At 43.1% G+C, this 71739-nt stretch overlaps 1 protein-coding gene across 15 annotated transcripts; it reads right to left on the minus strand.

Annotated features, from left to right (window-relative positions):
• Positions 1–44069: 44069 nt before the first annotated feature.
• Positions 44070–59808, minus strand: pax6a (paired box 6a). 15 transcript variants are annotated; one of them, XM_066648647.1, is made up of 12 exons: positions 59763–59787; positions 55298–55428; positions 54673–54714; positions 54340–54555; positions 53572–53737; positions 49722–49724; positions 47774–47932; positions 47585–47667; positions 47335–47485; positions 46013–46125; positions 45630–45771; positions 44070–44755 (listed from the first exon to the last, which is right to left on the minus strand). In XM_066648647.1, exons 1-12 carry the CDS (start codon positions 59773–59775, stop codon positions 44670–44672), a joined length of 1305 nt encoding a protein of 434 aa, XP_066504744.1. In that variant the 5' UTR covers positions 59776–59787; the 3' UTR covers positions 44070–44669. The 15 variants fall into 15 exon arrangements, with proteins under 15 accessions (XP_066504744.1, XP_066504739.1, XP_066504740.1 ...); XM_066648642.1 differs by lacking the exon at positions 49722–49724 and adding an exon at positions 58961–58984; XM_066648643.1 differs by lacking the exon at positions 49722–49724 and adding an exon at positions 58961–58984 and having other exon boundaries at positions 54673–54707; positions 55294–55428.
• Between the last annotated feature and the right edge of the window lie 11931 nt (positions 59809–71739).

Below are 71739 nucleotides of genomic sequence, written 5' to 3' on the forward strand. Positions count from 1 at the left end.
ACGTGTGGATCAGACACAGCCGGAGTTTAAAATTGTGATTTTGTTGTAAAAATCATAGAAATAAGTGAACAAAGGTATTTAAAATATAATAAAGCTTTGAGAATTATACACTGCAATATTTTTTGCTCTATCTACAGAGACATTTACTAATGACTAATGACTAACCTTACGTATTTCTACATTCTTTTCTCTCTTTTATCCGTGTCCATTTTGCACTTGGCCTCATGGCTCTTGGCCTAATGCTCCCCACTGCCACTTTTGGCTAGTTTACCGCAGTGGAACCGAAACAGATGCTAATGCAAAAGCCACCCAGAGCCTTCCAGTGTCCCTCTGTCACAGTGCAGCAGCTCTGCAGTGTCTTTACTCCATGTCTGCGCACTCTGTACATGCCAACTCCTTCATGTGACTTGTGTCTCAAGGCGCAAGGACAGTGAGAGATCTGCTGCAAGGCAGAACGTTTCATATTCCGTTAATCATTCCCTCCTGCTTGGCTGGATAAACAAACAATATGGGCGATTAGAATAAAATCAGAATGTACTGAGGCTACTTACAAACCTGGTGCTTTCAGCAAGAATCTGGTGTATTGGCATTTTTAATGAAAAAATTCATATTGCAATTTATAAGAGAATATATGTTTATATTGAAAAAGTCAAGTTACAGCTGTTATATTTAGTCCATTTTGTCTTTTCTTCTCAGTTTGCTCATATTTCTCTCATTTCTGTTGATTTTTCCCTACTTGTTTTTGGTTTTATTGATTTTATGACCTCCACTGACCTTGTAAGAGCTCTTTGTATTTCTACAATTACAGACTGTAGTCCCTCTGTTACTCTGCAAACTCCAATATCACTGCTATGTCTAATCCACTCATACCAACTCACAAATTAACACATCACCAGTGACGGTAGCACTGAGACTGATCCATCCCCCAAATCATACACTGTAAAAAAAAAAAATGTAAAATTTACGGTAAAAACTGGAAACTGTGGTTGCCAGAATTTCACCATAAAATATACGGTCACGTTTTTGGCAGTCATAAAAAAACAGATAGACACCATATAAAAGGCATAGTATTTACATAAAAATACAAAGAAACATTGTTTTGCCATAAAATTAACATGTAAATTGTGTGACAAATGAGAGAATGGAGACTGAGGTATAGTCATATTTAAATATAGCCAAACTGCATCCTATATTCAGTCCTTAAAAGGAAGTAGGTGCCACACGCGAGCACTCGGAACACAGGCTGATGGTGAACTTTCCTGACCAACACACATCTCGTCACAATATGCACAGAAACACAAACACACACACACAATTACACAAAATAATCACCACAATGCATCCAAAAATCAAAAAGTCTCAAAGACAGAAAAACACAAAGAAACTGAAAATCACAGAAAATATGGCGAAGCAAGGCATGCTGGGAGCTCCCCCATGAATCTCTGCTTTTCTCAGTACTTGGACACTTGTACCGCCCCTAATGGTTTGTGCATTTAACAGTGAAATAATGTATTTATTACAGTAAAGAGATGTAAAAATTTGTATTTTGGCTGATAAAAGTATTTACGGTATTTCACTGTTACAGAAACTGTTTTCATCCTTTTAGAGTTTACAGCCATTTACTGTCATGGTTTTACAGTTTTCCACCATAACATTCACAGATATTTTTAACAGTGTACCTGTGGTCTTTTGGGTTAGTAAAGCTAATTAAAACGAACAAAATGTTGAAGCTAATCTCATTTCACTGTAATTTAATCCGGAGACTAGGCTTAATCTGTGTCTGAGGGACTGACCTGTCATGTCCCATCCTCCCTGCGCTTCCTACCTTCCCCTCGCCCAGCAGCAGAGATTGATGTTAGTTTTATGGCAGATGCCAAAGCTCTTAGCCGACACACATTGTGCAGGGAAATATGACAGGTCTTAATTAACAGTAATGAAGCAAGAATAAGCTGCTCACTTAGATAGAATATGCTAAACGACCTTTTGGGGGCTAGGAGCGATGATTAAAGGTATCCGTTTCATGAATCATGCCTCATTTAGCCGCTAGTCTTTTGTGTGAGCTAATGTTTGGAGGATGACTTTTAAATTTAGACGCATAAATGGTCGGCGAGTGTATTAAACTGATTTACTATCTCGGGCGCCGATGGAATATTGCTTTGGAGTTAGCGAAGGCTGCTGGCTGCCTCTTATCTAAGAGCTCTCATTAGGTGAGATAAGAGTGGAATGGGAGTGCAAGTTGCTGTCTCAGTGTTGGTCCGTCATGCTAGCTTGCTAGTTCGCTAGTGCTTTAGCCTCCTGTGGTGGGTTGCTTCTAGGGCTGCAACTAATGATTATTTTGATAGTCGATTAATCTGTCGATTATTTTTTCGATTAATCGATTATTAATCGGATAAAAAGGAAGACAAGCCAAATGTGGTTTCCTGTCTGTTACTAACATATTCAGGACACCATCAGTGAGAACAGCTGCTTGCTGTGGTGTGCAGATCTTCTTCAAAACATAGTCAGCAATGCTGGGCTGTTTTTATCTGAGTTGAGAGAGAAAGTGTAGATATGAACATACATCTTTTTTAAGTTAACTACTGATCTAAAATGCAGACAACAATGCAGGCAAATTGAAATTACATAAATATTGGATATTGGATGATGCTGCCATGTGCTGAGAATAAAAGGGAAATTCATCTAACACATGATCAGATTTGGTTAAGATATTTAAGATTTTAGAGAACTAATGTTGTAATTGTATAAGGAACACACACCCTACCATTATTAATAATTAGCATTTACATGAAGAATTAACCCGACAGTTACATTAATTTTATATTTATCAATATTTAACACAGTGTTTATAATGTAATATACACTTGGCTGTGATACTCAAACACTAACACGCAATGCCAGTCAGAAAAGACCTTGAAAAAGGCTTTAAATATATTATTTTAAAAAATGTTTGGATTGATTTTTTTTTAACTCTGAATGTAACTGCCGCCACATTTGAGGTGGAACGGAAAACTCGCTAAATACAAGAGTGATAAAAATTTACTAAAAATGAGACATCTTGTTTAACTACTCTAGCAGGCTCTAGTGACATTGAGTGAGAGAAAAAATAGAACTTGTCGCTAACGTTAGCTCGACTAAAAGTACTGCTTGTTTTGGAACTGCTGGTCGAGCTGACACATTTAAGGTGGAACAGAAAACTGTACTAAGAAAACAAATGTTGTTTAACTACTCTAGCAGGTTCTAGTAACATTGAGTGAGAGAAAAGATAGAATTAACTTACTATACTTTATCTATTTCACACATAGCTCCAACAGTTGTTGTGCCATGCGAGATCAGCTGTGCACATGTTGCACCTAACGCTGTTCCTTGAAGGCGTTAATGTAAAGTGTTCCCATACTTTTGATGACTTGGGTCGTACATTTTTCTCTCTGCTTGTGCTAACATTATCCTCTGCTGTGACCGCCTCCACCATTTTTCAAACTCTTCTTCCAGATTTCGTCACGTGTATTAACTGTACCTATGTGTATAATAACTTACACCCAACTAATCGATTATTAAATTGATTTTAATCGATTTAATTGATTAGTTGTTGCAGCCCTAGTTGCTTCGCTAAACTGCCTTATCATTGTGATTCTCATTTAATGTCATTCTTTAAAGCAACACTAGGTAGTATTTTTACCTCAGAGTTAGACTCCAAATCATTGTGATGTATCACTGACCTGTAATAGAGAGAACAGAATCTGGGATCAGCACTGCAGAGACTGCACTATGTAACCTCTCTAGCCAGAACAAGTCATTCAGCCAGAACAAGTCCAGGTTTTGAGTGAGTAGTTATGGGTAACTAACACCACTCTAACTCACCCCTAAAGTATGTATTAGTAGTAGCAGTAGCAGTGCTTCAGTGGTCTGCAGTGATAACAGAGAAGTGCTGCTGGACCTAGATAAATTAAAGGCGTCTTTTTTCCCTAAACTTCCAATTCCATCTTAAATGAATTGCAGTAGACACAGATGTAGTTGCTTCACCATTTAAAGTGGTACTGGAAATTTACAGGGAACAACTGAGACGTCAGCATACTGCTAGTGATGTTTCAGCTTGTTGTGAAGTAAAAGGACATAGTCCTACCCTTCCTTTCCAACAGGAATTGAGACAGCCCTAACCCTAGGCAAAACTAAGGGGTGAAATGGGATTCACCCTAAATCTCCACAGTGCTTAGACTCTAAATACCCCTCTGCCCCATGTTTGGCACTGGGCCTAGGCTTATGTGCAGCTGCTTCAGAGTGTTCCACTCTAATGGCAGTGTTTTACAGGTTGTAAAACTTGGAAACATTTATTTACCTTTTATGTTGTTTACCATAAACCCAGCCATCTTACATAAACACAGTGCACTTATTAGCTTTAGCATTGATAGCCAAGTTGTATTTTGATATAGGACTGATTGATTTTCTACAGGATACGACAGAATATTTATGGACATGGCAGTTCCCATAGGATTATTATTACCTATTGTTATTTCTGCGGTGCTGTTTTATAGCGCACAGGTTTAACAACAACAATAACAGTGTTTTTATGCAAGGAGATTGTTGATATGTTAAGTATTGGAATAAAAAAAAATTCAAAATCTGCACCAAAACAACAATAGTATCGTTTAGAAGTGTTGACACCCCCCTCCACCCCCCCAAAGCCCCCTCCTCTATCTCCCTCACAACTCAAACTTTTAAATATTGCATTGATGCCTGCTCATAATAGGACGGCTTGATTAGATCCCAGAGTTCCTGGCTCTGTGGTTTCAAAAACACACACACAAGCACAAACAAAGAGCGCCGCTTTGATTAAGATGTAAATTCTCCTTAATTAGAATGTAAATTCTTACATTTATATGAAGACATCAACTGTCAGCTTGGCATGTGATATCTGTTTTTTTCAGCCTGCCGCATGAATGAAGCCTTCATCATTCATTTGCGGCGTTAAGACAATTTTGCTCCGGCCTTTGTTGTGTGATTCCGGTAATATTCCCTCCCCATGTTCCCCTTTCATATTCACTTTTGTTTGTGTTGCGGCGTGCGTCCCACTCCGCCGTGCCTAGGGACTCGGGAGAAAACTCGGAATGAAAATTGAGTTCATTCAGTGCGCGCCAATTACTTCTGCTGAATTTTCCTCAATGCAAATCAAGCCGGCGCTCATAAAGGTCCACATGTATTTGAAATAATTAATTTTGTCCTCTGTGAAAAGCTAGTGACTGTGAGCGCTTGACGCTGTTTTATCGTTTCCTTTCTTCTCTTTTTTTTCCTCCCCTGCCCAACCTCTCTCCACCCTCACACACATTCGCAGCAATTTGAATATTGCCGCTGTCTGTCTTCTTCATTTCCATTTTTAATTGAGGCTTCATCTCATACACTAAACATTAAACACCGTGGTTAAATTGGCCCAGGCGAGGCCTACTTCAGCTCACACTGCTGCTGCTGTGTGTGTGTGTGTGTAGTGCATTAGGGTGAGTTTGTAGAGTATGTGTGTGTGTGTGTTTTTAGGCTCTCTGGCTGAACTCTGGGTGCTGGAGCTGGACGCACAGGGCCTTAAGGGCTCGCTGCCCCATCAGGGTTAATTTGGTCTGGGGCGATGCCTCTGAGGCTGCTGGAGCTGACAGAGTGAGGGCGAGAGAGTATTTCTACACATTTCTCTCTCTCTCTCTCTCACTCCATCCTCCCTCTCCCTCTCTCATGAAAGAGAGTGAGACACTGAGGGTTAAATAGAGAGTCACATATATTTACTGGAGATGTGGGAGAGGGTGCTGCTTTGCCTTTTCCCATTTTACTTGTTATGACATCCTGCAACCCTGATTGTGCCTGTGAGTGTGTTCAAAGGGTATTTACATTTACTTTAAAAATGGTAATATTTACATCTATTCTCCTCATAAAATGGCGTCTATTGTGTTCATAAATATCTGTTTTGAAAGTATTCATTAATATCATGGAGCCATATAGTTATTTTGGCAGTCCCAGGTCTGTTCTTGTTTTATGGACAGACTTGTTTGCCTTGGTGGTTATGTTATGTACCCTGTAAAATAATAAGTTTAATTATCATATCTGAATCAAATTAAAATCACACCTAAACTTTGATTAAAGAGAGTGGTTCTCTTTAGAGCCATGAGTCCTGTTTACATTGGTATGCATTACATTGGCTTTTATATCGGATGAATGGAAATTATTCTGCTATTAGTTGGACATTGTAACAATAGCTTTTTGGTACTGTATAGAAACATATAAAACACATGTATCATTAGTCTAAAGAACCACTTAAACATGTAAATGGTTCTAGAACCCTTAAAGAACCATATTTTCACAAGTGTTCATAGCAGTCATTTTTATAGCTGTGTTTATATGCAGTCAGACATTACCACAGTAAACTCACTCCCTCATACTTAGTTAAACCATGTGCGAGATTCCTGCTGTTGGAAACATCTGCATTCTATTAATCCCACCCAGTTTAATAATGTAAAGATGTATAGTTCTCAGTAATTTGTTTTTCATTCATTCATTCATTCATTATCTGTAAATGCTTATCCAATTCGGGGTCGCGGTGGGTCCAGAGCCTACCTACAAGGCGGGAATACACCCTGGGGTGTGCCAGTCCTTCACAGGGCAGCACACACTCACACATTCACTCACACACTCACACCTACAGACACTTTTGAGTCGCCAATCCACCTACCAACGTGTGCTTTTGGACTGTGGGAGGAAACCGGAGCACCCAGAGGAAACCCATGCAGAAACAGGGAGAACACACCACACTCCTCACAGACAGTCACCCGGAGGAAACCCACGCAGACACAGGGAGAACACACCACACTCCTCACAGACAATCACCTGGAGCGGGAATCGAACCCACTATTTATTTATTTATTTATTTTCACTCCCAAAAGCATCATGGATAAGTCATTAAGGTGATTAGTATTATCCTGAACCAAGTAGTTAAACTAGTAGTATGCTATTTCAGGTTTGATTTTTTACGTGATTTTTTTTAATAATACACTCTTTTCCCCGCTGATACCAGTCTATTTTCAGAATTTCCATTTTGCCTGGGATCAGATTAGTACCTTTTTGACCTCAAAGCATTTCTCCACCTATTAGAATTATTTGTTTTCATCAAAATTCATCTTGTTTCATTCATTCATTTTTGGCCATGTATCACAGCAGATTTGTCCTGACCATTATGTGCTCTTCCGGATTGGTTGTTGTGTGCATGTTTGTGTGAGTGTGTGAGGGAGAGTCTGTCCCCTTCACCCCTCTCTGAAATCCCTCTCCAGTCCTTAGAGCTAACTTGTTGACTAACAAGTTGTGGCTCTTTTCTCCTCTCGGCACTTTGGTGCAATACAACTACTCGAGACGAGAGCGGGAACATTTATCCTGGAGGCCACTCGAAGCTACTCGAGCAGAAAGGCGCAACCTCTCTCCCCCTCTCTTTCTCTCTCTCTCTCTCTCTCTCTCTCTCTCTCTTTCTGTACTAGTCCACATTTTTAATGAGCTTCCTCACAATCACTCTAGGCTGGCCTGTTCTCTTCTGGCCTCTCACTGAAAGGGGATTTGTCCTCATTAAATGGGCTGCAGAGCTGTATGATAGCCCACTTGGAGCATGTATTACCTTTTAATCACTTTTTGGAGGAGTCACTTTGGGGAACTTTTGCAGCTTTGATGATCATTTTTTGAAACGGGAAAGAAGTGAATCAGTCTCTCATTTGTCCTGCTGTCGGTTTAACCCTTTGTTTACTGTTCAAGCCAAAGCTGAAAAACAATATCCCACAATTTCTCACTTCGACCGGGTGAGTGTGTGAGTGAGTTTGTGAGTGATTGGGTGAGTGTGTGAGTGACTGAGTGAGTATGTGAGTGACTGGGTAAGTGTGTGAGTGGCTGAGTGAGTATGTGAGTGACTGGGTAAGTGTGTGAGTGGCTGAGTGAGTATGTGAGTGACTGGGTGAGTGTGTGAGTGGCTGAGTGACTGGGTGAGTGACTGAGTGAGTGGTTGAGTGAGTATGTGAGTGACTGGGTGAGTGTGTGAGTGGCTGAGTGAGTATGTGAGTGACTGGGTGAGTGTGTGAGTGGCTGAGTGAGTGACTGGGTGAGTGTGTGAGTGGCTGAGTGAGTATATGAGTGATTGGGTGAGTGTGTGACTGGGTGAGTGAGTATGTGAGTGACTGGGTGAGTGGCTGAGTGAGTGTGTGAGTGATTGGGTGAGTGTGTGAGTGGCTGAGTGAGTATGTGAGTGACTAAATGAGTATGTGAGTGACTGGGTGAGTGTGTAAGTGGCTGATTCAGTATGTGAGTGACTGGGTGAGTGTGGGAGTGACTGGGTGAGTGTGGGAGTGGCTGGGTGAGTATGTGAGTGACTGGGTGAGTGTGTGAGTGACTGAGTGAGTGTGTGAGAGGCTGAGTGAGTATGTGGGTGACTGGGTGAGTGGCTGAGTGAGTATGTGAGTGACTGGGTGAGTATGTGAGTGACTGGGTGAGTGTGTGAGTGGCTGAGTGAGTGTGTGAGTGACTGGGTGAGTGTGTGACTGGGTGAGTGAGTATGTGAGTGACTGGGTGAGTGTGTGAGTGACTGGGTGAGTGTGTGAGTGGCTGAGTGAGTATATGAGTGATTGGGTGAGTGTGTGACTGGGTGAGTGAGTATGTGAGTGACTGGGTGAGTATGTGAGTGACTGGGTGAGTGTGTGAGTGGCTGAGTGAGTATATGAGTGATTGGGTGAGTGTGTGACTGGGTGAGTGAGTATGTGAGTGACTGGGTGAGTGTGTGAGTGGCTGAGTGAGTATATGAGTGATTGGGTGAGTGTGTGACTGGGTGAGTGAGTATGTGAGTGGCTGAGGGAGTGTGTGAGTGATTGGGTGAGTGTGTGAGTGGCTGAGTGAGTATGTGAGTGGCTGAGTGAGTATGTGAGTGACTGAATGAGTATGTGAGTGACTGGGTGAGTGTGTAAGTGGCTGATTCAGTATGTGAGAGACTGGGTGAGTGTCTGAGAGGCTGAGTGAGTATGTGAGTGACTGGGTGAGTGGCTGAGTGAGTGTGTGAGTGGCTGATTGAGTATGTGAGTGACTGGGTGAGTATGTGAGTGACTGGGTGAGTGTGTGAGTGGCTGAGTGAGTGTGTGAGAGGCTGAGTGAGTATGTGAGTGACTGGGTGAGTGGCTGAGTGAGTATGTGAGTGACTGGGTGAGTGTGTGAGTGGCTGATTGAGTATGTGAGTGACTGGGTGAGTGTCTGAGAGGCTGAGTGAGTATGTGAGTGACTGGGTGAGTGTGTGAGTGGCTGATTGAGTATGTGAGTGACTGGGTGAGTGTCTGAGAGGCTGAGTGAGTATGTGGGTGACTGGGTGAGTGTCTCAGAGGCTGAGTGAGTATGTGGGTGACTGGGTGAGTGGCTGAGTGAGTATGTGAGTGACTGGGTGAGTGTGTGAGTATGTGAGTGACTGGGTGAGTGTGTGTGAGAAATGTAGCAGCATATGGATGCACTTACCCTCTAATATTACAGCTGAGTGTTACATGGCTGATGAGGAATCACCGTCTGATTTGTTTCCTTTCCTGTGGATTGTGACCTAAAGCTTGCTGAGATGTTTATACAGTAGCTATCTTAGCAATAAGTCCAGTAAAAGAGTGCTAATGTTCCAGTACTGGTTATTAAATGGATTATTGGGGTACTTGAGTACCCACGGACATCTGTACTTCAGACACCATCCAAACATATCCACTCTGCTTTATTATTTTTAAACAAAGTCCTTTCTCTCTCTCTCTCTCTCTCTCTCTCTCTCTCTCTCTCTCTCTCTCTCTCTCTCTCCCTCTCTGTCCCTATGTATCTCACCCTCATCTCCCCATTCATCATCTCTCACTAAAACATTGTAATCCTCACATATAAAGAGTGCTCTCACGCATACAGTGTACAGCGAGCGGCCAGTCCTTCCTCTTCTCTTCGGCTCAGCTTTCAAAGTGTCACGTTTCTTTTTCTCTTGTTGTTGTTTGTTTTTTTTGGAGGCTTGCTGAAGTGACTGTGAGTGTGTGACTGGGTGAGTGAGTATGTGAGTGACTGGGTGAGTGGCTGAGTGAGTGTGTGAGTGATTGGGTGAGTGTGTGAGTGGCTGAGTGAGTATGTGAGTGACTAAATGAGTATGTGAGTGACTGGGTGAGTGTGTAAGTGGCTGATTCAGTATGTGAGTGACTGGGTGAGTGTGGGAGTGGCTGGGTGAGTATGTGAGAGACTGGGTGAGTATGTGAGTGACTGGGTGAGTGTGTGAGTGACTGAGTGAGTGACTGAGTGAGTGTGTGAGAGGCTGAGTGAGTATGTGGGTGACTGGGTGAGTGGCTGAGTGAGTATGTGAGTGACTGGGTGAGTATGTGAGTGACTGGGTGAGTGTGTGAGTGGCTGAGTGAGTGTGTGAGTGACTGGGTGAGTGTGTGACTGGGTGAGTGAGTATGTGAGTGACTGGGTGAGTGTGTGAGTGACTGGGTGAGTGTGTGAGTGGCTGAGTGAGTATATGAGTGATTGGGTGAGTGTGTGACTGGGTGAGTGAGTATGTGAGTGACTGGGTGAGTATGTGAGTGACTGGGTGAGTGTGTGAGTGGCTGAGTGAGTATATGAGTGATTGGGTGAGTGTGTGACTGGGTGAGTGAGTATGTGAGTGACTGGGTGAGTGTGTGAGTGGCTGAGTGAGTATATGAGTGATTGGGTGAGTGTGTGACTGGGTGAGTGAGTATGTGAGTGGCTGAGGGAGTGTGTGAGTGATTGGGTGAGTGTGTGAGTGGCTGAGTGAGTATGTGAGTGGCTGAGTGAGTATGTGAGTGACTGAATGAGTATGTGAGTGACTGGGTGAGTGTGTAAGTGGCTGATTCAGTATGTGAGAGACTGGGTGAGTGTCTGAGAGGCTGAGTGAGTATGTGAGTGACTGGGTGAGTGGCTGAGTGAGTGTGTGAGTGGCTGATTGAGTATGTGAGTGACTGGGTGAGTATGTGAGTGACTGGGTGAGTGTGTGAGTGGCTGATTGAGTGTGTGAGAGGCTGAGTGAGTATGTGAGTGACTGGGTGAGTGGCTGAGTGAGTATGTGAGTGACTGGGTGAGTGTGTGAGTGGCTGATTGAGTATGTGAGTGACTGGGTGAGTGTCTGAGAGGCTGAGTGAGTATGTGAGTGACTGGGTGAGTGTGTGAGTGGCTGATTGAGTATGTGAGTGACTGGGTGAGTGTCTGAGAGGCTGAGTGAGTATGTGAGTGACTGGGTGAGTGTGTGAGTGGCTGATTGAGTATGTGAGTGACTGGGTGAGTGTCTGAGAGGCTGAGTGAGTATGTGGGTGACTGGGTGAGTGTCTCAGAGGCTGAGTGAGTATGTGGGTGACTGGGTGAGTGGCTGAGTGAGTATGTGAGTGACTGGGTGAGTGTGTGAGTATGTGAGTGACTGGGTGAGTGTGTGTGAGAAATGTAGCAGCATATGGATGCACTTACCCTCTAATATTACAGCTGAGTGTTACATGGCTGATGAGGAATCACCGTCTGATTTGTTTCCTTTCCTGTGGATTGTGACCTAAAGCTTGCTGAGATGTTTATACAGTAGCTATCTTAGCAATAAGTCCAGTAAAAGAGTGCTAATGTTCCAGTACTGGTTATTAAATGGATTATTGGGGTACTTGAGTACCCACGGACATCTGTACTTCAGACACCATCCAAACATATCCACTCTGCTTTATTATTTTTAAACAAAGTCCTTTCTCTCTCTCTCTCTCTCTCTCTCTCTCTCTCTCTCTCTCTCTCTCTCTCTCTCCCTCTCTGTCCCTATGTATCTCACCCTCATCTCCCCATTCATCATCTCTCACTAAAACATTGTAATCCTCACATATAAAGAGTGCTCTCACGCATACAGTGTACAGCGAGCGGCCAGTCCTTCCTCTTCTCTTCGGCTCAGCTTTCAAAGTGTCACGTTTCTTTTTCTCTTGTTGTTGTTTGTTTTTTTTGGAGGCTTGCTGAAGTGAGACATGGCTCCTTGTTTGTGTTTGTCTCAGTCTCTCCCTCTCTTTCTCTCTTTCTCTCTCTCATCATGAAAAGCAGCGTCTCCTCTGTCCTCATCCCCCTTTCGCAATTACCCCTCGGTGCTTCTCTATGCCTCTGAAAAGGACCCACTTTTCTCTTCTTTTCAAGCTATATTTCATTGTTGATGCCAGTGGGCTGTGTCTATTTATTTAGAGGGTAATTGGGGAGAGAAACAAGGAGCCGCTGAAGTGCATCCACTTATCTCACTCCTTCTTTTTTGCGGGCGCCCGAGCATCTCGGTGGGCCGCACAAAATAAAGAAGGGGAAAAATACCCATAATGTGTGTTTTATACACAGGTACACAAACACAATCCCGCTCCGGTCGCCGCATTGTCCACGTCGTTTGAAATCGTCTCCCAACGCCAGGGCCCTCCTAGAACCAGAGAAGCGGCTCTTATTTTTCACTTTTTCTGAACCAAACAAAGGCCCCTCCCTCTCTTTTTTTCCACACAGTATAATCTAATGATTTCTCTTACACCTCTCTTATTTAACACTGTGGCAGAAAAGCAAGGAAATCAGCCATTTATAATTTACATGTCATTTGCTGCCTCATATTGTGTGAAATTTAATTACGGGGGCCGCTGCGATTGTGGCCCGTCTCCGGCGGGGCGCACAATGCACCATTGATGTGAGCTGAGTGGCCGCTCCTATCCCCCTATCCCCCTATCCCCCTGTCCCTCTGCCTTTCTCTTTTTCATCTCTTCACCTTCTGCTGTACCCATCAAACACCGCTCCCCCTCCTCCCTTCCATCCCGTCCCTCCTTTTCACGCCTTTGTGAGGAAAATGAGAGAAGTTGACCCCTCATTTTCATTTAAGGGTCCGAGGGGACGTCATATTAAACAGATTCCTTTTTCCTTTAGAAGCCATTTCATTCAGTGCATTTTTTTTTTCTTTTATTGTAATCGCCAAAGAACAAACTGATATTTTTTGGTGGAAAGGGGAGGGTTGGGGGGCTATATCCCACAGAAAGAGAATATTTTTGCCAAGCAGCCTGTGTTAAAACTCGAATGGAGCATTAGCATAAACACTAATAGTCACAGGTGGTTCAGGCCTGCCCCTCAACCCCCCCTCTGCGCATTGTTAGTTTTTTGTAGCCTGTGATCACCAAACATCAATTGCGTCCTCTGCAGCAAAACAACTTTGTCCTGTGTGTGTGTGTGTGTGTGTGTGTGTGTGTGTGTGTGTGTGTGTGTGTGTGTGTACAGGCGAGTGCAGCACGGAAGGGAGGGGGATGAATCTAAAAGGGGAGGGTTTCTTTTCAGTGCTGGCCTGTGGAATCTCTAATGGCGTATTATTCAACATTTTAGTCAGTTTCTGAAAGTTTCCTTTAAATCAAAGGCGCCGCCGCTCGGTAATTGCAGGCTGCTCTGCCTCCTGCGGAGCGATTCGTATGACTGTAATCCTCCTGACAACAGCAGCTCTGCTCCGAGCTGGCAGCCGGCCTGGTTCTCAGCCCTGCACCGGAGTCGGAATTAAGAGGATGAAGAGGATAATTATTAGATTCAGAAACAGTTTCACATTAAAAGAAAAAGAAAGAGGGAAAAATGTTGTTATTCACAGCTACAGGATGTGCTCATGTCTCGGCTTTATAAAAGCCTGCCTCTGATCAGTGACTTTCCTCTGCCCCTGTTTTCTTTTAATGTTTATACTTTCCATCTTACTTTCTCTGAGCAGAAGTGTAGTGCTCAGAGAACAGGGTCAGGTTGTACTTACGTTACATATCACTAACGATATCACCGATGTTAATGTGGATGCAGTGACATAAGATACTTGACGCCTGTTTGGAATATCTTCTTACTGTTTGATTTTTTCTATGACATATAATGGCAGAACTGTGAGGAGTGTGGTGTGTTCTCCCTGTGTCTGCGTGGGTTTCCTCCGGGTGACTGTCTGTGAGGAGTGTGGTGTGTTCTCCCTGTGTCTGCGTGGGTTTCCTCCGGGTGACTCTCTGTGAGGAGTGTGGTGTGTTCTCTTTGTGTCTGCGTGGGTTTCCTCCGGGTGACTGTCTGTGAGGAGTGTGGTGTGTTCTCTCTGTGTCTGCGTGGCTTTCCTCCGGGTGACTGTCTGTGAGGAGTGTGGTGTGTTCTCTCTGTGTCTGCGTTGGTTTCCTCCGGGTGGTCCGGTTTCCTCCCACAGTCCAAAAACACACGTTTGTAGGTGGATTGGAGACTCAAAAGTGTCTGTAGGTGTGAGTGTATGAGTGAATGTGTGTGTGGGTGTGTGTGTGTCTGTGTTGCCCTGTAAAGGACTGGTGCCCCCTCCAGGGTGTATTCCTGCCTAGCGCCCAATGATTCCAGGTAGGCTCTGGACACACCTGAAATGGATAAGTGGTTACAGATAATGAATGAATGAATGAATGAATAAATATAATGGCAGAAAATATCAAACTGCAGTAAAGAAATCAGACACTTCAGGGGGATTTCTACAGAAAGTATAAACAACATTATGAGGATTTTCCTTTATCAAATATACTTTATCATGAATATATAGACGTTTCAACTTCAGGCACAACTTAATAAGTGTGGTCATATTATTAAATATATTCACTGCCTAAACTAGAATATCATTAAGTGGATTTAAGGCAAACTGTTCACTAGGTTGATCTCCCTAATTGTCAGGAAAATATAGGGGCGTAGATGGTGAATGAAAGTTGCTGTTTCCTCCCTCAACATCCATGGCTGTGGTGCCCTTAAGCAAAGCTCATAACACCTAACTTCTCCCAAATATCTGTGTGTTTGTGTGTGTGTGTGTGCTCATTGCCCCTAGTGTATATATCTCACATCACCTCCATATTTGATGTTCTGCAAATGTACAAGTACAAATGTACTGCTGTTGAACATCAGCTATTAGTGACTACTGAAGTGATTAAACCCCCTGTATGTGTGCAATTCTTAAAGCACCCTAAACATATTCACTAATTATAACGTGGTTCTACACACTTTTGGATGTGACGTGCGCTTCGTCCAACTGTAGTCTCTGAGTGCTGTGTTTCCTGTCACGTCAGAAGGGTCTGAGTGAGCGATCATCCTCTCTGTACTTCTGAAGTGTGTATCCACCAGCACAAAACACACACACACACAAGCACCTCACCAGCTGCTGCAGGCCACAGTCAAGAGCTACTTAGCATAACACTTGATCCTTTTGGAGAGCATTTAAAATTAACACAGCCGACACCAGCGTACGCGGCTTCAAAGAGACAGCTGTTCAAGAGAGGAGAGAAAACCAGATGCTAAACCATATTAAACTCTACATATTACTACATCTGAAGAGTCCTGTATTTATTAGTTGAAGCCTCACAGTTAAAGATAGCTATCAGAGTTATAAAAACAATGTACAGATATATTTCAACTAAACTGAAACATTAAAAAGGGGTTAAATCAGTGCTGTTTCCATTGTTCCTTAATATCAGCTGCTCTTGATATTGAGGGACAAGCGAAATGAAAATGAATTAAATGTCAGTGAAATTAAATTTTAAAAAAATTAATGTGCAAAGTCGCACATCTCCAGGGGCTTGGAGGTTGTGGGTTCGATTCCCACTCTGGGTGACTGTCTGTGAGGAGTGTGGTATGTTCTCTCTGTGTCCGCGTGGGTTTCCTCCGGGTGACTGTCTGTGAGGAGTGTGGTGTGTTCTCTCTGTGTCTGTGTGGGTTTCCTCCGGGTGACTGTCTGTGAGGAGTGTGGTGTGTTCTCCCTGTATCTGCGTGGGTTTCCTTCGGGTGACTGTCTGTGAGGAGTGTGGTGTGTTCTCCCTGTGTCTGTGTGGGTTTCCTCCGGGTGACTGTCTGTGAGGAGTGTGGTGTGTTCTCTCTGTATCTGCATGGGTTTCCTTCGGGTGACTGTCTGTGAGGAGTGTGGTGTGTTCTCCCTGTGTCTGTGTGGGTTTCCTCCGGGTGACTGTCTGTGAGGAGTGTGGTGTGTTCTCCCTGTGTCTGTGTGGGTTTCCTCCGGGTGACTGTCTGTGAGGAGTGTGGTGTGTTCTCTCTGTGTCCGCGTGGGTTTCCTCCGGGTGACTGTGAGGAGTGTGGTGTGTTCTCCCTGTGTCTGCGTGGGTTTCCTCCGGGTGACTGTCTGTGAGGAGTGTGGTGTGTTCTCTCTGTGTCTGCGTGGGTTTCCTCCGGGTGACTGTCTGTGAGGAGTGTGGTGTGTTCTCTCTGTGTCCGCGTGGGTTTCCTCCGGGTGACTGTCTGTGAGGAGTGTGGTGTGTTCTCCCTGTGTCTGCGTGGGTTTCCTCCGGGTGACTGTCTGTGAGGAGTGTGGTGTGTTCTCTCTGTGTCCATGTGGGTTTCCTCCGGGTGACTGTCTGTGAGGAGTGTGGTGTGTTCTCCCTGTATCTGCGTGGGTTTCCTTCGGGTGACTGTCTGTGAGGAGTGTGGTGTGTTCTCCCTGTGTCTGCGTGGGTTTCCTCCGGGTGACTGTCTGTGAGGAGTGTGGTGTGTTCTCCCTGTGTCTGCGTGGGTTTCCTCCGGGTGACTGTCTGTGAGGAGTGTGGTGTGTTCTTTCGGTGTCTGCGTGGGTTTCCTCCCAGTGACTGTCTGTGAGGAGTGTGGTGTGTTCTCTCTGTGTCTGCGTGGGTTTCCTCCAGGTGACTGTCTGTGAGGAGTGTGGTGTGTTCTCCCTGTGTCCACGTGGGTTTCCTCCGGGTGCTCCAGTTTCCTCCCACAGTCCCAAAACACACGTTGGTAGGTGGATTGGCGACTCAAAAGTGTCCGTAGGTGTGTGTGTGTGTCTGTGTTGCCCTGTGAAGGACTGGCACCCCCTCCAGGGTGTATTCCCACACACACACACACACTAGTGCACTAGGGACTGTGAACACACACCCAGAACGCCTGGGGAGCAGTTGTGGGTTCGGTGCCTTGCTCAAGGGTGCCTCAGCCATGGATTGAGAGAAGAGGACAGTGCTGTTCCTTCATTCCCACCGCCCCCAGGTTTCCTGCCGGTCGTGGGAATCGAACCAATGGCCTTTCAGTCTTAAGCCCTCTTAAGATCTAAAAGGCTGGTTAGCCTTAAAATACAAGGGCAAGGCTGGTGTTATATCTGATCCAAAGCTTACAATCCACCATTGATCATACATCAAGGCCTATACTGATCAAAACATATACATATAAAACGTATTTGTGAAATGTCCCACTTCATCATTGATAACTCGACTATGGTGGGTGCTTTGTAAAACTACTTGTTCCCCCTTTTAAACTAATGCCATAAAGTTTAATTATATGCAGTAGAAATGCTGATCCGCCGTCTGAATGTAGAGCATCTTACTCATCACACCCAGACATCCCCCTCGTAGCTGTGAGCTTGTGAGTTTGAGTCATCAGAGTTAACACAACAGCTTCAAATTCCTCTCCCAGACAACTTGAAAAGGTTGAGCTGGAAGTTACTGAAAGAGCATTACCACACCGCATGAACTTTAGAAGTCACTGTTATCAACAGTGATTACACATGCATGTTGTGCTTTAATATTAATTCACACTCACTCAGAGCTGAACCAAACATGTAGAGAGATTCAGGGGGAATTACAGAATCGCAGCCTTCCATCCGTGCCATGCTTGTGTTTGCAAGTAGAAGAGGAAATGGTTTATGATTTAAATTTAATGCAGTGCTGTACTCATGCCAGCTGTGTTTTTTGGTGGAAAAAAATAAGCAGTCAAAAAAGTTTTGGCGCATTTTTATAATTTTAACATTCTGACACGAAATAAAGAGCAAATTAAAGTGCAGATTAAAAAAGGGAGATCAATTCTAGTTTCAAGTTTTTGGCAGAGATGAGTGTCTATAGATCTCTGCCTGATACTGTTCAGCTAGCATTGTTTCAGTTTTTTTACAATGAAACACAATCACATTATTCCAGTGTATTTACTGTAATTATATATAACTTTATACAAGCACCACACTCACTGAGAAGGCATTAGTTTAAATATATATCATTATCCTAGGTGCCTAAGACACAGTGCTGTACGTATGAGAGAGAGAGAGAGAGAGAGAGAACTTTCAGTACTCTCTATGTGTAATATGTGTTTATGTGCTGTGTGTGTGTGTTTTCTTCCTTATGGGGAGTTGGTCCTGCAACGTAACTAATACAGATATAAGTTGAAGACGTCTTTTATGATTAGGATTATATTTAAGCCAGTAATATTTTTGTTTAAAGTCACCATAAAATAGAAATTACTTCCAGTCACTTATGTGAGTGGGGCATGATTTTAGTCATTGTGATTTAATTGGGTGCTGAAAAGCAGGGTTTCAAAGTAGTGATATTATTGGTTGATAGAAATGCCCATGCTTGCAGGCTTTCACTGGTGTCATCCTGCATCATAAGGTATTTTACAGAAAGAGAAACTACATATCTCTTAAGTAATACAAAGCAGTACAGGTTTTGCAGTTTTCCTCCGTGTGACTGTCTGTGAGGAGTGTGGTGTGTTCTCCCTGTGTCTGCGTGGGTTTCCTCCAGGTGACTGTCTGTAAGGAGTGTGGTGTGTTCTCCCTGTGTCTGCGTGGGTTTCCTCCGGGTGACTGTCTGTGAGGAGTGTGGTGTGTTCTCCCTGTGTCTGCGTGGGTTTCCTCCAGATGACTGTCTGTGAGGAGTGTGGTGTGTTCTCCCTGTGTCTGTGTGGGTTTCCTCCAGGTGACTGTCTGTGAGGAGTGTGGTGTGTTCTCCCTGTGTCTGCGTGGGTTTCCTCCAGGTGGCTGTCTGTAAGTAGTGTGGTGTGTTCTCCCTGTGTCTGCGTGGGTTTCCTCCGGGTGACTGTCTGTGAGGAGTGTGGTGTGTTCTCCCTGTGTCTGCGTGGGTTTCCTCCAGGTGACTGTCTGTGTGGAGTGTGGTGTGTTCTCCCTGTGTCTGTGTGGGTTTCCTCCAGGTGACTGTCTGTGAGGAGTGTGGTGTGTTCTCCCTGTGTCTGCGTGGGTTTCCTCCAGGTGACTGTCTGTGAGGAGTGTGGTGTGTTCTCCCTGTGTCTGTGTGGGTTTCCTCCAGGTGACTGTCTTTGAGGAGTACGGTGTGTTCTCCCTGTGTCTGCGTGGGTTTCCTCTGGGTGACTGTCTGTGAGGAGTGTGGTGTGTTCTCCCTGTGTCTGTGTGGGTTTCCTCCAGGTGACTGTCTGTGAGGAGTGTGGTGTGTTCTCCCTGTGTCTGCGTGGGTTTCCTCCGGGTGACTGTCTGTAAGGAGTGTGGTGTGTTCTCCCTGTGTCTGTGTGGGTTTCCTCCAGGTGACTGTCTGTAAGGAGTGTGGTGTGTTCTCCCTGTGTCTGCGTGGGTTTCCTCCAGGTGACTGTCTGTGAGGAGTGTGGTGTGTTCTCCCTGTGTCTGTGTGGGTTTCCTCCGGGTGACTGTCTGTGAGGAGTGTGGTGTGTTCTTCCTGTGTCTGTGTGGGTTTCCTCCAGGTGACTGTCTTTGAGGAGTGTGGTGTGTTCTCCCTGTGTCTGCGTGGGTTTCCTCCAGGTGACAGTCTGTAAGGAGTTTGGTGTGTTCTCCCTGTGTCTGTGTGGGTTTCCTCCGGGTGACTGTCTGTGAGGAGTGTGGTGTGTTCTCTCTGTGTCTGCGTGGGTTTCCTCCGGGTGACTGTCTGTGAGGAGTGTGGTGTGTTCTCCCTGTGTCTGCGTGGGTTTCCTTCAGGTGACTGTCTGTAAGGAGTTTGGTGTGTTCTCCCTGTGTCTGCGTGGGTTTCCTCCAGGTGACTGTCTTTGAGGAGTGTGGTGTGTTCTCCCTGTGTCTGCGTGGGTTTCCTCCAGGTGACTGTCTGTAAGGAGTTTGGTGTGTTCTCCCTGTGTCTGAGTGGGTTTCCTCCGGGTGACTGTCTGTGAGGAGTGTGGTGTGTTCTCCCTGTGTCTGCGTGGGTTTCCTCCAGGTGACTGTCTGTAAGGAGTGTGGTGTGTTCTCCCTGTGTCTGTGTAGGTTTCCTCCAGGTGACTGTCTTTGAGGAGTGTGGTGTGTTCTCCCTGTGTCTGCGTGGGTTTCCTCCAGGTGCTCCGGTGTCCTCCCAGGGTCCAAAAACACACTTTGGTAGGTGGATTGACGACTCAAAAGTGTCCGTAGGTGTGACTGTGAGAGTGTGTGTCACCCTTTGAAGGACTGGCGCCCCCTCCAGGGTGTATTCCCGCCTTACGCCCAATGATTCCAGGTAGGCTTTGGACCCACCGCGACACTGAACTGGATAAGCGCTTACAGATAATGAATGAATGGATGAGTACAGGTTTTGTATTTTAAATGATAACGTGAATGTAATTTCCCTTTTCATTGTCAGCTTGATTGTAAGGTAAAGGTAAGTATTCACAAAATCAATGGAAAGTTTTGTAACATCTCTGCAATTCATGACAACTAATGTGTGTGTGTGTATGTGTGTGCATGCATATGCCATGTTTGATAATGTAAAAGGGAGTACTGCGAGGCAGGTCCTTGTTGGAGGATTATGACCCGTTCACCATCTTAACAAAAACTTAACTTGTTTCTTTACCTTGCTGTTTACTCCTAACCTGTAGTGAGTTATGGTGGAGAGTATTGCTGGTCAGGACGTGCTGATAGTGGGAATCTGTCAGAGTTGGACAGTTGTGAATGTCCTGTAGTTCTTATCGACATAGCCCCTTATAAAGAGAAGTGGCACAGTGACCCCAGCATGACCCCTGCTGCTGATAAACAGTGTCACTCGAGCTGGAGAAGTGTGTGTGTGTGTGCGCACTTGGGCTTTGTTGGGATATCGGCAGTGACGAGGAGCTGCAGTCACTTCCGTGCATCGAGCTGTTTGTAAAAAGTGTCACTGTGGCACTCGGGTCTGTTCTGAGCCCAGGATAAATATAATATCAGTCTGTGTCTTCTCCATATTGTCCCAGACACAGATAATAGCAGTGAAAAAAAGGGGCCACACGGACAAGGCCAGGGTTGCAATACTTTGATTATTTCCCATAATGCATGCAGCAAAAAATAGGAACTAAATACAACTCTATGAGGAGTGTTATGGCTATTATAAGAAAATCTCTGTCCACTGAGATCTCTCTTCAGGTTAAAATCACTCTGGGCTGAGTCCAAGCTGTAGATGGAGGTCGAATGTCCTGGAATCCACAGTCACACACAGCACCGTGCTCAATTTTCCTCAACAGGCTTGTGTTACTCCAAATGGTTTAGTATTTGAAGCAGTTGGAACAAAAGTAATAATTATCATAATAAGGTGAGAGGCGGCAGTCTACTCTGAATAATTGCAAGCAAGGGAGGAATACACCTTCGACAGTGTGTCCATCACAGCATCACTCACACACACACTAGCCAACCTGGGTAAGGAAAGCAGAGGGAAGAAACCAACACAGACACAGTGAGAACACACTATGTTACTCACAGTCAGTCACTCGTTGTGTGGCTTTAACTCACAACTGTAACACTACCTGCTGCACCACCTTGCCTCCCAGCTTGTTCTCCTCCTGGTGTGTACTCTTTGGCTTTGCTGTGTGCGTTGTTGGTTGTAATCTTGCCGTGTCCTGTGTTCCTTCTCTTTTCCTGTGTTTATGATCAGTGTCCAAAGAGACTTTCTAGTTTTTCTTTCTTTGTTCAGGTTTATATTTGTTTGTTTGTTTGTTATTGTACTACTGTTTGTTTAAATAAAACTAACTTGCACTTGTATCCTGCCTCCACACCTGCTTTATCACACATTCTGCTTTCTCAGTCCATTGTTCTGAGAACATCAGCAGGTTCACTGACTTATTTGCATATTATTTTTGTTATTGGGTGTTTTTTTTAAAAGCCCCACATCCTTTCAGACACACAGTGTTGATTTGCTTTATCGGGGGGGGGGGGGGGGTGGGGGGGGGTGATGAGGTCACGCCCCTCTCTGCCGTTGTATGCTTAGCTGAACCTATGTGTGCCTTTAGGTCCTTTACACCTTTATTTGCTACACAAAACATGGGAATTTCTTTTTTAATTCATCCGAGAACTTACATTTACGTTTCGGCATAGCTGCTTGAGATGACTTAAACAAGGACTACCGATGTGCAGACTGACCAATTAAATGATTACAGAGAAGGTTATCCACCAATAACCGTAGCTCTACAGTCAGACCGTCCAATCAGAAGATTTTAGGCTACTTCACCACGCCCCCTTCTCACTCAAGTGAACCAATCGGAGTAGGGGATGGTGGGACTAGTTTGTGAACGAAACGCTTCTCGAAGTTCTATGTAAGCTCTAGAAAAACAAAATCCCGGATGTTTGTGAAATTCTGCCCGGACATTTTTCTAAGTCTAAAAAAGAGGACATGTCCGGGTAAAAGAGGTTGTCTGGTCACCCTAGATTATCACATTGAAAGGATAGTCAAACAACTTTGTCAGATCTGAAGCAAGAGAGCGGCTTCACGTTCTCTTATCTGTCAAAGAGCAAAGCTCTACATTCCATCAGTGCTTCATTATTGTTTCTGTTTACATTTTTGTTTAGGTTTGTACCTGTAAAGGACCTGTACCTCTACGCTAATCTATCAGAGCTATCAGCTTAACTTGAAGAGCAGGCATTGTTTGAAGCAAGTGTTGTCTTTCCTCATTAGCTTATATACATGACTCCTGGCACAGCTTAAGGCTCTTTTGTCCCACATTCTTGATGCTCATTGTTGTTTGCGCTGAGAGAGGCTCAGCGATAGTATGGATAATACGTGCATAGTATGGATTTTCTGTAAACAATTTTCCATCTGCCAGCATGTGGTAGGTGTCGCACATATACCTGCTACATGTAAATATTTACGCCCATGTGGAAGGTTCCATGTGGAACCATTTCTGCATAAATCAATGGTTGAGTTTTGTGATGTGTAATGCTCTTGCCTCCAGTGATAGGAAGCACATGTCTTAAGAGTTTAATGCATGCAAAAGCTACGTCATATAAATGGGGATCAAAGAAACATTGTTTCATTTGATGCTTGAGACTTATATATCAGTACTGAAATAAGATCTTAGATTAAGCAGAGGGCGGTACGGTGGTGCAGCAGGAAGTGTCGCAGTCGCACAGCTCCAGGGACCTGGAGGTTGTGGGTTCAATTCCTGCTCCGGGTGACTATCTGTGAGGAGTGTGGTGTGTTCTCCCTGTCTCTGTGTGGGTTTCCTCCGGGTGACTGTCTGTGAGGAGTGTGGTGTGTTCTCTCCGTGTCCGCGTAGATTTCCTCCGGGTGACTGTCTGTGAGGAGTGTGGTGTGTTCTCCCTGTGTCTGCATGGGTTTCCTCCGGGTGACTCTCTGTGAGGAGTGTGGTGTGTTCTCCCTGTCTGCGTGGGTTTCCTCCGGGTGACTGTCTGTGAGGAGTGTGGTGTGTTCTCCCTGTGTCTGCATGGGTTTCCTCCGGGTGACTCTCTGTGAGGAGTGTGGTGTGTTCTCTCTGCGTGGGTTTCCTCCGGGGGCTCTGGTTTCCTCCCACAGTCCAAAAACACACGTTGGTAGGTTGATTGGCAACTCAAAAAGTGTGTGTGAGTGAATGTGTGTGTGTGTGTTGCCCTGTGAAGGACTGGCGCCCCCTCCAGGGTGTATTCCCACCTTGCGCCCAATGATTCCAGGTAGGCTCTGGACCCACCGTGACCCTGAATTGGATAAGCGCTTCCAGATAATGGATGGATGGATTAAACAGAACATATTCTGCTTTTTTTCCACAATTAAATTAAATTCTGGGGTCTGTGACCTGGTTTAGTTGAAATAACACAATGATCAAACCCCACAGCAGCATTCTCTCCTTGTCTTAACAGCCTTTAAATGATAATGAGCCACTCGCTGTTCACCCTGAACCTGAGCGCACAGCAGTGAGGAGCGAGGAGCAGAAGCTCTGGCTTTTTGGCTGTTTTCTCTCTGTTCTCTTTCTTCTCCGTTTTTACTCAGTGCTCATATTTCTCCACACTAATGTCTGGTTTGCTGTGTTTTACCTCGTCTCTGAGCTCTCACATAAACTCGGGCCCAGCGCTGAGATTGAAGAGACTCAGATGAGAAGGGGAATGATTGTATAGTCTTAGCACTCCAGCCCAAACCAGAATTGCTCACCCACAGTAAACTGACTGGGTCTTAATTTACAGTTTGCCATTGTGTATCACCATGTTGCTTTTCCAATTCCATTTGAACAGACAACAGACAGTGTTATAAAAGACAGATAGATTCCAAGAGGAAAGACAAGCTACATGCCCTTAAGATGCCCCCAAGCCCTAATGCTAACCATTAGTACTACTTTTCTTACAATAATGGTCCATGTGAATTCCATCAACTGTGTTGCAAATGAAGAGGGAGGGACAGTGGTCGCACATTTAAGGCGGCTCAGCTCCCCATGTATCCACACAGCTTCTCTCGTGCACGCTGCCCTTTGAAGCCGGAGCGTTTGAGCTGGATCAAGAGCCTAGTGTAAACACGTTTCCTCGGCTTAAAAAGCAGAAGCTATTGACGGCCATCCGGCAGCACTGTGTATTACTAACCAAACAAGCTTAGAGTGCCTGATGTAACCAATCCCATCTCATCTCGCTGCTGTGTGTCACTCTTAGGTTGTCAGACCCCAGTGGTGACCTCATAAACATTAGATTAGCATTGTGTTTTACGCCCAATTAACCCCAGACCCACGTCTGCAGGGTAGATTCACACACACGGCCATCAATCAGAAGCTCTGTGGCTGCGAGTGTCTGTTACAACTTAGCAGCGCTGTCATCGAAAGCCGTGTTCCTGTTGCTTTTACAACCTGCTCCTCGCGTGTTTAACATACATTACCATTTAGCGCACTGCTATCGTAATGTTCATGGGACAGGCTGCCAGAGTGAAATGATGAATATTCATTTTTTCATCAACAAACACTTGTTAATATTCATGTATTCTGTCAAAAATCGGGCCGGTCGTTCTCCTGTTAAGACTTGCTAGGCCTTGTGGTCACCCTGCCTGACCTAAAGCAGGATTTGGATGCATTTCACTGTATTTCAAATTTACAGCATATTACTGTAATTGAATAATACAATAATTTACTGTAAATACTGATTTACAGTAAAATACTGTAGCAGACTCACTGCAAATTTAAAGCAATTTTTTACAGTGTATTCATCGAGGCAGGCAATTTAAATTATTAGTGATTTTATTAATTATTAGTGCTCACATTAAAATAAAAAAATATGTATCTTATAGATGTATGTAAACACTAATGAATACAAAACATAGTCTCTCACACAAACAGCTTTCACTCAAAGGCCAGGGTTTATGAGGTTGCTTTTATGAGTAAAAAACTCATACCTGATGTCTGTCCTGTAGGGACCTCTTTTCTTATTGGACACAGTGGACTTGAGACGTGAGCCCCGTTCTCACACGGATGGTAACCTTGAACTGTCGGCCCATTAGAACAACGTCTGGACAACGTCAGAGTGAGCGCATGTGTGAAAAGAGTTGGTAACAGTCTGGAGAATTCATGGTGAATACACGTGGGGCCTTCTGCGTGAGCTACATAGACACGGCCCGACTCCTAAACCACACAGAAAACATCCACCAACTCTCTGGCTGTAGGCTACACGTGCGAAATGAATGTGTTCATGATAGGCTCAGAAAGGCATATTGTGGCATAATTCAATATCATTTATTATGGTAACTATATGAATTCCATTGTCCCTCACCCCTGGCAGTAATTGCTACTACATTAATAACTGTAGAAATGGTCACGGTTATTGTTTGGTGAGACAGTGCAAATGGATTTTACAGAATGCGTGTGTGCATGCATGCTCTGTGTGTGTGTGTATGTGTGTGTGTGTGTGTGTGTGTGTGAGAGAGAGACAGAGCGAGAGAGAGAGAGAGAGAGGGGTTGGGGGGGGTGTAATCACCCTTCAGATATGTTGTCATAGTGCATGCTGTTTTAGTGTTTGCAGGGCTGGGATATTTAATGTGAAGGCAGCACTTATATATGTTTCCCCATGCAGCAGTGTGTGTGTGTGTGTGTGTGTGTGGCACACCCCTGGGCCAAGCCTCACTCTCCTCAAATATTTAACACACACTGGCCTTTCAGCACCCAGACACACACCAGGACATTAGACCCCAGTCTGCATTTGGAAAACACACACACACACACACACACACACACACAGATATGCACATGTAACGTAATAAATAATAACACTATTTATTTAAAAAAGTAACATTTAATATTTGTATTAATTTTGTATGATAAGAAATGAGTCTGTGAAAATAAACCTTAAAGAATATTACTGACCCACAACCTGTTTGTTCAGATTTTGATGTGATTCTCATCGTTATCTGCTTATTTTTTCTGTAATATGAAAATTAGGGTTAGGGTTCATCATCTGCAACCACTTGATTCTGATCAGGGCTGTGTTGGGCTTGGACCATGCCCGGAACCATTGGGTACCGGACCCTGGTGCTGTGTGGCGATGACTTAACATCCTCATCATATGGCGTTAAAGACTACTGTACATCTACTGTAACTCGTTCATCATTCTTCAGGCACACTGCTCTTTGTTTATATACTGCTCTTTGTTTATATACTACTTTTGGTTTATACACTGCTCTTTGTTTATACACTGCTCTTTGTTTATATACTGCTCTTTGTTTATATACTACTTTTGGTTTATACACTGCTCTTTGTTTATATACTGCTCTTTGTTTACTACTTTTGGTTTATACACTGCTCTTTGTTTATATACTGCTCTTTGTTTATATACTACTTTTGGTTTATACACTGCTCCTTGTTTATATGCTGCTATTTGTTTATACACTACTTTTGGTTTATACACTGCTCTTTGTTTATATACTACTTTTGGTTTATACACTGCTCTTTGTTTATATACTGCTCTTTGTTTATATACTACTTTTGGTTTATACACTGCTCTTTGTTTATATACTGCTCTTTGTTTATATACTACTTTAGGTTTATACACTGCTTTTTATTTATATACTGTGTTTTGTTTATACACTGCTCTTTGTTTATATACTGCTTTTGGTTTATATACTGCTCTTTGTATATATACTGCTCTTTGTTTATATACTACTTTATGTTTATACACTGCTCTTTGTTTATATACTACTTTTGGTTTATACACTGCTCTTTGTTTATATACTGCTCTTTGTTTATATACTACTTTTGGTTTATATACTGCTTTTGGTTTATATGCTGCTCTTTGTTTATACACTACTTTTGGTTTATAAACTGCTCTTTGTTTATATACTACTTTTGGTTTATACACTGCTCTTTGTTTATATACTGCTCTTTGTTTATATACTACTTTTGGTGTATACACTGCTCTTTGTTTATATACTGCTCTTTGTTTATATACTACTTTTGGTTTATACACTGCTCCTTGTTTATATGCTGCTATTTGTTTATACACTACTTTTGGTTTATACACTGCTCTTTGTTTATATACTACTTTAGGTTTATACACTGCTTTTTATTTATATACTGTGTTTTGTTTATACACTGCTCTTTGTTTATATACTGCTTTTGGTTTATATACTGCTCTTTGTATATATACTGCTCTTTGTTTATATACTACTTTATGTTTATACACTGCTCTTTGTTTATATACTACTTTTGGTTTATACACTGCTCTTTGTTTATATACTACTTTAGGTTTATACACTGCTTTTTATTTATATACTGTGTTTTGTTTATACACTGCTCTTTGTTTATATACTGCTTTTGGTTTATATACTGCTCTTTGTATATATACTGCTCTTTGTTTATATATACTACTTTATGTTTATACACTGCTCTTTGTTTATATACTACTTTTGGTTTATACACTGCTCTTTGTTTATATACTGCTCTTTGTTTATATACTACTTTTGGTTTATATACTGCTTTTGGTTTATATGCTGCTCTTTGTTTATACACTACTTTTGGTTTATACACTGCTCTTTGTTTATATACTACTTTTGGTTTATACACTGCTCTTTGTTTATATACTGCTCTTTGTTTATATACTACTTTTGGTTTATACACTGCTCTTTGTTTATATACTGCTCTTTGTTTATATACTACTTTTGGTTTATACACTGCTCCTTGTTTATATGCTGCTATTTGTTTATACACTACTTTTGGTTTATACACTGCTCTTTGTTTATATACTACTTTTGGTTTATACACTGCTCTTTGTTTATATACTGCTCTTTGTTTATATACTACTTTTGGTTTATACACTGCTTTTGGTTTATATACTGCTCTTTGTTTATATACTACTTTTGGTTTATACACTGCTCTTTGTTTATATACTGCTCTTTGTTTATATACTACTTTAGGTTTATACACTGCTTTTTATTTATATACTGTGTTTTGTTTATACACTGCTCTTTGTTTATATACTGCTTTTGGTTTATACACTGCTCTTTGTTTATATACTACGTTTGGTTTATACACTGCTCTTTGTTTATATACTATTTTGGTTTATACACTGCTCTTTGCTTATATACTGCTCTTTGTTTATATACTAATTTTGGTTTATACACTGCTCTTTGTTTATATACTGCTCTTTGTTTATATACTACTTTAGGTTTATACACTGCTCTTTGTTTATATACTGCTCTTTGTTTATACACTGCTCTTTGTTTATATATTGCTTTTGGTTTATACACTGCTCTTTGTTTATACATTGCTCTTTGTTTATATACTACTTTAGGTTTATACACTGCTCTTTGTTTATATACTGCTTTTGGTTTATACACTGCTCTTTGTTTATATACTGCTTTTGGTTTTACACTGCTCTTTGTTTGTATACTGCTTTTGGTTTATACACTGCTCTTTGTTTATATACTGCTTTTGGTTTATACACTGCTCTTTGTTTGTATACTGCTTTTGGTTTATACACTGCTCTTTGTTTGTATACTGCTTTTGGTTTATACACTGCTCTTTGTTTATACACTGCTCTTTGTTTATATACTGCTTTTGGTTTATACACTGCTCTTTGTTTATATATTGCTCTTTGTTTATACACTGCTATTTGTTTATAGACTGCTTTTTGTTTGTATACTGCTCTTTGTTTATACACTGCTCTTTCTTATACACTACAAACAGCTCTTTTTTTATACACTGCTGTTTTTCACACACTTTTCTGTTTACACACTGATCTTTTTTTTTTTTTTTTTTAGTTTTGTTCCGGTGTCAACCAGAGGAGGATGGGTTCCCTTTCTGAGACTTGGTTCCATTCAAGGTTTCTTCCTCATGCTCTGAGGGAGTTTTATTTTTTTTCTCAGAGATGCTTTATTCTGGGCTAGGATCCAGATTTCTCTAAAGCTGCTGTGAGACAACACCAGCTGTAGAAAGTGGTCCATACTGAATTTATTTGAAAATTAAAAATTATTAGAAGCAGCCAAAACAACCCCAAGATTAACAAAAGGTTTAATTATGTTTTGGAATATTTTTTTGGTTCATTATCATAATGAACAGGGCAGCTGCTGAGTTGAAATGATATAGGAATGAAATGTTGGGAAAAGGGGTTTTAGAGAAATGACACACATTAATACTGTACCATGTTTGGTGTTAGTTAGTTGTTTTAACTTAAATCCCTTAGGTCCCTTAAGCAACCAAAATACAGTTCTTCTCTGGCAGCCCCTGATGTAGTAATCTGTACTGGTGCATATTTATATTCATGAGTGTGTGTAGGTTTTGGTGTTTTGTCGATGTGTTGAATGTAAAACTGCTGTATTCTTCTCCCAAAGCAGCTGCTGTGGCCAGGACTCGGGTGAAGGGTGCAAATCCATTGAAAAGCCACAGAACAATGCACCGTAACCTTAGATGACTTAAGACTTACAGAGAAGGAGTGATTTTGAGTTCTTTAAGAGTGGGGTTGAATTTCAGTGCGGGATAATTAACGGACAGAGGTGGCTGCTTTGGGAGCAGGGGTTGGATTGCTGAGAAACGAGTTTGCCTGTCCTTCAAAGGAAAGCTTAGGTGCTCTGCAGATGTCCTGAATTATTCAATGAAATGTAGCACAATTCAAACCACAGCATCAGTGCAGAGAAACACAACAGAGGCCATATTCAAACCTGGTATGAAAATCCTCTTTTTATTTGTCCTCGCTTTCAAGTCATAACTCGCCCTTACGTCAACTTTCTCTATCCAAACACATCCAAAATGAAATTGGAAATGGTTTGACTGCAGCTAAGGGCTGTTTATCAGCGAGTGAATTGACCCTGTCATTTTTTTTTCCTTTTCTAGCAGCACCTTGCAGAAACACTTTCTGCACTTTCCTAGTTCCTGGTGGCTTCTTCCCCCAGCTCGCTTATTGAAAAAAGTGTGTGAAAAAAGCTCCCAGGAAAAAGTGTCAAGCTGAATTAGCACCTAACGCTTGTGTCATTAGCAGCCCTCGACAGAGCGCTGGAATTCCTTTGATGCCTTTCTTATGGCTAGGGCTATTTTGCTAATCTCTGTTTGGGGAAATTATGGTATTTAGGTCACAATTGATTCCCTTGCACCAGTGATATAAACACAGCTAAACCATTGCTAAGATGGAGCTCCCTCTCCATCCAGCGCTTACTTACACACAATCCTGCGCCGGTCTTGTTCTGACACTGTGTTTGTTGGGAGGATTTGGGTATGGCATGACCAAAACACGTGCTCATGGCACTGTACTGTTCATTAATCCCAGCACTAGTAAACCGAAAGTGCTTAATACTGTGTGAGAGGCAGAAGCAAAAAAAAAATGCCATAGAAACTGAGGTATCCCAGGACCATGCAGCTCAACTGTAGCCTGCGTCGATTTCTGGAGTTAGGATTGTGGAAACGCCTTTGTCACTGCTATTCTGGGCTCAGCACTGCAGAAACTGCACTATGTTATTTCTGGTGGAGCACTGGAAACCACCCCCTCACTCCTCCTCCCTCTTGATATGAGGAGAGTGCTGTAAAAGTGAATTACACTCTGCGACTCTAGGGGGAGCCCAGCAGCAAAAAAAAATCAATCTTACTTAGCATTCCTTTGAATTCACATGTGAAAGACTAGCCAGATCAATTTCACAGAAATCAGAATGGCCTGTAAATATGTGGGGAAATAGGCTTATTAGTGCCAGAGCTACCTTGGGAATAATGCCAAAGTCTATGCATTTGTCCCGTTGTGATGTCAGCACTCCATAAATATATACAGGGGTATTCTATTAAAATTCATTCAATTCCAACCACTAAAATGTCCTCCCAGCAAAGGTCCCAACACCAGGGTTTGTGCTGGGTCTCATAGTGGTGCTTCATATTGCTGCTTTCGATTAATGCCAGGTTTTTGGAACCTGTGAGACCCACATTAAATGTGTGGTTTTCCCTCATTTCCACACTCTCCTGACTCTCATGTCCCTGTCTCTCTCTCTCTCTAGAGGTCTGACTGCTCAGGGTAAACAATCAGTTTGATTGGAACAGCTGAGGGAAGCTAATGCTGTATTATCTGGATTAGCTTCCCTTGTAGTCTATTGTCATGTCCAAAACACTTAAATAAAACTTCATATATACACTGTCAAAAATTTCTTGTAAATTTTACAGTAAAATACTGGCAGCAGAGTTCCCAGCCATTTACTGTATTTTTACAGGAACACTACTGTATTTCAAATTTACAGCGTATTACTGTAATTGAATAATACAATAATTTACTGTAAATACTGTACAATAAAATACTGTAGCAGACTCGCTGTAAATTTACAGCAATTTTTTACAGTGTTTATTTGCAATGACCGTTTAAATTGACCGTCTGCTGTTTCTGCAGGTAGTGTCACTGCCACACAGCTCCATGCTCCTGTGGTCCAGAGATTGATCCAAGCCTCGGGTCACTGTCTGTGAAGACGTTAATGTGTCCTCCCGGTGTCTTTGTGGGTTTCCTCTGGTTGTTCTGGTTTCCACCCACAGTCCAAAAACAAATGGTGGTAGCTGTAGGATTTAGCTGTGTGAACTTGTCCAGGGTGAATTCCTGCTTGGAGTCCAATGGTTCCAGGAAGGCTCTAACAAGGATGAAGGATGAGTAAATAATACATATTTGCACCTCAAATCTATGTTGAATTAAGCATCGATATTAACTTTAAGGGTGGGAGCCTTTCTTCAGACACCTGGTTCCTATCACCACCATTTATTAAAACAGTTTGGAATAGAGCATTATGAAAACGCGTTCATATTTAGGTGGGTGTGGTTTGTTCTTCAGCGTTGTTCTGTCTTGTGTGTTTCTGTATGTGTGTGTGTGTGTGTGTGTGTGTGTGTGTGTTGTGGGCCTGGCGTACTGCCCACTGGCTGATGGGCTCTGGCTCAGGGGCCGGGGGTCCAAAGGGCCGTTCTCTGTCTGTCTCTGCAGCGGGGGTGTCCACACACTCTCCAAACAGAGGAGCTCACAACACAGTGCCTTTCCATCTGCTGCCTGATCTATGGGGTTGTGTGTCTCTGATTTTCAGCCCCTCGTATTGTTTGTTCATATTTGTGGGGGGTTTTGTATGTGTGTGTGTTTATTGATGTTTTCGAGATTTAAAAAGAATCACAAGTTGTTCACTACATTAAAACTATGAGATGCCAAGTCTTTTGATCCCTTTTTACATGTCCCAAAGTTAGCTACTGGGATCATACTCTTGTGTGGTTCCTGGGTTGGTTATTACAGATAATTAACTTCATCAGTTCAACAGCACTACAGTACATCACAAAATCATACTATATGATAATCAATGTCAGTGGAAAAAAAATATCTGCTAAAAATAAGTTCGTATGACTATATGTGTTTACAGATATGGTTTATTTTAAGCAATGTCTTAAAAATTACATGTTCAATGCTCATTAATTTGTGTATCTGGACCCCACCAACACTCACACTGTGAAACAAACCACCCTGTACTTTCTTGTGGCCTGTGCAAGTCCGAAAACACAGGATAAAATGACATTGTTTTCTTTTGTTTAGCATCTGACATCACATGCAAAGACTTTAGAATTGCCCCTCCTCTTCTTTGGAAGTCTCTCCAATCACAGTGCAGGACAGTGTTTACGCAAAAGGACAAAGAAAGACACAACGAAAAACAAGAAACGAGCTCATAGAAAAAATTGAGAAAACGAGGGCGGAGAAGAAAGAGAATTGAGTGAAAACGACAAAAACCCAGAGCTTCTGCTCCTCACTGCTGTGTGCTCGGGGTCGGGGTGAACAGCGAGCGGCTCATTATCATTTAAAGGAACAGGCGCTGAAACCGGCAGTTCTGAACAGGACTGTTTAGACCGGAGAGAACATTGCTGTGGGTTTTGAGCCTTGTGGTGTTTTGACCAAAGAAGGACACCAACCCCAGAACTTTGTCCATTATAAAGTGTGCCATCAGTATTACAGCGTCATCCAAAGTAAATCAGCAGTGTCCCTCTTTACTAGATATTTGATGTGTTTGCTTGAATCTGATTTCTCTCCCTGTGTATGTGCGAGTCTGGCCCCTGGCCGCCTTTAGCCCTGCTATTCGCTAAAGCCTGGCCTACCCTGCCTCACTCTGCTGTAATCACCCTGAGGATTTGTGAATGGAAGAACAATATGATTAAACACACACACCACCCCAGCCCCCCAAACATTACTCAAATCCTCTCACCTCTCTCACATAATGAAATCATCATGGATGGGATGGCATTGGGCAAGGTCACCGGCTCGCTAACCATGCAAAAATAGCTGCTCTTTTAACAGCCCGGGTCAGTTTTGCTGCCTTAGAGAGCTCCATCAGCACCGCGTAAAACACACCCTACACATGCTTTTTCAATGGTTCTGTTCTGAAAGCAGTGGCATTATAAAAAGCAATCAACACCCAGTGTGGCAAAGTGGATCTATATAGAACCAAAGTATGTTTCCCATGCTGTCAGTATGTCTGTTGACACCTGAGAACCCAACAATAAGTAGCATAGCGTCCCAGTAACAGCCTCTGCTCTTCTGAGAAGGCTGTACGTTACACGCTGAAATGCAATGCTGTGAAGATTTGATGGCTTCTAGCTGTGAGAACATTATTGAGGTCAGGTACTGATGTTAGATGATGATTTGAGTCACAAACACCACTCCAAATCATCCCAGAGGTATTAGATTAAGCTTTGTCAATCCAGGAGTTTACAGCAGCTTCAGATCTGCTTGTTCATTTCGTGGTTCTGGGGCAATTATACAAGCTGGTGGATGCAATAGAACATCAGTGTCCACAGTCGAAACACTTTAAAAAGCCAAATTAATTTGTAATTTAGCGCTAAAATAAAAACCTTTAGGAATATAAAAAATGTAGGAGCCTGTTTTGATAAGAACCAGCGAAAAGTAAAATTTTTGAAGTGTTCTAAGCAAGATTCCTCACTAAGATTTACAGAAATAAGTTACAGAATAAACTACAAACATAAACACTAACATGCTGTCATGCTAACAGCGAACAGGCTGTTTTAGCATTACTATAAAATATGTCCAGTTTTTAACTGTTTGTTTAAATGTTTAGAAGTGCATTAATACTGACTAATCCCTGCATTGGACTCGGACTTGGATTTCAAAGCTTATGACTTTCTATTTTGTGTCTTCAACAAGATTAGCAAGCGAGGACTTATGACTAATTATAAGGGACTGCCAGAAATCTTTGGATAGATATATAATGAATGTAGATGCTTTTTTGATAAGAGCTAGCAAGAAACTGGACTGTGAGCTTCTTAAAATCTTTAATAAGACACTGTATGCGTAATTGTGCACTGAAAATTCATCTAAAATTTGAGAAAAGAGGGTGTAATACATATATATAATACAAAATTATATATATATATATATATATATATATATATATATATATACAGGGTGCACCATTTATATGGATACACCTTAATAAAATGGGAATGGTTGGTGATATTAACTTCCTGTTTGTGGCACATTAGTATATGGGAGGGGGGAAACTTTTCAAGATGGATGGTGGCCATTTTGAAGTCGGCCATTTTGGATCCAACTTTTGTTTTTTAAATGGGGAAGAGGGTCATATGACACATCAAACTTATTGGGAATTTCACAAGAAAAACAATGGTGTGGTTTTAATGTACCTTTATTCTTTCATGAGTTATTTACAAGTTTCTGACCACTTATAAAATGTGTTCAAACTGCTGCCCATTGTGTTGGATTGTCAATGCAACCCTCTTCCCCCACTCTTCACACACTGATAGCAACACCGCATGAGAAATGCTAGCACAGGCTTCCAGTATCCGTAGTTTCAGGTGCTGCACATCTTGTATCTTCACAGCATAGACAACTGCCTTCAGATGACCCCAAAGATAAAAGTCTAAGGGGGTCAGATCGGGAGACCTTGGAATGCTCGGACCTGACACCCATAATGTGGTGGTGCACCGTCTTGCTGGAAAAACTCAGGCAACGTCAGTGCATAAAGAGGGAAACACATCATCATGTAGCAATTTCACATATGCAGTGGCCTTGAGGTTTCCATTGATAAAGAATGGCCCCACAATCTTTGTACCCCACATACCACACTGTACCATCAAGATGTGCAGCGCCCATTTTATTAAGGTGTATCCATATAAATGGCCCACCTTGTATATATATTATATGCACACACACACACACACACTATATATATACACCCTGGATGAAATCTGGAGTGGTGTTTGCCCAGTGCTTCATCCCTGCAGTCCTAGTGCATGATCTCTCATGAACATCAACTGTCAGTAGGTCAGGAGTGCAAGGGCTCACTAACAGTGGATCAGTCTCCGGAAGAGCCTTGTAGTTAAAGTGCATGAGCACTGACGTGTGCTCCTCTCGCTGCAGTCTAGTCCTGCTGGGTCATTAGGACACAAGTGGTCATCAGCACGTGGCTGGAGAGCTCTTCTGCCGCAGAGAGATGGAAAGAAGGATGGATGCATGGATGAAGTGGTGCTTAGTGCAATTGAGGACCCTCAGTGTGAAGTGCTGCCTGTCAGAACCCAAACACACACACACCTCCTTTTACAGCATTGTTCCTGAAGGACCGCCAGTGATCAGCTCAAGACCCACTCCAGTGAAGCCCCTCTTAACCCCTTGTAATGTGTTCTGCATGGGCTCATGTGGGTTCACTGTTACAAACAACAGTAAAGAAACCTGAAGTGGACTGGAGTCACATGACTTACACTGGAAAAGGCTGGCTCTCTGGGATTGGGAGAAATATGCTACAGGACAGTTTCACAGTCTAAAGGCCGCGCATGGAAACATCACTAAACCTGACCTTAATTCTCAACTTAGCCCTATTCCTAACCCTACATTTAAAACTTAACCTTAACCATGACCTTATTTCTAAACACCATTTTAACTCTGACCTCCAAAACATTAGAAACAACAGTGTTTTGTGCTTTTTAAAGCTCTCACAAACAGACCTGATTCGGCAGCTGTTCTTCTCTTTCCTGTCTCTTCCACAGCTCTCTCTCCATTCAGTGTGTGTGTTTGTGTGTGTGTGTGTGTGAGAGAGAGAGATGTAGAACTCTGCTTTAGCTTTGACACTGCGTTTGCTTCTCTCTCTTCTCCCTCATTTCCTCTGTGTGTGTCATTTCAGCCGCAGCTGCATTAGCTCCATTTTAGCTCCGTGTAGTTGCTGCGTCTCGGAGAGAAGAGCGAAGTGTGGAATTATAGCAGCGCAGCGTCTGCAGCCAACAACACTGCGCTGCGTAATTGTGTCCTGTCATATTTAAATGCTCATCTGCTCTGGAGAAGCCAACACTGCTCTCCCTCTATGTCCCTTGCTTGCTTTTGCCTCTCATTTCTCATTCTCGCTCTGATTTTCTGTCTCAGCTATTTGTCTTTCTCTTTCTCTCTCTCTCTCTCTCTCTCTCTCTCTCTCTCTCTCTCTCTTTCTCTCTCTATGTCTCTCTCTCTCTCTCTCTCTCTCTTTCTCTCTCTATGTCTCTCTCTCTTTCTCTCTCTGTCTCTCTCTCTCTCTCTCTCTTTATCTCTCTCTCTGTCTCTCGCTCTTTCTCTCTCTCTCTCTTTTCTCACTTCTGTCTGTCTCCTCTGCATCTTCCCCCCTTTTTACTGTTGATTTTTCTCTTCTCCTGCTCCCCTCGTCTCCTCCCCTCTCTCTCTCTCTCTCTCTGTCTTGCTCTCTTTCTCTCTCTCTCTCTCTCTCACTTGCTCTCTCACGCTCTCTCTCTCTCTCTCTGTCTTGCTCTCTTTCTCTCTCTCTCTGTCTTTCTCTCTCTCTCGCTCTCTCTCTCTCTGTCTCACTCTCCCTCTCTCTGTGTGTGTGTGTCTCTCTCTCTCTCTCTGTCTCTTGCTCTTTCTCTCTATCTCTCTCTTTTCTCACTTCTGTCTGTCTCCTCTGCATCTTCCCCCCTTCTTATTGTTGATTTTTCTCTTCTCCTGCTCCCCTCGTCTCCTCCCCTCTCTCTCTTTTATTTTCTCTCACTCACTCACACACAAACACACAAAAAATGCACATGCTTGCTCCCCCGTCTCTCTCTCTCTCTCTCTCTCTCTCTCTCTCTCCGTCCCCCTCTGCCCCCTCCCCCTCGCCCCGCTGCAGAGACAATGCTTGGCCCCCAGACTTGTCAGATACAGTGAGATGTTTGAACAAACCGGCTGTGGCAGAATCCAGTAAGCGCTCGGCGGCTGCAGCCTGGAAGCACCTGGCTCTGCTCGGCTGCTTTTTTAACCCTTTTATACACCGCTGCTCCAATGAGAGACTTCCTCTACAGAGCTCAAACTTATCAGTAAAACCTGCTCCTCTGACCGCAGGCTGGACATCGCTCCAGTACTCGTTTGTTTGTCTACTGCCCTCCCCACAGCACTCTCACCACATCCACAGCTCATGTGTTACAGAGTCAGAGTGCTGGAGTCGCCCAGTTATTTTCTAACTTTCCTCTAATTAAATGTTTGTGTTTAAATCCAGTGTATTAGTTCCTGCACTAATCTGCTTTTATATGTCCTTTAAATATGTCACGTATTGAGCTGCCGTAACCAGGATGGTCCAAAAATATAGTTTTAAATTGGAACTTACGATTTCTTTCTGCCTACGTACAACTTTGTATCTATCACTTAAAATGGTGATTCTACAAGGGACCTTTATTTAAGGAAATGGTTCTATATCGAGCCCTGGACACTTTTAACCATTAACCTTTTTCATGGCACCAAAATGTTACTCTGTTGTAACCATCATGACATTATAACAACAGAGGAACCATTTCTGGTGCCGTATAGAACCCTTTTCTAATAGAACCTTGTATAGCACATTCTCCATCGATCTGAGGAACCATTTCCTCAGGGTTCCTATATAGAACCTATAATAAAGAACCCTCCTTTATAGAACCTGTTTCTATCTATCAACATTATTAAGTAAATTAATTTTGAACTGTTGTCAGAAGTGTTTGTTTGTGTCATGTTTGGGGTCTGTTTGTGTTTGTGGGCTCCTAACCACACATGGCTGTCACGGTGTGAAGAACTACTTTCCTAAAGCCTGTCTGGAAGTGTTTGCTGGGATCCCCCAGCTCTTACTCACTCGGATCTTTTCCGGTGGATATGCACCCTGCTTCACATTTTATCAGACCTGCGCCGGGCGTCTCATTCCCACCTCTGACAACACATACCCCCGAATCAGGTCAGGCACCGGCCCTCGTGTGCACAGAAGAGACATGGTTCTGGGTTTCCGTATCGCTGTGTTGAGGGGAACACGTGTCCCGCCGCTGCATTTCTCCTACGCCCTGCTCTTCAGGGTGACGGGAACGTTTCTGACAGGGCTCTACCTGACCAGCTTTCATGCATGGCTAGGCCCTGCGTGCCGGGTTTTTTTTTTTACCTCGTGCCGCGTTGTGGAAGGCGACTGCACTTCTCCGCTGTTTCTCCTGCTTTTTCTCACCCTTGAGTCAGTCATGCAAGACGATACCTATCCATTACTCTAAAACCTATCAGCTCCCGGCCGCTCTGTGAGAAAGACCAACAGATGCTATGTCTTATGACATTGTCCCTTTTAACTCAGACATAGCGCAGAGCGGCGGCGTGCTGCTCGTGACGGTGACAGTTTGTTTGGAGCCAGGGACGGAGCTTTGGTCCTGTTTGTTGTTGTTGTTGTTTGCGAGGAGGGTTACGCGGACTCTACGTGGATCCTTCAGCTGAAATATTTGATGTGCTTGACCTGTTTGTGCTCATCTTAATTCAAAGCTGTTTCAGGTGAAAGTACAGAGATGAAGGAGATTGCTCAGGAGGATATTTTCACAAGTTACATCACTACATCTTGATTTGTTGAACTTCTGGTTGTACGTTGGGCAGCACGGTGGCGCAGCAGGTAGAGTCACACAGCTCCAGGGACCTGGAGGTTGTGGGTTTGAGTCCCGCTCTGGGAGACTGTCTGTGAGGAGTGTGGTGTGTTCTCCCTGTGTCTGCGTGGGTTTCCTCCGGGTGACTGTCTGTGAGGAGTGTGGTGTGTTCTCCCTGTGTCTGCGTGGGTTTCCTCCGGGTGACTGTCTGTGAGGAGTGTGGTGTGTTCTCCCTGTGTCTGTGTGGGTTTCCTCCGGGTGACTGACTGTGAGGAGTGTGGTGTGTTCTCCCTGTGTCTGCGTGGGTTTCCTCCGGGTGACTGTCTGTGATGAGTGTGGTGTGTTCTCTCTGTGTCTGCGTGGGTTTCCTCCGGGTGACTGTCTGTGAGGAGTGTGGTGTGTTCTCTCTGTGTCTGCGTGGGTTTCCTCCGGGTGACTATCTGTGAGGAGTGTGGTGTGTTCTCCCTGTGTCTGTGTGGGTTTCCTCCGGGTGACTGACTGTGAGGAGTGTGGTGTGTTCTCCCTGTGTCTGCGTGGGTTTCCTCCGGGTGACTGTCTGTGATGAGTGTGGTGTGTTCTCTCTGTGTCTGCGTGGGTTTCCTCCAGGTGACTGTCTGTGAGGAGTGTGGTGTGTTCTCTCTGTGTCTGCGTGGGTTTCCTCCGGGTGACTGTCTGTGAGGAGTGTGGTGTGCAGAGGACTAATGTTTATTAGTATTATTATTTATAATAATAGTAAGATATACACTGAAAGTACAGTTGTATTTGTTGCACCAGCTGAATCTAAACTTTGCTCATTTGTGGGTTGCCAAATAAATACATTTTACTCATCTGTGAGTTATATGGCCCCACCTCTCTCTCCTTCCCCCGCCAACTCCTGCAAATTACACCCTTGTCCCTCTGACATTGTTTTGTAAACTGATGTTTTAGTCTGGCTTATGGCACCATTCACTTCATTATTCAAACATGTTCCGTTAGCTTGAGTGGAGTGGCCCTGGACCTAAGCATCAGCTGAAAAATGCAATAGAAAGAAATTCACACACAAGGGACATTTAAAAGCCATCCACACTGCTTCAGCGAAGCCTTAAAATATCTCTAGATTTTAAACCAAATAAATGCTTTTTTAGTGGAAGTCCTTAGTGACACAGAATTACAAAGTAAATGTGTTTCTGAGTTTAACTTCACACTGATGTAAAACTGAGGGGTGGAACTGAACTGTGTTCTAACAGGTTTGGAGGAGTACTTGGCACAAGCTTGAGATTTGGGGACTAGTTGCAGAACTGTAGCACAAACAGGTGTAAACATGTTCCTGGGTGAACGACCAGAGGATAAGGATAAACAAAGTGGACGAATCACGAATGAATACAGTCAAAGTGAAATGAGAATGGTGGTCTGTCAAAAAGAGCTCCAGAAGTGAATATGTAAAAAAGTACAAATATCCATCTAGATATTTTACAGACACTGTCTCTGAGGAGTGTGGTGTGTTCTTCCTGTGTGCGCATGGGTTTCCTCCGGGTGACTGTCTGTGAGGAGTGTGGTGTGTTCTCCCTGTGTCCGCGTGGGTTTCCTCCGGGTGACTGTCTGTGAGGAGTGTGGTGTGTTGTCCCTGTGTCCGCGTGGGTTTCCTCCGGGTGACTGTCTGTGAGGAGTGTGGTGTGTTCTCCCTGTGTCCGCGTGGGTTTCCTCCGGGTGACTGTCTGTGAGGAGTGTGGTGTGTTCTCTCTGTGTCTGTGTGGGTTTCCTCTGGGTGACTGTCTGTGAGGAGTGTGGTGTGTTCTCCCTGTGTCCGCATGGGTTTCCTCCGGGTGACTGTCTGTGAGGAGTGTGGTGTGTTCTCCCTGTGTCCGCATGGGTTTCCTCCGGGTGACTGTCTGTGAGGAGTGTGGTGTGTTCTCCCTGTGTCCGCGTGGGTTTCCTCCGTGTGACAGTCTGTGAGGAGTGTGGTGTGTTCTCCCTGTGTCTGCGTGGATTTCCTCCGGGTGACTGTGTGTGAGGAGTGTGGGTTTCCTCTGGGTGACTGTCTGTGAGGAGTGTGGTGTGTTCTCTCTGTGTCTGTGTGGGTTTCCTCTGGGTGACTGTCTGTGAGGAGTGTGGTGTGTTGTCCCTGTGTCTGCGTGGGTTTCCTCCGAGTGACTGTCTGTGAGGAGTGTCTGCGTGGGTTTTTACAGAGATTTATGTATAGGGTTAAGAGTAATTTTAAGGTGAGATATTAGCCATAACATACAGAAAGTTCTGCCTTTCTAAAATTGTATATGGTGTTATTTTCTTTTCCAGGACAGTGATAAATGTGATGTAATCTAACACTTCCAACAAATATAAAGTACATATATAGTATAGTACATTTTTTGCAGTGCGCTGTGGCTAACTGCTTCACACTCGTCCCCCGGACTGCGTACATTATCTATTGTGGCATTTTTCTGTAGCGGAGATTTTAATGTCCATAATGCAGCCAGGAGCAGACTTGGGCGGGCATAGGAGCAGGTCCGTGGTGAGCACAGATACAGACTCCCTCAGGGGTCTGGTCTTTCTGTCGGCCCCCTCTCCCCCCGCTGGACTAACACAGGGTCTGCCTGAATTAACTGTTTTATTCTGAGGTCATATTTACACCCGCTGTCTGTACCATCACCTTCACTGTGGCGCTTATGAACACTTATTTCTAGCACTACCTTGACATCACAGAGTACGCTAACTGTGTTACACCTACACACAAACACACACACACATACACACTTTAGTCATTCTAGAAGAGTGGAGATCGTACTGGTTACTGTTTAAACACCTCCTGTGTTGTCCTTAACACTTCCATGTGCCCAATAAAGGACAGAATGTTGATATAAACACATCAGTTTAAAGAGTATACTCCCAAACCCTGCAGTGGTTCGTTTAGGTTTTTGTAGTGTGTCTATTTGAAGTATGTCAATATTGTGCTAGTGATTCACATTTACAAAACGTTTGTACAAATACTACACACATGTTTTGAGGACGTGTGTATTATTTCTGTTATTTAATAGATATAAGTGCTGCAGTGCGCAGCTCGCATGTCTTCGTTAGTTATAGCTCTTTGTTTTATGTTCTGTTGTTCCCATGTTCTGTTCACATTCATTTATCTAGGACCTACCAACCCACAAAGTGGGAAACAAAGCCACATAGTCAGTTTGTGGCACAAATATGACATTAAACACAGCAAAACAAACACAAAAAGGTGCAGAGATATTAGAGCACTGAGTAAAAATGGACAAAACGAAAACAAGAAAAATAAGAGAAGAACGAGAACAGAGCGAAAACAGCTAAAACTTCTGCTCCTAGCTCTTCACTGCTGTGCACTCAGAGAAGGGGTGAACAGCGAGTGGCTCATGATCAATTAAAGGAAAGTCCTGAACAGGATACTGCTGTGTGGTTTGCTCTTTGTGCTGTTTTGTTCGAAGCATATCACGGACTTAACGGGTTTAACTCTATGAACTGTTGAACTATAGAGTCGTATGGTAACTTTTCACGAGACGGAGAAACATCTTTAAGGTTAATATAATGCTAACATAATTATATGTTTATATAAATATATAATTTTATTCTGCAATATTTTTCTTGCATAGTTCATTATGTCACTTCCACAAAACGTGAAGGACGGAAGATAATTTCAAAAGATCTTGTCGGTCGGCGTGGTGTTTTGCTGCAGTTATTTTTTCTTTTCTCTCTGAGGTTTGAAAAAGTACAAACACAGCCCCTTTTTTCCCTCTGAGAATGAAAATAAATTCTACATTATATAAGGACAGTGGACAGTGGTGTATTAAGGACCATGTCGCCCTCTGAGGTTATGTTCCCATTGTTTGTACCTTATAGGGTAAAAGCATTCCATGTACAGGAGGTCCTCGGGTTACGTCAGTCCCGAGTTACGATGTTTCGTGGTTACGACACATCTCCCATTTACTGTATAAAGCCTTGTTTTGACTTGTGAACCTAAAGTGGTTTTGCGTCGTAAACGTTGTAACGCGAGCTTCGTGTTTGGTGTGCGCGGCGGAAGAATGCACGGTTACGCGGCTCGGGACCGAGGGGGATAGGTGTTAGGATAGGATAAGTGCTTACAGTATGTTATTTACGTACAGTATGTACGTATGTTCTGACTTACACCGAAAATCGGTTTACGGCACGACGTAGGAACGGATCAACGTCGTAAGTCGAGGACCCCCTGTATTAGAATTTATTATTGAAAAATAGAAAAATATTAGAGAAAAATAGGGGTCGGTAAGTAAGGCTCTGTAGAATGTTGTGTCAGGAACTTTTGTTTCTTTTGTTTGACCCTCACACTGCATTAAAGTGACATAAATAATGGAGCTATAGAAATGCTCCGGAATGACTTTGATTGTAAAATTCATTCATTCATCTTCAAGTCCATCATCCTGTTCAGGGTCGTGGTGGGTCTGGTGCCTACCCAGAGTCACATGGTACCGGCAGAAACCCACCCAGTTCATGAACGGAATGTAGTATTTTACCATTTTAATATTGTTACATTGAAGGTTCTGGAGGTTGAACAGTTAGCCTTTAGTGCAGCGTAGAGAAAGCTGGTGGAATGATGAGGAGGTGTAGAGTGTATGGAATATTCAGATAATTATAAATGAAATTTATTTTATTATAGAAATTGTTCTGGGAGACTTCTAGGGAAGACAAATACTTACATTTCGACATAAACAAAATTGAATTATATCGAAGACACAATCTACGGTTTTTACCAAAGTTACCAAAAGGTTTTTTTTTTTTTTTGTCTTTTTTCTTCTTCTTTGTTTTTTTTTTTTTTGTTGTTGTTTTTTTCATCATTTCTGATTCAGCATTCAAAGCGTTCCACATACACTGTTTTTTTTTCTGCCAGCAAGCTTTGGAAACAAACAAATGAATTGTCTTGTTGTAAACTGTGTGTAGTCATGATTGCCTCTGGTTTTGTTTTTTTGTTGTTGTTCTTTTGTTGTTGTTTTTTCTTTTTTGTTAATATAGGTCCACAATCTTTACAAAGACGGTCATTTCTTGATATCAACCGAAAAGGAGGAGGAAAAACAAACAAAAAAGATAAGAAGCATGGCAGAAAACAGCTCGCATGAATGTTGTTCCTTCCACTGATGCAAAACCCACTTGGTTTGACAGTCCATCCACAGCTGTTCATTTTTTTTATGTCATAACATACAACTGGCCATTTACAAACACATCAAAATGACTGGAAACTGAAAACAGATTTTTGTTCCTTTTTTCTCTTTTCTTTTTTTTGAACGATATAACACAGGGCACTTTACATCGAGTCCGTTCTCTTTTTTTGATTCTTCTTCAAGTCTTTTTCGCGTCCGAGGAACGTCAGAGAAGTGGCACTATCCCAGTACAAAAGAGCACGGGTCCTTTTTTTTAAATCCTCCTTCTCCGTTGTGTGGTGAAATACTGATGAAGAGCTTTGCCTCGCAGCTGAGCGAGAGAGAGTTTAAGCAAGAGATAGAGAGAGAGAGAGAAAGAACGAGGGAGGGAGAGACTCCTCTGATGCTTCACTGTAATCGGGGCCAGTACTGGGACATATCTGCTTCGCTGCCTGGAACTTGTACCGGTACAGACACTCCGGGAGAGATGAGACCTGCACAAACACACACATGAACATGAGGAATGAGGAACAGCATTCCATCCCAAGTTCATTTAACTCATATAAATCTACAGTACATTCTACTGCACTCTGGATTTATACTGAAATGTCTAGAACCATTTTGTGAACCATTTATCAATAACCTTCACATCTCCAAAGTAGACACTTGTCTACGATTTACAATTTATAATTATACCGTGGCAATATTTAGTTCCACGTCATTCGAGAATATTTCTATTGGTCCGGGCATTGTCAGGGTAAAAGACTAAAAATTGGACAGTGGTGTGTACAGCAGCTACAACATCTTCATGATCAGAACTACGAATGTATTTTCTTTTATGTTTGTTTTCAGTCCCATTGTGTTCATATTTCACGAAATAAACCAGATCCAGACTAATTTGCAATTATGACATTTTATGTAAATTTACAGTGAACGTTAGGAATGAGGTTTTTCTTCTGTAAATTATTTTTGATTTTTGCTGCGCCTTTGTTTTTGTTGTTGTTTGAAAAATACCAGCTGCTCTTTCCAATTAAACATGAATTTGACCAATAGACCAATAGGAATGGCTTAATAAAATCAAACAATGTTGCTTTAACAGACGTTGAAAATGTTGGTTGTTCCTAAAGTCACTGTTTCTGGAACACAAGGGGTGTTTTTATGTTCTCTGACACAGTGTACCACGTTAAATAGGTCAGCTACAGGAATGAAGAGAGCATTCCCATAGTAACAGCATTAGTACTGTTCCTACCCACAATGCATTATTGATGGTAGCCTACTTCTCTGTCTTGAATTGTGTATTTCTCTCTCTCTCTCTCTCTCTCTCTCTCTCTCTCTCTGGTCCCAGAGCAGGAGGGAGGGAAAGCTTACCCGTTGAGGTTGTGCCCGAGGTGGCCATCGACTGGCTGTTCATATGCGCCTGCATGTGAGGGGGCGTGTATGTGTCGTAGCTCCGCCCATTGACCGAAGGACTGGTTGGGAGCATGCAGGAGTAGGACGAGGTCTGGCTTGCCTGTGGTTTTGGTGGGGGGTTGAGAGAGAGAGAGAGAGAGAGAGAGAGAGATAGGCAGATGTCAGCGACATTCACGCCTCAATACATCAGATACTCAAAGAGCAACACACACCTGAGAATGAAATGGCAGTTGCATAAGGCTGCAATTAAGAGCGATTACCGCACTCTGGCTATTAATGCTCACTTTACACTGAACATTTGAGCCATGGCTGACTGCACTGTGCTGTAATGAAAGACCTACTTGCATAGGCAGGTTGTTGGCCATGGTGAAGCTTGGCATTGGTGGTAGGGCACTGTATGTGTTCGTGAGGGCTGTGTCTGACCGTCCCAGCATGGAGCCTGATGTGAAGGACACTGTAAACAGAAAGCAGGGGGGTTCTGATTAGCACACTCTTTAACATAATGTAGGGTTGTAAAAGGGTTCTTTGGAAATAATTGATAGTTTAGGTTCAATGGATACTTCATATAGCAATAAGCAGTTGAACTGGATTCGTTCACATCAAAGAACTACTTGCAGTGAACCGATTCGAAGCATGAAGTGCTTCAAATCCACATTGCTGTACAGTGTAGAAAGACCGCTTGTGGTTTCCAAAAACCTCCAACGGGGGGGTCTTTGTAAATGAGGTGTGTGGAAAAAACACCTCCCTGTATTTAATAAAGGTTTTCCCCAGAGCTGTGGTATGATATTCCAGACCTGGAATGTCATTAGCTAATGATACCATTGACCTGTGTAGGATCAAGGAAAACCTGGAGTCTTATAGCCACACATCCAGAACTTTTAAAGGGGGGCATATTCTTCCCACGATGAAAATACCACAAGGATCTAACCCCACAGCAGCATTATCCCTCTGTCTAAACAGCCCTGTACGGAATGGCTGATTGTTTAAACGATCATGAGCCACACACAGCTCATTCTGACCCTGAGTGCACAGCAATGAAGAGCAGAAGATCTGGTTTTAGCTGTTTTTACTCAGCACTCGTTGTGTTCTCTCATATAAACACTGGTCCAGCTGTGATTGGACAGACTCGGACGAAGGGGCAAGCAGTGCTAAATCAAAAAGGATTGTTTTATTTCATGTTTGTAGACTAAGACCTCATCCACACAGATCCATTTATTTTAAAAAACCGAGGTCCAATGAGAAAATGGCGTTTTAAGTAATTAAAAACGGAGGATTGCAAAAACGCTGTTGTCACAGTGCTCGTGTGGATGAAAGAATAAAAGATATTTTCGGAAAAGCTGACATCATGTCTCTGGTTGAAATCCAAACAGCTCCTCACTCCCTCTATAGTGCACTACATAGGAAATATAGAGTGATTTGGGATTAACACCTCATGCGTGGTGGTGTTTTGATGCCTCTCTTTAAGAGGTACTATAGCCCCCTACTGGACTGCCATGATAATGCAACCATTTTTGTATTCATCTGCACAGGGATATTTTCAAAAGCACACGGCAAACTGACTGGGGGCTCTTGTTTCCCAGTGTCTGTGTTGGTAGGTTCCAGATCCCCATATAAATGTGCATATATCCGATGGTGTAATATGTCGGTCTTGTAAGTAGTTTACCTGGGGTGGTTGGCTGAGGGATTGGCTGATAGACGCTTGTGCTGAAACTGCTACTGATAGGTATGTGACTGCTGGAGCTGTTAGCTTGTCGTCTTTGATTCCGTAGCTTCTCTTCTCTCCTCCACTTCGCTCTTCTGTTCGAGAACCACACCTAGACGACCAGCAGTGGTTAGGAGTTATTAGGCACCATTCTGGTCATCAGCTGTTATGAGTCTGTCTATGAGGAGGTGTTTGAGTCTGGACAGCTCACCTGTATTCTAGCCTCGGGCAGGTCGATTTTGGCCGCCAGTCTCTCCCTCGCGAAAACGTCGGGATAGTGCGTTCGTTCAAACTCTGCAACATAGCAACAGTGCAGTTAGCATCGGCTAGCAAGCGACGATCCACCACTATCGCCGTCTGCTCTTTATGGGCATTATGGGCTATCTTTATAGTGGCCTACCTTTTTCTAGTGCTTCTATCTGCTCCTGTGTGAAAGACGTGCGATTCCTCTGCAGTTTCCTCTTCAGCTGCAGCCTCATCTGGGCCTCCTCAGAGTCCTCTCCGTTTGAGCTGATCGAGTTGGTGTTCTCCGCGCCTCCGTCAGACTGTTGGCAGCCGTCTGTGGAAGGAAGGTAAGGGTAGACTGAAATCTCTGGGCCATAGACTAATGCTGGTCGTATGTTTCAGGAAAGGAGTTTATTATAGAAACATTCCCAAGACATTGAGAGTTAGTTCTGCTGCGCTGGCTCAGTATGAACGTCTTTATGATTGGTCACGACATAGTGAAGCTAACTTTAGTGGCGCAGTGAAATCAACAAAATCAGTTAACGTTGATGATAACAGTGAGAGCAGTCGAATTCCGGTCATTGTAATCGTCCACTGAGCTGTAACAGAGAGAACAGAGCCTCTGCCTTTAAAAGTCCAGGATCTGCACTGCAGAAACTGCACTATGTAACTTTGAGGGCAGGTACAAAACCACCCTCACCTCCCTTGATTAAAGGGCAGGGCTATAAAAGTAAGCCCAGGTGGGAAACTGACAAATCTTACATAATGTTGCTTTAACGGCAATAAAAAGTCACCTTTGTTCAGACGAGATGTATATTATTTATAATCGCATGGTTTAAAATGTCCATCAGTTTTTCCTTCTGGAAAGTGACCGTTTTTGAAGGGCATTCGCCGAAAATGACACAAAACATTGGGAAATGTCTGTGAAACAGTTTAGAATTGACACAAACATGACAAATCTATTTTGTCGCCCGGTTGGAAAAAAAAAGTGCTGCAGCCTCAGTGCTCAGAGCTTTTAGCACCGTGCACCAACATTTGCCAAGCCTTGGGGGAGGTGTGTGTGTGTGTGTGTGTGTGTGTGTGTGTGTGTGTGTGTGTGTGTGTGTGTGTGTGTGTGGGTAGGCGGGGGTTGTTTATGGGCGAGTGACAAAAAAAATGGTCACCTTAGCCCAATGAAATGTTTTAAAACTTCAGCTTCTCCCATTGCAACCAGTGAGCTCCTTCCCCGCAGCCTATGGCTCTGGAGCATATGGCCGTTTGAAGGCCCATTGAGGTGGCCAGCACCAATCCTTGAATGGGAAAGGGATGCTTTCACAGACACACAATGCCCAGAGAGTTAGCCAGTGTTAAAACACTCGCTCTGGGGAGGAATGGCAAACTTTCATGGGTAGAAGTGTGAAGACACAATTGAAGGGAGGCCACAAAAGGATTCTCGCGAGCCTTGCAGCGGCCCTCATTGTAGCACAAGGATTTCAGTCAACAGACCTTTTCAGCTCAGTGTGTGTTAACCTTTATGCACGACCATCATTAATCACTGTCCCCGAGGCTGGCCTGTTCAGCCTCGCATAGGATTTATGCCTTCTATAGGCAGCGCAAGAAGAAAAGCGCCGTGAATGAAACACTCTCAATGAGCGGAGTGTTGTTAGGGAGAGAAAAGGGGACAGGGGAGCCGACTGGGAGCCGATATGCTTTAACCTGCTGCGTCGGTGCAAACCGGTGTAACATCGTTGCGCTCAATTAAAAGCCTTATACGCAGTCGCTTTCCAGTTCACTACTGGCCTACACACTTTTACTGCGCTCTGACCGTCCGGCTTAGTGCCCCCGCAAACGGAACACACCTGCTGTTGAGGTTTTCTATTTTGTTAATGTTATTCACTATAACAATACGTGTAATTACACCTTTATAACAATGTCTAATTTTACAATGCCTTATTTTGCCAAACAATAAAATAATATACAGTTTTATAAACAGGTTAGATCCCAAATCTCTTTTTAAAAAGTCTTATTTATTATATATTTATATTTATTTAAGCTTCAACCATTTATTACTTTAATATTGGCAACCATAACCTTAATTAATGTCCTTTTTTTACATAATGAACATTTATATACTGAACCATAACCCACTGTCTAATTTGATTATATTCCACATTATTATTAAAACGCTTAAACGAAGATAGACATTGAGCAGTCTGTGACTATTTTAGTCTAGCCTATTATTATTTATATATATAACATTGTATCTACCGTGTTATTTTGGAAATGTCTTATAAGTATGCACTCAGTGTTGAAAATTATTGCTTAAACCCATAATTATGTTAATATAATAAACTATAAAATGTTAAAATCATATTTTCTAGTATTAGTTATTATTATCTTATTACAGTGTTATTAAAAGATATATTAAAATGCTTTCAAGACTAGATTTTTTTGTTGTTGTTTTTTTATGAATTATGTAATTAAATTTGTATAAAGAAGTATAACATACATATTTTGGATCAGGTTTTAAAGGTGTAATTTCATTTGTTTATTTTATTATTATTTTATGTCATTTTTAGTTGCCTCGGAGATAATAATCATATTTAATTATTTGCAGTGAGGCCTGTAGAATATGTGTAAAGTATGATTTTTTTTTTAAATATATACCGCATTGCCTGTATTGTTTAGATACAATTTGAAATGTGTAATTACAATGTTATACAGAGCTATAACATGTTAACATTTGCCATATCGTTTGGTATAGTTAATATACAGCATTATCCTGATATAACGCCGGCAGCAAGGCTGTAGATCTTCACCTAATCTAATTATATTATTGACCAGACTGTTTTAGATTAGAGCTTAGGGTTCTGTACTTAATCTCTGGGTTAAGTGTGTTAATCTGAGGGGGGTTTAATAGTCTCAGTACTACTCCCACCCATCCTTGAAAACTCCAGCAGGAACACCGCTCCTCAAAGGACTCAGGACTCTGCGTCCAAACATTTAAAGACCTCTAAAATTGAAACATTTAAATAAGCAAAGAAATATAAGTTAAAAGCAACCAATAGAAGGCCAGGTTCCTGAGCTTTTAAGAGGAGGGGAGGGAAAGAGGGGGCGGGCACTGAGACTGATCAGTGAGAGCGAGCTTGAAGTCCACTCATTAAGGGTGAGTTGTCTCTCTTTTAGGCTGCTGTCAGTCCGGATGAATCCACTGTTTTATTCAGCGGTGACGTGACAGTCATCAGATTGAGACGGTGTTTGTCCTCCTCGGGGACCTCACCCTGCCCCACGTGTGCAGAGAGGAGGGGGAATGGACTCCTCCGTCCTTTTACTCTTATAAAAATAGAAATGGGCCCGCCGAGGAGACGTGTTGAGGGATATAGACTCACTTCAACATGAACCCTGCAACCCTGGGTTCTTTATTTATTATATATATATATATATATATATATATTTTTTTTTTTATTTCTCCAACCACCAGCGAAGAGGCTCCCAAACTGAATGCACCATTCATTATAGATTTGAACAGTCTACACAGCCACAAAACAAGGGACCTGCGCAGGTACAACAGAGTCCTCCCGTTCCAAACGTGTATCCTCAGTCAGCTCAGACAAGACAACTTCACCTTCCCAAGACACATATTTGTAGCTTTGCAGAGCTGTTCTAAAGGTAGGTCAGGGCCAGACGTTCAAATTAAAATGCCACACGTCATGTTCCCAGACCATAGCCTTTACTGAAAGGTTACGGTCAGGGTTTGTGTCCAAAGCACATCACTATCTGAGAGTGTCTACAGTGTCACAACAAAAAGGCACTGTCCAGGTATAGATTTTTCATCGAAGGTACAGACAAGCTACACAGCCCCTTAAAAATGTACACTGTAAATAATTGCTGTAATTTTACAGCGAGTCTGCTACAGTATTTTACTGTAAATCACAGTATCTACAGTAAATTATTGTATTATTCAATTACAGTAATATGCTGTAAATTTAGTGTTCCTGTAAAAATACAGTAAATGGCAGGGAACTGTGCTGCAACAGGGAACTCTGGAACACTGTTCTTAAAGTCCAGGTTTATTTCCTAATGGCTACAGTACATTCTCTTTTTCAGGAGGAGGGAAGAACGTTTGTACTTTTGTTGTTGTTGCTGTTGTTGTTTTTAAAACAACTGTTATTAAAACGCAGGGAAATTAAACAGAATATAAAATTAATTCAGCTATAGTACAGTTCTGTTCACTAATCAGAGACACTCAAGGTGTCCATTGAGTGTCCCACAGAAGTGAGAGTGAAAGGTACCACCCCAGATGAACTCTCTGAGAGCATCTGAGCAACTGTTTGAATGTACAGCTGAGGCCTGACAAGTGCAGTCACATCTGGCAGTGGTGAATTCTTGTGATCACGCTACACACGCTGCACTGAGATGTGTTACAACTTCTGCTCAAACAGACGACTACCTGATGCTATGGGATCCATATCCTTCTGCCCACTGAGAACTTCAGGGCCTTCTATGATCTACAGTGTTGTCCACTGAGTTTCCCAGTGCTCCGCTAACAATGGGTAAGAACCTGCATTTTATTTTAAGGTCCTTGAGATTTTAATTATAATACACATTTAAACTGGAGAAATATAATTGCATTAAAATCAATGTAGGAATATTTATTATTCACTATCTGTAGTTTATTTATGTTCCTATGAGACTCAGTTACAGTGTCTGTTGTGTATCAGAATGCAGAATCCCCCCACTCTCTGACCGCTAAACTCATATATATGAACAAGCCAGGCGTGTGTGTGTGTGTGTGTGTGTGTGTCAGTGCTGATCGCAGGCCGTAGCCACAGACGGGTCATGGCTTTACAGGGCAGGTCTATGGCGGCTGTGTGCGGTTCTGCGCGCGGGGTCCGTCCCGCGCTGGTGCCGCGCGCTCTGAGCTGCGCCGCTCTTCTAAAGTGACATGTGTAATTGGTGATGAGGGGGAAGCCGCGAGCAGTTCTTCTGCAGCTGCTGTCTCTCCGCAGCTAGACGCTCATTCATGTCGCCTTAATGAGATACAAAACGCTCTCTAATGAGCAATTACACAGCCGCAGCACTGTTCCCATAACAAATTCCTGCGCGTGACAGAAACATCCTTTTGTACAGATATCCGCGCGCTGCGTTTCACCCCCCTCCTCCATCCCAATACAAGCAGGTGGGGAAAGGGGGGGGGAGTGACAAAATACAGAGTGAAAACAAGACATAGATTTCAAAGTGGACACAGTTTTCAGTTTTCAATTCCAACGCCCCCCCCCCCCCCCCCCCCCCCCACGGACTCGGACTAACGACAGGTTGTTGATAGATTCCTCTCAGACCTATTTGTACTTCATCATTCTCAGTAATAAGTGCACAACAGAGCTCATCCGTAGCTTTACAACAGGCAATCATTTTTTACTACTGTGTTTTAACGTGTAATTAACCGTTTATAACGCCCTGTAACGAATACAGGTGGAATTTATAATAGAAAATCAATTACAATCAATTATATTGATTGTATATATATATATATATATATATATATATATATATATATATAACATGGTAATAATAATAATATGGTTATAGTTAATTAAACGTAAGTAAAATTCAATTTTATATTCAGAGAATCTAATCTAATTACATTGATTTTAAAAGTATGCTAATTATAGTTTACTAAAAAAAGAAAGCACTTAGAAATATCTGCACAATTTCTATTTTTGTGCAAATTAATTTGATATATAGGTGTTGTCTAAGTTATGACATGATTTTCATGTTTAAAAAAAATCATAAAGTGACTTGTAAAAATGACAAAACAAAGCTATACCTAGTACTTATAAACATGAGCCAAAAACAGCTGTACAACCGGAAACGTACATTTTACAAATGTACACGCGATAGTAACAATAATAATAAGAATAATGATGACGTCTGAGAGCGTGTATGATCTGAACCCCCGGTGAATCGTTAAATCAAGGCGCGTGCTCGTCCTACCTTGATTGGGCTGTCCTGGCACCGAGGTTCCGGGGTACCAGCCGGGGCGCGTGCCCCATGTGCCCGCCTGTCCGTTCAGCATCCGCAGCTTCTCATACATGCCATCTGCGCCCATCTGTTGCTTTTCGCTCGCCAGGTTGCGCAGCACTCTGTTTATGGATGACACCTGAAAGACGGAGCGGAGACACGGGGATGACATCGCGCCGCTCATCTTTATCATCAGCTTCATTCTTCACATACTGTTTATCCGCTGAATGAACGCCGTGGAAGTTGTGTGTTACTTGTGAAATAATGGTGGAACTAGACGAGCTACTCTGTTTTGAGAAGGACCGGGTTTATCAGGTAGAGATGCGCTTTTTGGACACGTAGATGCTTGTAGGAGAATAGACAAACTAACAAACTAATTAATTAATTAATGCGCGCGCTTGCTTTCGGTTCGGAAACGGGTCGGAATCTGCGCAAACTGTGCTCGTGACCTTGCGCCTGTCTCTCTGTTTCATCCGGGAGCACCCTGGTCAAATTCCACCTCTTGGAAGCGTAAGGTGGAAAAAAGACACGTTTTTCTTAACTTTTCTTGTTTTCACAAATTAGGAATAAAAAGTTTAACGATAAAAAAAACTTACGCTATTGTGCTAACGTCAAAATTTACCGCACAATTTCGCTCCGAAAATCGACCAAACATTTCTGCCATTTGACTGAGCGTGGGTGGGGAGTTGTTTGAAGTTGTGCTCCAAATGTTGTGCGTGTCGCGCGCTTTATTGAACTCACGCTGGGGATGTTGTCGTTGGTGCAGATGCCCTCGGACAGCAGTCTGTCCCGGATCTCCCACGCGAAGATGGACGGGCACTCCCTCTTGAACTGGGCGATTTTGCTGACCACCTCGGGAGTGGCTACTCGCGGTTTGCTGCCTCCGATGGCGCGCGGCCGGATGGAGCCCGTCTCATAATACCTGCCCAGAATCTTACTCACGCAGCCGTTGGACACCTGGACGGGAAGCGAAAGGGGGGAAAAAAGAAACACACAAAAACAAAATCGCATGACATTAATTTCAAACGCGCGTGGAATGTTATGTGTAAAGCGTCCAAACGATGATAAGCTTACGTTTTCATTGTCCAGCACTTGGACTTTTGCATCAGCTTGGGTCTATAACACAAGAAATATATACCTTCAGTGGTACGAGAAACTCTGTATGCACGTCTTTTTTTTTTTTTTTTTTTTTTTTTTTTTTTTTTTTTTTTTGGGTATTTTTCTTTTCCTGTTTCTAAAGCACTAAAGGAACGCATTGCCTTTGTTGTTTTTATTGTTGTTCTGGTTGTTGTTGTTGTTGTTGTTGTTGGAGCTGTTTTGAATTAGTTGCCAAAGGAAGAAAACATACACACAAAGGCCAAAAGACAAAATTGTAATTAAATAATAATAATAATAATAATAATAATAATAACAAATTATTAAATTGACGTTACCAAAAGTGTCCAAATAAAGCAGACTACAGGACACGGTTTAGCCTTGATTTTTTTAAAAGTGTACAGCAATAAAAATGAAAGTAAATACAGCAAAATAAAGCAATAATAATAACAACAATAAGTCGGATTTATTGTTTTGTTTTGTGTTATTTGTATTTTTTAAACCTGAAACTGTCTACGCATGCGCACATAAAAGTCAGTTAGCCAAACAGTATAGAAGAATAATATTAGTCAGAAAGGAGTGTGTAGCCGGAGTGTGCACTGACCTGCAGGATGCGGGATATGTCGCAGGGTCGCGCGCCGCTGTGTGCGAGCTCCACTATCTTCTGTCTCGTGGAGTCCGGCAGTGGTCTGCCGTTCACAAAAACGCCGCCGAGCTGATTCACCCCGCTGTGACCTGCGCGAGAGCAAACGCGCGAGTTAGCCGCGGTTCCTTCCAGGCAGCAAACAAACAAACAAACCCACAGCACCAGACACAAAAAAAAACAAAGGCACAAAGTACAAACAACAACGCGGGCACACCGACAAGTTCACTGCAGCCAAGCCGCGGTGCAGGGCTGTGTACCCCGCGCGGACAGCCGCTCTGTAGCCGGGTCACAGCTGAAGTCAGGCCACCGCTAATCGCTCATATGTTTGTGAGTGTGGTCCAGATGTGCTCGCGGGGTCAGAAGGACCGTACCCCAGCGCACAGCGTGTCTGCGTCCTGCCTGGAGCGCGGCTTTTCTGCGCATCTTTGCAAAGCCTTACCCCGGATCAGATGGCGGCTAATGCTATTTGTGGGCATTTGCGGTGTACAGTAAATGCCTCTTAAACGCGACCCACTCCGTCCAACTTTAAATCGCATCAAACAAACAAGCTAAGCCTTTTCTAGTCCACGCTGAAAAAAAACACCGGGTTATTTCTCCAAAATGGAAACGGCTTTCAAAGATTACTTCAACACAGCGTCACTTCACTTTGGCAGGAATGTGGAATGGACGTTCGCCTCGAGTCAATTCGACTACAGCCTGCATTTCCACAATGAGCAAATCCACCATAAACAAAGACATGAACTCAGTCGCCCGAGAGACAGCGTTAAAGAAATTCCAAGCTAAGTATTTCCCCCCACTCTGAGAATGGGAAATAATTGGAAATAAAAACAAAACAAACATTGTTAGGAATGGACACGATTCAAGTGTGGACACGGGCATTCTACACAAACCCCATCCTCACTGTGGTTTTAGTTTGGGTCTAATGAGGAAGCACCCATGACCACAACTTGAATCGGTTAGTTCCGAGCAGCACTTCCTTTTTTTTTCTTTTTTCAGAGCAATAACAACAAGAAAGACAAGCATTCCCACCAAATGAGAAAAGCCCCCCTTCAGTAAAGCGCCAACCTGAACTCAATCGCCCAGAGAGAGTGAGACTGAGAGAGAGCAAGCCCCTTGGTGCCGTGACTTCCCTACCACCGCGCACTTCTCAGAGCCCTTCCCCGCGAAGCCTCCCGTTAAATGGAGTCCAAGAGCACGAGCTCCTTAGCAATAAATAAGCTCCAAATATAGAAGAAGGGGAGGAAAAAAACTATGATGAGCCTGCCTGACATTTGTCTTTAAAATAAAGCGAGCTGCACGTCAACTTTGAGCTTAATTTCTGGAAATGGGCGGAAGTCGCCCCGGATCATGCACGGAAGGCTAATTGAAAAGATGAGCTCGAGCGCTCGTGGCAGGCCATGTCACTTCCTGTCACGGCTCTGCTCGTGAACCCCGCATCGCCACGACAAATGGAAGCATGATAAAAACGAGGCTTTCTGTCCGCATTTGGATTGCGCTCAGAATCTGTTGGACTCCACTCATTTAGCCTTCCGGGGGGGTGGGGGGGGGGGCTTCACTGCCTCAGATTTTAAGGTAGCCCGAGGGGCTGGCGGGAGGAGGAGGAGGAGAAGGAGGGGGGCACGTTCACGGGGACGAGCTCACGAACCTGGCTGTATACTATATTAGAAATGACACCTTTTTTAAAGCCTATATTTACACACCGGGAACGCGCTGAAATGCTGCTTTATTTTTATTATTTGTTTTATTAATTTGTTTTTTTGTTTTTATAGACTTTTGGAGCCCGAACTTGAGCGACCTTAATAGGCCACGTCTTTTAGAAGCTGCCCGGGTTCCTGCGGCCTGAAGCTTCCGACACGGGTTTACAGTAAATTTATTCAAGGCTACACTGTAAATACCGCGGCCATTTTTACGACAAATTACGACACAACTTTCACAATAACTTCAAATGTTTTCCTGTGAATTCTGGGAGCTGACTTTCATTCTTATCAGTCTTGTTTTATTGTATATTATGGTGTTAATAATAATAATAAAAAACATTATAGACAATCCCAGAATTCCCTGCTTTCTCTGCAATATTCCACAACATGAACGCACCGCATGCAGGATCACATTAAAATAATATTCAAGTTATGGCTGTAGCTTTAGAAATAATAGCAGAGTGAGTGTATAATAACCATGCAGCAGGTCACAGTCTCTGCTGGTGTTTATATAAAAGGTGGAGTCAGTAGGTTGTGGTTGTGAAATCCCAGGATGCAATTCTTACTTTTAAAATGGCTTAGAAATTTTAAATAAAATTGTGATTTTACAGTTTTCTACAGTAATATATTTGGACTCCATTCTGAAGTTGACTTTCATACTTATATATCACCCCCTGGATGTTTCTTTTATTTTCTATAGTTGTTAAATAATAATATAAAGTACAATCCATTTCATTACAGAACCATTTTGAATATTTCTAAACTTTTTTGTTTCTATTAAAAAAAACTTAAATACAGTTAATTACTGTAAAAACCGTTTCTAGAGTCCAGGCCACATTTCTGTACTAACGCATGGCTCGTGTTTTTGCTTCACTACATAAAATGCAGGTCACGTGTTACAGTAGATGTTCAACTCCAACGCTTTAGTAAAAAGATTAAAACAATTTGACAAGAGTGGAACCTTGTGTCTTTATATAAAAATCACATTTGTTGTGTTTTTAAGCGGGGCACCGACTGATTTTGGCCTAACTTCAGCCTCCAATAGCAACTGTAACATGAGGAGGACAGGTCCATCAGCATGTCGCTTTTTTTTTTTTTTTTTTTTTTTTTTTTTTGTGGGGGGCCTTAATTCAAGATTAGAGTAAATCAATTGTCCTTCTTTTTGTTGTCCCTCTGTGAAGAGGTCAGCGAGGTCAGCATATTGAAGATTTATTGGCTTTGGGACCATACGTCCCTTATGGCTCCCTCCCACACTCCCTTCTTCCCAAAGGGGGAAAAAAATACTAAAACCATTGACCGTGCCAGTGGTCAGATTAGGATGTAAAATCCAACTTTCTCTCCAAAAGGTGAAGTCTTAATCATTATGAGTCCCCAGTTGGCGATAATAACGCGCCTTGGATTCTGCGTGTAATCAATGAGGAGGCGGACATATGGTGTCAATTTGGGGAATATACACTCAGGAGTGTTATTAGCATCAGAGCTCTGAGAGCCAGCCGTGGTCTTTGAGCGCGCGACGGGTTTGAGCAAATGTGCACGAGATCACAGACACGAGCGGTCGACGGGACTTCACTTCGTATCACACATGAATCCATCCACCAATCAATCAATCAGTCAATCAGCGATGATAACTGGATATTGTAAATAAAGGTAAACGGAATGCGGGGATGGTTACATTAACATGCAGAATGAAGATAACGCGACTGAGAGCGTCCTTTATTATTAGCTATTAGCTAAGAACAGTGTGGTCACATGATGTACCCAGAATCAGGTCTGTCATTATGATGGCATTATTAAAACCAATGAGCATGAAGATGTTACAAATCCAGAACAGGGGGGGGGGGTTAAAAGAAAACAGAGAAAAAAAGGGAAAAAAAGAAACAGTAAAATAGTTAAGGAATAAAAGATAGGATGACATTCAACACACCTTCGTTACAGATGTCATACACCTCTTGTCCAGCATTAAGAGAAAAAATATGTCTGGTTTATTTTTTATCCTGCCAAGCAGATGATACTGATAATCATTTCTTCACAGCGGCTGATCTCTCCATCTGTAGCCCATTCCTTCATCTACACCTAGCCCTAGCTCTCGGCCATATTTGATAGCCTTCAAATTTCAAGCGGCAGAAAGTGCTCACGCTCCCCCGTAGTGCCCCAGCACAAACGTCCTGTCAATTCCCCTCCCACGCGCTTTCAGGAACGAGCATGATGGGCGTTTATCAAATGTCCAGTTGACGCGCTGAGAGTGGACTTACTGCTAATCCTCAGGGCAATGCGTTGCTATTAGGAAATGATTGAATATCAAGTTAACGCATCTTCAGTCTCGTAATAAACACACTTTCTAGGCGCTATACGCAGTCTACGCTATTAAAGAGAACCCCCTAGGTCTCGAGCCAATGCACCCACCCCCCCTCCACCCCCACAGCTGAGGAGATAAACACTGTTCCGAATTTTAAGACATGGATTAGCATGTGCTCTGCTCTTCTGCCTCATCTGAAATGAACTTGTCAAACTCGGCTTTTGGCGCCCGCCACACCCCCACCCCGACACCTCTAAAAAAAAACTGGCTCGACTAACACACCACAAACACACGAGTCTAGCCGCCTGTCACATGCAAACACGGTCACGTCAAAACACACGGAGAGGGAAACTGAAAGTAAGAAAGAGAAAAACAGAATAATAATAACAACAACAATAATAATAATAACAGAGAGAAAATGTCCACTTACTGTTTTGCATCATGGAAGCTACACCAGACTCCCACGTGGTCCGGTTATAGTACTCTATTAGTCATAAAGAAACAATAACAGTGGTCAGTTTTAACAAATCAAGCTTCCTTTACGGAATAATGTAATAAAGTATTGCATTTCACTCTTGACATTTTTTTTTCTTTTAGTGTTTTTTTTTTTTTTTTTTTTTTTGCTATGTCATAAAGCAGAAGTTCAGTCTCCACAAAGAGTAGTTTTAGATGTCCAGCGGGTTAAACTTGCCTGGAAACTGATGACTGTCCGCTTAAAACAATCTATAGACTCATCTGCGTCACACTAGTTAATAATTCCCTAGGACAAAGCAAAACATTTTATTAGTACACCTTCTCTGGCCATTGCATTGCACCTACAAACTGGTGGGGGGTGGGGGCATGGTTTGGGGGACGACTGTGATTGGGGAGGCTTGGTGACCTTGGAGAAGTTTGTGGATTGTTTGGAATTGTTACGGAAGTTTTAGTTTAGTTTTAGACTGAAACTAGGGTTTTTTGGGGGGGTCATTGGGGGTGGAGTTAGGGTTTTGAGGGACTGTGGTTGGAATTGGGTGGTGTTTTGGGGATGGAGTTGGTGTCTAATTTTATTTGGAACTGAAATATTTCAGGGGGGGGGGGTGTAGGAATCGTAGGTGTTATTTGGACTGGGCTTGGGGTTAAGGTTATATTTGGGATTGATGTAGGAATTCTTTTGGAGCTAGTTACTTTCTTTAGTGCTGTTTTGGTGGAGCGTTGGTTGAACTTATAAGTTATTTTTTTGGTAATATATTGGAAACGGAGATAGGGTCTTTTTTTGTTTGTTTGTTTATTTTTTTTTTTTAATTATTAGTTTTGGCATTTTCACTACTGATCTTTTGTTATTTGTTAATTAATTAATTTTGTATTTATTTGTTATAGTTTGTGAAGTTTTTTTCCCCGAATTGATTTCAGTGTTGTTTTGGGGATTTACGCTTTGAGCGAGTTTGTTTTTGAGGTTTGTCTGGAGCCTGTGGCTGGTGTTGAAGTTGAGGTTAAAGTTGTGAGTTTGAGGATGGAGGGGGGTACTAGGCTACTCTTTTTCTGCACTTCAGATCCACTCTTGTGGTGCCACACGCTGTCTACCTCGCCTGGCTGCTCCGTAAAAGTGAAGGCAGGAGGGGGTGAAGGCCACCAAACAAAGGGCGCTGGATTTGAACAATGCCTCCTATTCTGCGTCGACACCAAAACCCAGAGAGTAAAACCCGGGGCTCCCTAACTAGCTACACAGCTTCCAACTAAACGTACCAACAACTCTGTGAAGATACAAAGAGCTGAAGGAAAGGAAGGTATCCCACCCCGCCCCCCCACCACCACCACCCACAACCTCCCCACCCCACCCACTCACCCATCCGTCAAGAAAAATAACTCCCCTCTACACCCAGCTCATCGCCCCCTTCTCCCCAACACAGTCAGTGGAGTTCGTCATGACCCGCTGACCACACATTTCCCTACTTTTTTTTCTCGTGCTGTGTGCTGTGTTTTAGTATTTGCGCGCGAAATAGAAAAGTAATTTCTCTCTAGAAGTATTCGGACGTGATTGTGTGAGTGGTATGTGTCGTTAGGGGCTGGAAAAAAGGGGCTACAACAGCGCAGTGGGGCGCTCAATTGGTAAAAGACAATTGCATTAAAGAGCCCATTCAGTAGGTTTGAGGGAAAGGAGGCCATTGAAGAAATAGTCCCCAGCTTTGATTCTCTCTCTCTCTCTCTCTCTCTCTCTCTCTCTCTCTCTCTCTCTCTCTCTCTCTCTCTCTCTCTCTCCCCCTCTCTCTCCCTATCTCTCTACATGCCCCTCTGATTTATTATTTTTCTTCTTTTAAAGCAAATGTATTGTGTGTGTGTGTGTGTGTGTGTGTGTATTAAAAGTGCGTCTTCGCAAAGCAATGTACACACCGCACGCCGGCTTGGCCACGTGTTTTCAGGAATGTGTTCTGCGCGCTTCACTTTTTATTTATATATATTTAATTATTTTTATTTATTTATTAAACCATTCTTTATCGTGACGTCATAAGAGGAAACGAAAAACGGTCAACGCGCTACCTTAAGTTATTTAAAATAATATTAATAAATAATACAAATAGCCGTGGAGCGGTTGCTAAAATGTCGGCTGTGACTCTGAAGGGAGGGTAGTGCTCCGCTGTTTTTCAGGACGCTGCAGCTCTGGGGTCCGGGGCGCGTTGTAATGGCGAAGACTAATCTGCATGTTAGACACTGTGTAATGTGCGGGGACGAGCCCCTTACCGCGGGCTTTAGGGCTGTTTTACTAGCGGCGCGTTCACATGCAGCAGCAGTAACAGAGTTGTGCGGAAAAAGCCCTGTAACGGTGCTAGGTTTTGTTTAGTTTTTATTATTAATGTAGGTTTATTTATTGACTGTTAATATTTCTATCACTTTAATAAACACAGATCTGTTTATAGAATATTCATCAAATCATCCTCCAGTTAAAAAAAATAAATAAATAATAGTTTCTTTCAGTCGTCTGCTGTCCCTCCCATTTAATTTTTAATTTCCCAGCATGCTTGTTTTTATCTAAATTAATTTGGTTTACTGCCGTTTTAAATTATTTTCCGCTTGTGTTCAGCGTCAATTTTTTAAATCTAATTTATTTCCACAAACTGAAGTCTAATTCGGATTTAGTTCCGTTTGTTTAATTTAATTTTGCAGCGCTACGGTTGACACCCGCTGTCTTTTTACTGAGCTACAGAAATACACTTGACTCGAGGCGTAAATACATTAATTAAGGATCCGTACTAATTTGTTTCATCAGGCGTATTTTCATTCAAATGTATTTTTCAATTGTAAAAAAAATTAACTGAAGGATTTTAATTTGAATATTAAAAAAATACTTCTTTAAAAAATAAATATACACCGAGTTAATCGCACGGAAGAAACACTTCCAAGTGCCTCTAAAGGCCCAGGAAAACTTTCTCACGGAAGACTTTTTTTTTCTTCCCGTTTTCTATTCTTTTCGTGGAAATTTTAGCGTGAAATAAAAGTGAAGCCACACCAAGTTCACTGCGTTTTCTGGTGTATTTGTGTGTGTGAGCACGGACTGAGAGTGTGTGTGTCGGGTCACTGCCACCGCGTTCTCTCGCGCTCGTGGCCTGGCAAAGCCTTCGCGGTGTGTTTTTCCTCCTAAACCGCGACCGCGTTAAACGGCGTCGATTAACGGAGGTCCAAACAGCGTCCCTAAAAGTCCCGCGCGACACGGAAGAGCGTCCCGAGCCTCGGCCGTGGACACCGAGGCTGCACGCGCTGACAAGTGCAGTGATTCCGGCTTGTCTTTGGACGATCTGAAGAGGGGTTTCGGCGCTAAATCAAGCGGCTCGTGAGCAGCGTGGAAGAGGAGAAGGCGATGAGGGTCGTAGTTTAATGCCCACTCTAACCGCCCTTTGCGTTTCCCTACAACAAGTGCAGCCACGGGAGAAGAGGAGGAGGACACGGCTCGAGCTCACCTTTCTGCGGCATGGTGTTGTTGTCCCCGGCTCCTCGGTGGCGCTTCGGACGACGGCGAAGAAAGAGAAGACTTTCCGAGCGACTCCTGAGTTTGTTTTTCCTTTATAATTTCCAATTGGCGTCGAGGAGAAAAAAAGCAAAGCAATCCCTGCGGGAAGGAAGGGAGACAGAGATTGGCAATACAAACAAAACAAGCCACGAAAAAAAGAGGGATGAACGACCCAGAGAGAGAGAGAGAGAGAGAGAGAGAGAGAGAGAGAGAGAGATGGAGCACCTATGCTGGCTCCTCGTGCATTAATGTGTGTTCTCGTGCTCCGTGCCTCCCTTCCACTCCTCTTCTGACCTCTGTCATCATCTCATCATCTCCCAGCCAAACACTTCCTCCTGCCCCCCCTCTCCCCCTCCACCATCACTACAACCCTACAACACCCCCCCCCCCCACACACACACACACACTTTCTTTACACCAGCAGTTCACTTGCAACTTGCCTAAAACAGCTTAAGTATTTCAAGTCTATTCCAAAGTCTCAGATCCTCCAGCGGAAGTGGAAGGCTCTACCCGCACCTGTCAGTTTCCAAACTCCAGCATCCAACTTTAACTTGTGAAATCCCCTCCACTTCCAGAGCTCCGTGGCGCAGGAAAGAGGAGGAGAAGAAGATAAAGAAGAAAGAAGAAGAAGAAGAAGAAGATGAAATCTCTTAAGGCAAAAACTCACTTAAGATGTTTTATGCAAAGGACCGCAGGGGTCCGGCCAGAGCCTCGCTCCAACTCCACTAAATCACACTCATGCGCACATGCAAATGCTCCAGTGCTGCCCCCCCCCCCCCCCCCCCCCTCTCTCTCTCTCTCTCTCTCTCTCTCTCTCAGCGCGCGCGTTTGGGTTGGACAGAAGGTGGGGGTCTCGTGGGAAAGGTGCAAAAGCAAAACTGAAAATTATGAAAGTGTTCGCGTGTAAAATTAGCCGCAGGTTCACGTGAGATCATTCGGATCATTCCGAACTACTTTTGATTGATTGTTTATTTTTTTATTTGTTTGTTTGTTTGTTTTTATTTAAGTTGTTTGTTGGTTTGAAGCAGCTGGGTTTTGAAGCCCAGCGTTTCATTAATTTTTGAATTAATTTTTGGCCACTTCCGGTCACATCCTCCGTGTTTATCTCTAAACGTCAAAGACTCCACTAACCTCGGCTGCTTTTTCAAGAGCAACTTTTAAATGAGGACATTCGGCTTCCGTAACAGAGTAGGACTATGTACCTGACCACATCTGGAACTTTACAGTCACTGTGCGCAATTACTTTTTTTTTTTTTTTTTAATTATAATTTAAATCATTTAAATCATTGTAGCAATATTAGGCAGAAAAATTACAATCAGAGTGTTTCCCCAAATCGTTCAAACACACTTCAATGTGGACTTTATTTTTCTAATATTTTTCAGGTTTTATTAATATTTATTTATTCGTTTTTTTATTGTTTAATTTTACAACATTTCTACAATATTTCCAAACCGGTAAAATATTATAATTATGATTTAACTGTGATTTAATTTTGCACACGGCTCTGGAAATTACAAAAAAGCATTTAAAGAAAAATCATACAGTGCTTTTGTTTTTTTTTAAAGACGCCGCGCGCGAGAGTTTCTCAGAAACGTAAAGAATTTAAAAACTAAGAGAGAAAGTTGAAGTGAGTTGCCGGTTGGCCGAGAGATGTGGGGGGGTGTTGGGGGAGGGGGTGGTGGTAGTGGGGTGTGTGTGTGTGTTGGGGGGGGGGGGGTGGTAGTGGGGTGTGTGTGGGGGGGGTGTGCGAGAGCGCGAGCGTAAATAAAAATATCATTAGGCCTTTAGCAGCATGGCCAGACACTCCAAACTACATGTGCTGATTGCTTGGGCATTAGCGCACAGCTCGCTAAACCCCAAAGCAACCCCTCGGCGCCTGTGTTTGGGGATGCGTGCTCGCCGAGCCCCTCGCCCAGCCCCAGCTCAGGCCTGTCCCACTCATTTGTTGGAAAGGAATAGATTCCGGGTCGGGCTGTGTGTGAAATGGAGTCGCGAGGAGAGGCGAGGAGGGGAGGGGAGAGGGTGCGCGTGCAAACCTTGGGCAACTTTGCATTGGCGGTTTTCTCGATGAGAAAGAAGGGGACTTGGGTACGAGTTTTGTGCAGTGTTTGGAGCTCTGCTTTGCGCGCGTGGACATATCAACAACCCATTTGATCAGATGTGTTCCAACTGTGTGTGTGTGTGTGTGTGTGGGGGGGGGGGGGGGGGGGTGTAGAGAGAGAGAGAAGAGAGTGAGGCTTAATGCGCTCATATAAAGAGAGAAATGTAATGGAGTGCTAAAGGTTTTTTTGGAGCACAAATGAATTGTGAGGGAGTGAGTGGGGCATAGTTGGGGTCTAGTACAGAGATGGAGAAGGGGCCAAATATCTGGCGCACAAATGAAGTTGTGTGTGTGTGTGTGTGTGTGTGGCTGCGTACACTTGACTTGAGCCCTGACGTGTGAAAAGTGTTGGAAGAAAGAGGGGAAAAAGAGAAAAGTCAGCGCTCATCAATAAACTATGGCGAAAAGTGAATAAGAGCTCTGACAACCATTGCATTCCCCAATAGAGGACACAAAGGAGGAGACAAACGACCCTGCCCAGCAGCTCCTCGCGCCTGAATGGAGAGGCCGATAATGAGCTAGCTGCTTCAGTCTCAGCGAGGCCCACACTCCAGCGCAGCTCGTGCATAGGCTACAGTCCTGTGTCCAGAAGTTTGGGCTCCTCTGGCTCAAAGTGTTGTGTTTCTGGATAAAAACGGCCTATAGGCTTTAAACAGACTGTAAACAGACTTCAGAGTGGTCTCTGTCTGTTTGCTTTGGTTTTAAAACATGAAAAAAGGGAAGGGGTTTAGTGCTAGAGCCTCTCACACTTTGTACACACAGAGGGCAGTGTGCGGGTGGTTCTCCCCTGTCGGACTGTTCCTTTATTTTCATATGTAAGTTAGCAGGGGTATCCGAGTGTTTCTGGACGAGAAATACACCAAACTGTGTCAGTGCCAGGGTCTTGTGTCACTAGCTGTGTTCATTTGAAACACACACACACTGCCATAAAAACGCTGCATGCAACTCAGAGCCTAAGTGCTAGCCCTACCCTTTAAACCCTAACCCTGACCTTAAACCCTAAACCTAACAGTCGACATGTCCTTAATCCTGGCTGTGATCTTAACACTAATCAAAGAAGGTTCTATCAAGACTTCTTTGAGCGATGCCATAGAAGGACCACGTTTGGTTCCATCAAGAACCATTTTTGCTAAGATTTTTAAACCTTTGAAAAAGTTCTTAAACACACCTGGTTCTTTATGGAGCCAAACTGGTTCTTCTGTGACATCGGTCATAGAACCCTTTGTAGCACCTTTAGGTATAAAAGTGCACATCTAACACTAGACATAACCCTAACTCTAGCTATCACTAAACCCCAGTTCTAACCCTATCCTCAACACTACACCTAGCCCTAAACCTAGCGCTAACCTCAACACTATACCTTACCCTATTCCTAGCCCTAAAACTAGTGCTAAACCTAGCCCTAAACCTAGCGCTTAACTCAACACTATACCTAGCCCTAAACCTAGCGCTAAACCTAGCCCTAAATCTAGTGCTAACTTCAACACTATACCTAGCGTTAAACCTAGCTCTACCCTCAACACTATACCTTACCCTAAATCTAGCCCTAAACCTAGCCCTACCCTCAACACTAGGCCTTATCCAGAACCTAACACTAAACCTCACCCAAAAGGGCAAACAAAACGTAATCCCAACCCTAACTCAAGACTAAACCCTAGCTCTACAATCGTCAGGTAAAATATTATAGCAGCAGTGTGTGCATTAAATGACCCCAAAAGAGGAAAACCAACCTATTGGTCCAAGTTTAACACGTTGACCCTCAGTGACGTACCCAGCGACTGCAGACGGAGTTACCAGCACGTTCCCAGTGTTTCTAGAGGAATAAGCCACTGAGGTTCTCTGCTTCTTCATCTACAGCAGTCGTATTATGAAAAGTGTTGTTGTTGTTCTGTTTGTTTGTCAGCAGCTGGTTATTCACTTCGTCGACTGGATTGTTTCTGAAGGTGAGTTGACTGTATTAGTGAAAGCTGTCAGGTGTGGTGTGATCTGCCGGAACGAGCTGCTCTAGTCCTCTCTTCGGAGCTGGAGTGTGTTTACTTTAAAGAGACAGAAACGGCTCGTCTGGTTTATTTTATTTGTCATTAATGCTCATATTCTTTCTTTTTTCTCTATTCACTGAGCAGCTGATGTTAGAAGGTGAGAAGGTGTTGCTGTTTGAAGTCCAGCTCTTAACTCTCTCCTGCTGCAGTGTGTCCACGGTCATGCTCCTCGTGAGGAGATGCAGCTTTGGTTTTAGAGGCGAAATCAAATATTGGTTTAGGCCAGTGGTGTGTGTTTGAGGCTACTCCGGGATGAGTTGGAGAAAGCGCCTCTGACAATTAGCCCAACTCCTCGGATTAGCATCCTGGCATTGGAATAAAAGAGAGAGAGAGAGAGAGAGAGAGAGAGAGAGAGAGAGAGAGAGAGAGAGAGACTAATCTTGTTGCTATTTTCCCTCAGGCAAAACGCTTTCAGGGCGCCTCTCTCTCTCTCTCTCAAGTTTTTTTTTCAGAGAGGAAAGAAGAAGAAGAAGAAGAAGAAGAAAATAATAAGGGGAGGGGACTGGAGTGAATACATCTGACGTCGTTCTTGTAGGAAGAGAGAGAGAGAGAGAGAGAGAGAGAGAGAGTAGGAAATATAACTAAACGCCAGTAATTTCTATAGTGGAGGGGGGAAAGGGGGTCAATGTGTGAAAGGAGCTTTATCGTCTCAGTTTGCTGTAATTGTAGAGTTGGCGAGTGCTCGCTGTTACACATGCAGTGACTGTTTTTTGGGGGGATGGGGCCCTGCCAAACCTCTCTCTCTCTCTCTCTCTCTCTTCTCCCCTCCTGGTGGGCAGTGGCACCTTGCCTGTAACTCCAGGCGCCATGATCATCGCTGTCCACGTCTCCAAAAAAGGAGCAAAGTCACGCATTATTCCATTTCATTAGTGAGAGACGGGCTTGGGTCTAACCGGGCTCACCTCTGCCTGAGGTGGAGGAGTCTGGGACACTGCTTTAAGTATCTGGAGTATTGTGTGAGGGGGTCTAGTGTGTTATTTGGGGGTTGATATACTTGGTGTGTAACCGGTCAGGCTCCAAGAGAGTGGGAAGTTAGCATTGGTTTGGGTTCTAACATCGTGCTTTGGGATTAATTGTATACATTGACTGTGTACAAATAAACAACAAAACCCGCTGTTTTTAACTGTCACCACGAGTTACACGCGAAGTTATTGTGTTGTCTGATATGACGTATGTAATAAACGTGATATGTGCCTGGCTATATTTACCTTTCTGATACAGTGTTACGCTATAAAAGCTGGCTATAACCTGACGGGCTGCAGTTGTGACAGCGTTTATGAACCGTGTAATCTGCATTTAGGGCCTAAGTTTACAGCTCCATTAACGGCCTCCATTTTCCAATTAAAAACAACTAAAAACGCGTATTACTGTTATTACAGCTTAATGAATGTGTAAGTACTATATACACGGCTCATTATTAATGCTAGGTTTAAAAGTGTGGCTCTGAGGGCAGCGTTTGTTGTTTTGGTTTTTGGGGTCAATTTTATTTTTAATATAAAAACAAATATAATACAAATATAAAAGCGGTAGGTTTAAGGAGGTGGTAATAACACTAACACACGGATTACTTCTGTGTTAAAACAAATATGGCGGATATTTCAATTCCAAATTTGACCTGGCCTGTTGATCTGCTGAACACCGTTTTAAATCATCTTTAGATTTTAGGCGAGAAAAGTTAACGCGATGCTGAGACTCTACCGCGTTTTTTTTTTCGACAGGCGATAAATTGTAGGGTTTTTGAGAGAGTGGAGACGGTGGTGGCTGTTAATGTTTCCTCACTGCTGAAGTTACTCTGATATTAACGATGCTCTTTCGCGCTTAAAGAACAGCGAGAGCTTATAATAACGTATTAAATACTTAACGAGAACATATTAATAACCTCGCCTACGATAAACGCTTAAATGGGTGGCTGTTTTTCATTGGAAACTCCATAATGTGAATTGATAGCCTTTATTTTTTATTTATTTTCACAGATTGGGTCGTGTGCAAAAGTTTGGACACCCCCGGACACACTGTTTCTTTCGCTGTTGATGTTTTGTTCGTGGTATTAAGGTTGTATTAATAAAGCCGCATCCTTGAGAGCACGTTTTTTTTTTATTATTGTTTATTTTTTATTTAACATTGAAAACGTAAACTGTAGCACGTCCAAAGTTGCGGCCCTTTGAACGTGTTATGTTTTATTTATTTAGTAGAACGTCATAATGAATCGTTTTTAAATCAATATTATCAAGGCTCTAAAAATGCTGTTTGCGAGTTTGTTCCCTTTAGAGCAATGTGTGCTTGGCGCGTGAAAGATGCACGAGTGTGAACACTAAATTACACTCACCTTACACAGTGTCCGCGTGCGTCTCTCAGCCTGAACATAAACAGGCTCGCCTCGCCGTCCGGATCTCCCAGAGCTGCTCGTGCTCGTGCCTCGGACGTTATTCGCGTGAAGGGTTGGATGCGTGGAAAAAACACGTCTGAAGATATTGCACCAAACTATTCCTTCCTCGCGGAGTGGACGAGTGGATGATAATATCCAGTGCAGCGAGCCGCGAGGCCAACCTCTCGCGCTGTTTTTAGGATGCTAAAAAAAAACAACAACAAAACAAACAAAAAGAAAAAAAAACTATCTACATCTAAGATGTAAAAGAAATAAATTTAAATAAAAAAAGAAAACTGTCCGATTCTTCTCGCGCTCTCCGTTCCTTCGAAACCTTGCGTGCGCACGAGACCATGCGAGAGAAATATAGTTAAACAATATTAATAATACTAATAAAAGGAAAAACAGGAAAGGAGAGAGAGTGCGTGTGTTGTGTGTGTATGTGTGCGTGTGTGTGTGTGTGTGTGTGTGTGAGCGAGTGAGAGAGGGGGGAAAGAGAGAGAGAGAGAGAGAAAGAGAAATAGAGACGGCCTCCGTCTTCCAGTCCAACTTTCCCTTAATATTATCCTCAACTCTGGCAGTGATTGGCTGGAGTGACGGGCCACGTCACATCTATCACACCCACCCAACCGGGAAGCGCGAGCGCCAATGGAGCGAGCGAGCGAGGGAGTGAGTGAGAGTGCGCGTGTGCGCGTGTGCGCATGACCCTTTATAAAGGCCTATTAGCAATGGTTTTCCCCAATCCCAACTTTTACTTTTATTGATTTTTATTTAAGGTACCTCATTGAATATTGTTTTAAAAAATAATAAACAGTTATTTTAAATAATAATAATAATAATAATAATAATAATAATAAGAACACAGTCACAGGTGGTTTAAAAAAACAGGAAATAAATATTATTAATTAGATGAGTCTCATTCAGAGAGAGGGCAGCGTTACAGTAACCCCTGCCTGACCTCTGAACCCTGGAGAAATGGTCACGTGGTTCTTCAGTGTGTTTTGGCATTACTTTAAAATAAAACCCTTCTTAGCCTTTTTTTATTTGGTCACTATTTTATTATTTCCTTTTCAGACACCAGCGCTGTCCACACTGCAGTCCACCACCATTTTAGGAAACGCTCCCCATCCTCCAGCGGCCACGTAATAAACGAAGAAACCGAAACAAGTGTCAGACACAACATACGCGTGTGAACGCAGTCCTTTTGTCGCCCACTTTTTTTCTTCTTTTCTCCTGAACTGGTTTTAATGTGTTTCGCAAAACGTTATAATGCAACGTTTAAAGGAACACTTAGGTCCGTCTGTGACGTCAGTGCGGGTCATACACCTGTTACAAACATCAAAGGCCTGAAAGTTCTTGAGCAAACTCAGGCTTTTATTGGGTTTAATACGCGGTGGGTTCGATGTGGAAATGGAGGTGGAGATTTTACACTTCATTCATGATTTAGGCCTCACACACACACACATACAGAGAGAGAGAGAGAGAGAGAGGAATATTACTCAGAATTTTTCTTTCTGTTTATTATTATTGTTATTATTATTATTATTATTATTATGTATATTTTATGATGTACAGTTAATACCTTGCATGTGTGACAGTTTAAATGATATGGTGTTGTTGTTGTTGTTGTGTGTGTGTGTGTGTGTGTGTGTGTGAGTGTGTGTGTGTGTGTGTGATACACATGTATAAAAGTGCAGTTGGGTAAGTACCGCTGGGATCTCCTCGTGGAGGTCCATCACCAGGGTCCTCCACTGGACACGAACTCAAGAGAGAAATGCTTTAATTTCAAGCTCACGATGAGTTCTCGACGAGTTCTCATTTGGGTGCACGCGCTCCGCCTGTAGCTGTGCTGGGGGTCTGCCCCGGGCTCGTGCTGCAGCTCTGAGTGGAAGGACCCGAGGAGGATGTGCGTGGAGCCGGTG

The sequence above is a fragment of the Hoplias malabaricus genome, chromosome 17, assembly GCF_029633855.1.
Source record: "Hoplias malabaricus isolate fHopMal1 chromosome 17, fHopMal1.hap1, whole genome shotgun sequence".
Classification (NCBI taxonomy): domain Eukaryota; kingdom Metazoa; phylum Chordata; class Actinopteri; order Characiformes; family Erythrinidae; genus Hoplias; species Hoplias malabaricus.

Coding starts and splice junctions, on each gene's coding strand:
- pax6a (XM_066648641.1), bottom strand. Junction 53,738..54,339: donor CCAACGACAACATCCCCAGC/GTGAGTTCAATA, acceptor TCCGTCTTTCAG/GTGTCATCCATAAACAGAGT. Junction 45,772..46,012: donor CCAACAACCTGCCTATGCAA/GTAGGTCTTTCA, acceptor CCAAAACCACAG/GCAAGCCAGACCTCGTCCTA.